This window comes from Nuphar pumila, chromosome 16 (assembly GCF_984573655.1).
Source record: "Nuphar pumila chromosome 16, dmNupPumi1.hap1.1, whole genome shotgun sequence".
Taxonomy (NCBI): Eukaryota; Viridiplantae; Streptophyta; class Magnoliopsida; order Nymphaeales; family Nymphaeaceae; genus Nuphar; species Nuphar pumila.
In genome coordinates this window covers 57164127-57236215 of record NC_143264.1, presented here as the reverse complement: position 1 = coordinate 57236215, position 72089 = coordinate 57164127, and the positions used below count along the sequence as shown (strand labels likewise).

Here is a 72089-nt window from a genome sequence, read left to right as displayed (position 1 = left end):
AGATCCGAGAAAAGAAGACTTACCGAGACTGGAGGGGTTAGAAGAGAGGTGGACTCTTCCCGTACGCCATCGTCGGATTGAATATCTCCACCGGAAAGAAGGAAGAGGATAGATGAGAGAAAGAGGGAGAAGGAGAAGAAGAGAAGAAAGAGGTGGAGAGGAAGGGGAAGAAGAGAAGGAGAAGGCGCAAGGGAGAAGACAAGCTTTTATTCCCCCTACGTATCATATTTAAAGAGTTTGGAGTTTTTTCATAAGTCCATCTCTTTTTAAAGAATTACATTTTAAAACCTTTCCTTCAAAAAGTTATTTACAAAACACCTCATTTTGACTATGTTTTTCAAAAATCTAAACTAACTCTATTTTAACTCTAATTTTTTTATTATTTCAAAAACTAAAACTACTCTATTAATGACTGACTAAAATATGCATTAAATTGCAAAATAGAATGAATTTTCAAACATTTTCTAGTTTTTAATCATTTTAGCACATTTACTCGAAACTAGCACAAAATTGGATTTTTAATACATTTTCTCATGAAATCATGCATATATTAATATGAAATAAACTCTAAAATATATGCATGATCAAATACCTCTATGCTTATGTTTTGCTAGTCCTCGAGCAAATAAGAAAAATGCAAGAATTCAAACTATCACTAACTCACTTTTGTAGGAATCACGGTTGCATTTAGCACATGCAACAAGCTCTTTCAACCCCTGGGTTACCCCAATGGACGAGTAAGGTTTCGTGAGGGTTTGCAGTGATGTTACCCACAAACATCTTTGTCATGTATGCATAATATTAGACATCTTCACAAGTAATAGGTAATTAAAGACTTTGTTTTCACAAATATTTTCTGTTACAAAAAAAATCAAAACATAATTGAAGTCTTTTATATTCCACCACAAAAAAAAAATCGTTCACTTTTCTAAATATCACAATTATTTATGTTTTATTCTTAGAAAATCCAATAAAAATAAGTTATTATTTACTTATCCTCACTCCTATGTTTTCTGCACAGATTTTCTCAATCACACTTCTAAGCACTGAACTTTTTTTTAAGCTCTTTTCTTCTCTTGATTTTCAATTTTTTCACGCTTTTTCTTTTTGCGCATTCATTCTTCTTTTATAGCTTGCGTGTGATCTGCTTTTATGCCTTGTGCAATGTCAATATCTTCTATATTTTTTCAATATATACCAAAAGATATCGACTAAGACATAAAAGTGACTTCCTTCATTTACCTTTTCAACGTGAGAGTCAAACACTTCAACTTGTGTCTTTTCTCAGCTACTTGGGATCACAAAGTTTTTCACTATCCTTTTCGAAATGGAATTCAAACACTTCAACTTACATCTAAGCCCCCTCTACTAAGGATTGTGAAATTATCCAAATAACCTAATGCATGCTCTTTTTTTTACTTTTGAGCTCATTTTTACGCTTTTGTTTATTTGCTTAGTTTTTCAAAAATAAAACTGTGCATATTCATATTTGTGATTCAAAATAAACTCTAACATGTATCTATCATCATTTCTTCGAAATCCGCATAAACAACCATAATTTCTAGATCCGTGTCAGAAAAAAATTTTGTGGGGCTTAAAAATCCTCTAAAACCTAAATGCAAAAAGTAAACACTAGGCAATAAAGTGAATACTTGTATTTCGCCGTTCTCTGGCAACGACGCCAAAAATTTGATGTTCTTTTGAAATATGTTGTAGTTTTGAAAAGATTTTTAAATGAAAAGCATGTGAAAACCAGACATCAAATAATAAAAACTGGCTCTCACTAGTAGTAGAGACCGGGTCGAACTCAGGGAACGAGAATATTTCGTATTCAAACAAACAACTAAACTATTCATTATTGCCAAAATGGAAAAAGTACGAAGGAAAGTAAACTACTTGGCTATTACAATGAATGAATACCCTACGCAGAGGGCTTAAAAGACTTTATTTACAAACCCAGAATTAAATTCCTAAATTCTAAACTAAAAGCACAAGTCTTTTATTCTTCATGTACTTTGTGTCACGTATGCACTTAAGCTCCACTCTTGTGCTATCCTGCACAAATCAAAAGAACACGAGCCGCACAAGAGAGAAATAGAAACTATACTAAGCAAAATATATTAATTAAATGCTAAAACAATGAAAGAAATCTAAATGACAAATTTAAATGAAAATCTAAATGACAAGTAGAACTATATTAAGCCTATAATGTGAATATATGCAAACTAACTATGGACTATATAAACCTAATCACAATTCATTAAGTAATTTTAAGAACTAAATGGAATATCAAAAACTAACAAACAACGTCTAACAGTTCAATTAATAATTACACATTCTCTAACTACAACTAACAAATCAATTTAACTAGACAACTAACAAATTAATGAACTAACACTAATATTCAATTGGAAAACTCAGTAAACAACAATCTAAAGTAACAATCTATCTATGAAACAATTAGAACTCAGACAGTAAAAAAAATTCTAAATGACTAAAGCAAAGCATCAACAATTAAAACTCAGACAATACTAGTAAATAGATCAATGCTGGATCAATTCAATTTGCTTTAAAAACACTCAGTGTCGGAAATCGATTGCAGTCCAGGCGATCAACATAAATCAGAACTTGTTGGAAACAAACAGCAACGCCGGATTAAAACTCAAATCGTGATAGAAGATTCACGGCAAATCGATTTCAAAAATCAACATCAAATCGATAAATACACTTCACGGCAAATCGTGACAGAGAATTCCGGCAAATCGTAGGGGATTCTGGAAAATCGTGACAGAAAACACGATTCAGATTTAAACATCAAGGCCGGAGATCAATAAAAAAAACACGGCCATAAGAAATTTCAATTGTTGATGAATCCAGTAAAAAGCACAATTTAGATTGACATTCACCGGATTCAAACGAACACAATATTCACCAGAGATAAACAAAGCATTCAACGGAGGATGTTGTGATTCAAAGGTTCGCGTTACCAGATTCCGGCAAACTGGAATCAATCGATGACCAAAGGATTCAATCCGAAAATCAGATACTCTGATTTATGATGATCATTCAAGCATCAAACGTTTCATTCCAGGATGATCATCAAGCTGGAATCTATCCAGAGATCTGATCCAGAGATCTGATCAGACTTCAGATATTCAATCAAGATCAATAATTGATCAAATGATCGATTAATCTTCAGATGTGTTGATACTTTGCAAGAAATAAATTGAAAATGCTATAAACTAAAACCTATGATGCAATCTATGCTAATGCAATGACTGTAATTAATCTTTAATTAAGCTACAGAAAATTAACTACAAATAACACTATGAATGCTATGAAATGCTACAGAAAATCAACGCAATGCACACAAAATTTTGAGAAAAGAAGGGAGGATAGAAGAAGATGAAGAAGAGAAGAAGAAAGAAGAAGAAGATCCGAGAAAAGAAGACTTACCGAGACTGGAGGGGTTAGAAGAGAGGTGGACTCTTCCCGTACGCCATCGTCGGATTGAATATCTCCACCGGAAAGAAGGAAGAGGATAGATGAGAGAAAGAGGGAGAAGGAGAAGAAGAGAAGAAAGAGGTGGAGAGGAAGGGGAAGAAGAGAAGGAGAAGGCGCAAGGGAGAAGACAAGCTTTTATTCCCCCTACGTATCATATTTAAAGAGTTTGGAGTTTTTTCATAAGTCCATCTCTTTTTAAAGAATTACATTTTAAAACCTTTCCTTCAAAAAGTTATTTACAAAACACCTCATTTTGACTATGTTTTTCAAAAATCTAAACTAACTCTATTTTAACTCTAATTTTTTTATTATTTCAAAAACTAAAACTACTCTATTAATGACTGACTAAAATATGCATTAAATTGCAAAATAGAATGAATTTTCAAACATTTTCTAGTTTTTAATCATTTTAGCACATTTACTCGAAACTAGCACAAAATTGGATTTTTAATACATTTTCTCATGAAATCATGCATATATTAATATGAAATAAACTCTAAAATATATGCATGATCAAATACCTCCATGCTTATGTTTTGCTAGTCCTCGAGCAAATAAGAAAAATGCAAGAATTCAAACTATCACTAACTCACTTTTGTAGGAATCACGGTTGCATTTAGCACATGCAACAAGCTCTTTCAACCCCTGGGTTACCCCAATGGACGAGTAAGGTTTCGTGAGGGTTTGCAGTGATGTTACCCACAAACATCTTTGTCATGTATGCATAATATTAGACATCTTCACAAGTAATAGGTAATTAAAGACTTTGTTTTCACAAATATTTTCTGTTACAAAAAAAATCAAAACATAATTGAAGTCTTTTATATTCCACCACAAAAAAAAAAATTCGTTCACTTTTCTAAATATCACAATTATTTATGTTTTATTCTTAGAAAATCCAATAAAAATAAGTTATTATTTACTTATCCTCACTCCTATGTTTTCTGCACAGATTTTCTCAATCACACTTCTAAGCACTGAACTTTTTTTTAAGCTCTTTTCTTCTCTTGATTTTCAATTTTTTCACGCTTTTTCTTTTTGCGCATTCATTCTTCTTTTATAGCTTGCGTGTGATCTGCTTTTATGCCTTGTGCAATGTCAATATCTTCTATATTTTTTCAATATATACCAAAAGATATCGACTAAGACATAAAAGTGACTTCCTTCATTTACCTTTTCAACGTGAGAGTCAAACACTTCAACTTGTGTCTTTTCTCAGCTACTTGGGATCACAAAGTTTTTCACTATCCTTTTCGAAATGGAATTCAAACACTTCAACTTACATCTAAGCCCCCTCTACTAAGGATTGTGAAATTATCCAAATAACCTAATGCATGCTCTTTTTTTTACTTTTGAGCTCATTTTTACGCTTTTGTTTATTTGCTTAGTTTTTCAAAAATAAAACTGTGCATATTCATATTTGTGATTCAAAATAAACTCTAACATGTATCTATCATCATTTCTTCGAAATCCGCATAAACAACCATAATTTCTAGATCCGTGTCAGAAAAAAATTTTGTGGGGCTTGAAAATCCTCTAAAACCTAAATGCAAAAAGTAAACACTAGGCAATAAAGTGAATACTTGTATTTCGCCGTTCTCTGGCAACGACGCCAAAAATTTGATGTTCTTTTGAAATATGTTGTAGTTTTGAAAAGATTTTTAAATGAAAAGCATGTGAAAACCAGACATCAAATAATAAAAACTGGCTCTCACTAGTAGTAGAGACCGGGTCGAACTCAGGGAACGAGAATATTTCGTATTCAAACAAACAACTAAACTATTCATTATTGCCAAAATGGAAAAAGTACGAAGGAAAGTAAACTACTTGGCTATTACAATGAATGAATACCCTACGCAGAGGGCTTAAAAGACTTTATTTACAAACCCAGAATTAAATTCCTAAATTCTAAACTAAAAGCACAAGTCTTTTATTCTTCATGTACTTTGTGTCACGTATGCACTTAAGCTCCACTCTTGTGCTATCCTGCACAAATCAAAAGAACACGAGCCGCACAAGAGAGAAATAGAAACTATACTAAGCAAAATATATTAATTAAATGCTAAAACAATGAAAGAAATCTAAATGACAAATTTAAATGAAAATCTAAATGACAAGTAGAACTATATTAAGCCTATAATGTGAATATATGCAAACTAACTATGGACTATATAAACCTAATCACAATTCATTAAGTAATTTTAAGAACTAAATGGAATATCAAAAACTAACAAACAACGTCTAACAGTTCAATTAATAATTACACATTCTCTAACTACAACTAACAAATCAATTTAACTAGACAACTAACAAATTAATGAACTAACACTAATATTCAATTGGAAAACTCAGTAAACAACAATCTAAAGTAACAATCTATCTATGAAACAATTAGAACTCAGACAGTAAAAAAAATTCTAAATGACTAAAGCAAAGCATCAACAATTAAAACTCAGACAATACTAGTAAATAGATCAATGCTGGATCAATTCAATTTGCTTTAAAAACACTCAGTGTCGGAAATCGATTGCAGTCCAGGCGATCAACATAAATCAGAACTTGTTGGAAACAAACAGCAACGCCGGATTAAAACTCAAATCGTGATAGAAGATTCACGGCAAATCGATTTCAAAAATCAACATCAAATCGATAAATACACTTCACGGCAAATCGTGACAGAGAATTCCGGCAAATCGTAGGGGATTCTGGAAAATCGTGACAGAAAACACGATTCAGATTTAAACATCAAGGCCGGAGATCAATAAAAAAAACACGGCCATAAGAAATTTCAATTGTTGATGAATCCAGTAAAAAGCACAATTTAGATTGACATTCACCGGATTCAAACGAACACAATATTCACCAGAGATAAACAAAGCATTCAACGGAGGATGTTGTGATTCAAAGGTTCGCGTTACCAGATTCCAGCAAACTGGAATCAATCGATGACCAAAGGATTCAATCCGAAAATCAGATACTCTGATTTATGATGATCATTCAAGCATCAAACGTTTCATTTCAGGATGATCATCAAGCTGGAATCTATCCAGAGATCTGATCCAGAGATCTGATCCAAAGATCTGATCAGACTTCAGATATTCAATCGGGATCAATAATCGATCAAACGATCGATTAATCTTCAGATGTGTTGATACTTTGCAAGAAACAAATTGAAAATGCTATAAACTAAAACCTATGATGCAATCTATGCTAATGCAATGACTGTAATTAATCTTTAATTAAGCTTCAGAAAATTAACTGCAAATAACACTATGAATGCTATGAAATGCTACAGAAAATCAACGCAATGCACACAAAATTTTAAGAAAAGAAGGGAGGATAGAAGAAGATGAAGAAGAGAAGAAGATCAGAGAAAAAAAGACTTACCGAGACTGAAGGGGTTAGAAGAGAGGTGGATTCCTTCCGTACGCCATCGCCGGATTGAATATCTCCACCGGAAAGAAGGAAGAGGATAGATGAGAGAAAGAGGGAGAAGGAGAAGAAGAGAAGGAAGAGGTGAAGAGGAAGGGTAAGAAGAGAAGGAGAAGGTGCAAGGGGGAAGGCAAGCTTTTCTTCCCCCTACGTATCATATTTAAAGAGTTTGGATTTTTTTCATAAGTCCATCTCTTTTTAAAGAATTATATTTTAAAACCTTTCCTTCAAAAAGTTATTTACAAAACACCTCATTTTGACTATGTTTTTCAAAAATCTAAACTAACTCTATTTTAACTCTAGTTTTTTTATTATTTCAAAAACTAAAACTACTCCATTAATGACAATGTAAAATATGCATTAAATTGCAAAATAGAACTAATTTTCAAACATTTTCTATTTTTTAATCATTTTAGCACATTTACTCGAAACTAGCACAAAATTGGGTTTTTAATACGCTTTTTCATGAAATCATGCATATATTAATATGAAATAAACCCTAAAATATATGCATGATCAAGAGTGTGGGTATCCAAGTATGTGGTTTTTCAAGAGAATGTGTTATACTTTAATCATTATGGAGAAAAGTTGAAAAATACGTTTGACTTATCGTTTTTTGTTCCTTTTGAAGAAAGGAAAGGTGGCAGAGAGGATGAAGAGTTAAGAGGAGCAAGTTCTAGCGAGAGAAGACATGTTTGGTCAGACCTATTCAAGGAGACATGAACGTGTAATTGAAATTTCATTTTTTGATCAAGTGAAAGACCAAGAAAGTGAAGAGGCCAATCTTGATCCCATTCTTATGGCAGCTTATCCAAGACATGCTTAGAATTACCATCGTCTTCTTCCACATCTTCTCAGGTACATAAAAGTTTTAGAACTTCTGTACTTTCATCTCGTTTTGTGTCTTATGAGTCCTTTGCTCTTCATCATCGTGCTTTCCTCGCCTTAATCCATTCCTATGTTGAGCTTGAGTCCTATGCGGAGGCAATAGGAAAAGAGCAGTGACAAAGAGCCATGGTTGATGAGATGAATGCACTTGAAAAAATGCAGAAATGAGAACTAGTAAAACTTCCTATTGTAATATCTCATAATTTTTCATGGTTTTTAAACTCTAAAATATAAAATTTTAAATTATAGGAAAATAATTAAATAGAGGTGATGTCAGTTGGGTTTGGGCGTGGCCCAGAGCCTACAAACAAAAAGTAATTAAGTTAATTATAATTTAAGATTTTTTTAGTTTTTAACCTTTAAATTTGAGCAAAATTCAGGCAAAATTGAGTTAAACCACCGTTAGATTTGCCTCAAAATGTAGATCTCATAGGAGATCTATTTTCTCGAAATTAGATTACGTTCGGCTCAAAAAATGCATTTTTCATAAATGATCAACCTCTATTTTTTAGCATTTTCTGGTTTGAAACTGATCTCCATTTGATTCATGTTAATATGAATCTGGACCCAGTCTAATATCCATATTGACTAGGATCCGGTCTAGGTTGGGATTCATTTGAATTTGGATCTTGGATCCAATATGAATCCGAAATCCATTCATGGCAATTTTAAAACTAACTTGAATTTAAAGTTTTTAAAACAACCAACTTTAAAATAGAATAAGGATGGGTAGAACTCTACCCCATGAGGACCTTTCAAAAGGGAGCGTCCCTCCTGGAATATTCTTTAAGAATATTAAATAAATAAAATAATAATAGATAAAAATATATAGATGAGATACAAAAGTAGAGTTCTACACTAGGTAAAACTCTACCCATATAGAGGGTATCTAGAAGGGGACACCAACCCCTATCTAGAAGGCTTAAACAAAAATATAAAAAGGGGTCCTAAGCTCTCTCCCTCTAGAACTCGTGTTTTAGAGAGAGAGTGAGAGAAAGAGAAATAGCGACTGTTGAAAAAAAGAAATAGTGAGAAATTGTGTGAGAGAAAAAGAAAGAAAAAAAGAGAAAAAAGAAGAAAAAAATACACATATCCATCGATTTTTTTAGTTTTTTATACTTTGAATCAAGGTACATGTTTCTCTCTTAATTCGCATGGGAAAGGGAATCATATAAACTGATTTGAGCATAAGTTTAGAAGGAAAAAAGGGAAAATGTGATTTTAAAGCTATATATATTTCAGATTTGTCAAATTTTCTTGTTCATGCATCTGAATATATATAGGTATATGTACTTCAGATTTATCGATTTTCCATAATCATGCATCTAAAAGTGCATACGTGATTCAGATATGTCGATTTTCTATGTTCATGTATACTGAATATATATATATATATATATATATATATATATATATATATATATATATATATATATATATATATATATATATATATATATATATATATATATATATATATATATATATTCTGATTTGTTGATTTTCTTGATCATGCATCTGAAAGATTTCATGTAGTTCAGGTTTATCAATTTTTCATGCTCATGCATTTGAGAATATACATGTAAATTAGATTATCGATTTTCTTGATCATGCATCTAAATATATGCATATAGTTCATGTTCATCGATTTCTCTAAGCATGCTTCTGAAACTAGATATGTAGTCGAATCTGTCGATCTCATGCTTGTATGTATTTTCAGCCAGTTAAGTGTTTTTTCTGGTTATGAGTTCATATCATGTTTGTGCATGGATTTCTTTGTGTTGGCCGACCCATATGCATGATCCCGATCATATACATTAATCTGGCCAGCAAATATTATTATCTTGATTTGCCGATACATGTATATGAATCAGATTATGTACATGAATTTGGCCAGTAGTCATAGTCATTGAATTCATGACTGGCTGATCCATGTACATGAATCTATTCATGTACATGAATCAGACTAGTTTATGTTTATATATGACTGATCGATCCATGTATATGAATCTTATCATGTACATTGATCAGACCAGCTAAGGGGATGTTTATGTATGATCGGCCGACCCATGTACATGAATTTGATTATGTACATGGACCAACCCAACTGTTGATATGTTTATACATAACTAGCCGACTGTTGTGGTTGGTTGATCCATGTACATGAACTTGTTCATGAACATGAATCAGCTCAGCTGATTATTAACATATGTCTAGTCGACCCATGTACATGAATCTGATCATGCACATGGATCAGACTAGTTGTTAATATGTTTCTTCATGTTTGGCCAACCCATATACATGGATCAGACCAGCTGTGATATGTTTATTTCATGAGTAGTTGATCCATGTACATGAATCTAATCATGTATATGGATTAGACAAGATGTTGATATGGATATTTATGCTTGGCTGATCCATGTACATGAACTTATTCATGTACATGAATCAACCTAGATACTGTTATGTTGTGCATGGCCGATCCATGTACATGAACCTATTCAGAATCAACTTAGATGATGTTATTTAAGACTCATCGATACATGTACATGATTCTGATCATGTACATGAACTGGACCTGTTGTGAATATTTTTCTGTTTGGGTCAATATATGTACATGATTTTGACCATATACACAAATATGATCGACACTTAAAAAAAAATTCATAGCCGATTTATGTACATGAATTTAAACGGAATATGTATTTTCTAATTTGGTACATGAATTTGATCCTAAACCGATCAGTTTGAAATTATGCATATCATACGCATGAATCTGAAAATAATTAGATGTTTGTATAGCTATGATTATATGCATGTTTGGTTGATTATATGCATGAAATTGATCGTGAATGGTGTAGTCTGCAAGCTTCTATTTGCATGTGTATTTGATTGGTTAAATGCACATTCTTTTTTGTATTTTGAATGTGCATTATGAACATGTTTGGAAACTGTGTGTGCTTATATTCACTGAAATTTTACAATTGACATAAACTACTTGTTGAGATATGTTAGTGGTTATGTGTGAACCACTACAGGCCTGTGTAGGCCATGAGCATGTGTTGCTCCAATGTTATTAAATTGTTTATGCCTTGCAAAATAATTTTTGAAAATTATTGGTTTTCCAATTTTAATTACACTATTAAATTGTGAGGGCCAAATCCCAAGATTATTTTTTTATATAGATTTGCAAAATGGTTCTTGTGTAAAGAACTTGAAATTGATTTGAAATAGTAAAAGAGACTAAAACATTGTAATTAATTTCTTCCTTGATGTCCCTTCCACAGTATGAGAATCTTAGATGGCAGTCATGGGGGACCATGAGGATACTAAAACTCTGAGTGCAATTGTGTTTTCAGAACCCGATGTGTGATTCACTTCCCGGTCATGGTTTTAGGGAGCTTTCAGCCACTTTGCATGAGAGCGATGATGTTGATTCAACTGTAGTTATTGGTATACTAAGAAAGTATTGTCAATGGTTGAGGATTTTCATTGATGTTTCGACATTAGGTGAGGATTCCTAATGTTCCAATGAAAGGTGAGGATTCCTGATATCGGTTGAGGAATAAGTGTGAAACCCACTAAATAAAATATAAATTATGTGTTAAGCTATGACTAAGAACCTATCTTGAGCTTTGAGAATTTGTGCTCGTTTTGAGTATTCGCGGGTTTAAGAAAAAATAAAAATTAAATTTGTGTGTATTTAATAAGGACATGTATGCAAAAGCAACTCTGATAAATAACTTAATAAGTTATTCATGCATGTGCATTAAATCACGCATATTTTACTATTCAATATTAGTTCATGTATCTTTGCATATTTGGCTTTATATGATATTTGGTTGAATGCTTGGATGGTAAGATAATTGTGGTACGTTATTGCTTGTGATATTATTTTGAAATTTATGCTATTTCCTTTACTGCTGAATTTTTAGAAGAATTCATACGAGGACTTTGATTATTACTCATTTTCTTAGAACGGTTTTGCAAGCACAAATGCTCAGTGATGTCTAGGTCTGGCTGGTTGGAGGATGAAAGACTTGTGATTGGTGTTTGGGTTCTGACCAGAGGGTGTGATTATGATAGAGTCGATTTTATGTTTTAGACTTTTTAACTTATTGATTTAATTAATGAAGTTCTACTTATTACTTCAAGTTGATTCAATGCATAGAATGGATTATGGTTTCGTTATATTAAATTTGTGATATACCCCGGATCCTTGGGAGGATTTCTACAAATGTCTAAAAAAAACACTACAAGAAAAACGTTAATTAGCAACATAAATTTACGGCGGATTTTTTCTGTCGCAAATTTACGACGGATTAGCTAGAAAAAACTAGCCGTCGCCAAAATTTGAATTAGCGACGAACAAATTTTGCCGCACAATTTGTCGCGAATTAGCGATGGATTCTCGATGAAAAAAATTTGTCTTAAGTTTTGTCGCAACTTTGCGATGGATGAGCGGCAAAAATTTTCCATCGCAAAAACCATCGCTAATTAGCGATGGATTTTGCGACGGAATTTGTCTGTTGCTAATTCAGTCGCTAAGTTTCGATTTAAACCAGCTCATCTTGGGCATGAAATTTTCTCTCTCTTTACCTCAAATTGGCTTCCTCGTCCGAACGTCGGCCTCCTCTCCCACGACCACAGCTCCATGAGCGCCAGGAGCACGTCCTTCTATTGCTTTATCTCCCCGAGAGACCCCTTGAGCGTGCCGTAGATGCCCACCCTCTTCCACCCGTCACCGAAGTGTTGCTCCAGGCAGTCGAACCACGGGAAGCACGAGAAGAGAGGGCATCTCGTGAATCTGCAAACACACCCCGTACACAGAAGAGGGAGTCTTGGTGGATCAAATCTCTCTCTCTCTCTCTCAATCTCTCAAATTCTATTAGGGTTTTATTTTCTCTATTTTCTTCTTTGAATCTGCCCTTGTTATTGTTCGGTTAATCTAGTGTCTTTGATGTTGCAGAGGAATCTCATCAATCCACTCCCACCAGAATAAGAAAAGGTTGAATGGATCAACAACCTCTTCATTCTGCATTTTGACCTGCATTGCTCCTTACCGTATTTCTCTTCAAAAAAGAGAAAGAGAACGAAAGGTGTTAATGGCGTGCTGGTGCAGAGTACGAATTTGGATGAGTAGGGAAACTTGTCAAGCTCACCCGATTAATTGGTAGGCATTGTGTCAAAGAAGAGGAAGAGAACAAAGAGTGGTAGTGAGGATGTCAACCATAGCCCGGTTTCACTGGAAATTAACATGAGTGCCACTGGGAAGAGTAGGGAGAAAAGCACAAAGAAAGTGAGATTTTCTATGAAGAATAACTTGGTTTGGAAGCCACACAGTCCCTTGCCTCCGCAAAGCTTGTGGTTGCCTCCATCAATGATGCCGAGAGGCAGTGCCCTCAAGAAAGGGATACCTTCTGGACCAATTCGTGTAATAAAGGAGTCTTCCAAGTCTAAGAAAATGAAGCAGAGGACGAGTTCAGTCAAGAAGAGTAGGAAAGTGCCAAAGAGTGTTTCATCGACCGTCAAACGAATATGGAAATTATAGAGAAACTTCCATGATAATTGTTCCAAGTGATATAGCACTTGAGAGTTCTTTTCCGCCAAATGTATCTTGCTCTTGTTGAGGGTTTAGCTGTTTAACTATTTTTTTCCTTCTTTTCCTTGATTTGCATTGCATGTGGTATGGGAATGGCTGACATTTCTATTGTTACTGTAGACTTGAAATGACAGATGGATTCCTTGTTGATTATTATTTTAACATGTGCAATCATTTGGATTTCCCTTAATATCATCAATTTATAGTTTGTAGTTTTTGCTTTTAATTCACAGTATTATCCATTGAGCCACTGGCTTCTGCTATTGAGTTCTATTTTTTTCTGATTTGGCGGGAGAACTCCCTATTATCATATGAAGTTGTGCCCCAATATTTTAGCTCATTATAGTTATGGAAAAGTTGTTTTTAATTTTGTTCTTTAGATATGCTATGCAATTTATTTAGGCTTTTGTTTCTGTTCTTTGATTGCAAAATCGAAGAAGCTTGGTTCAAGGAATTCAGACATTTCTAAATCAAATATTAGTTGCAGTTTTATCAATGGAGCTTCAGAACATAGTTTAAAGAGCTACTTGTTAGGGTCCATTGCAACATCATGATATTTCTTGTTTATGTTCATTGTGTAGAAACTCTTTGGCAACAGAAGTTGACATTTGGTATAAACATTAATATCTGATGTTTATGGGTGGTTGGTCTCATTCGATATTTTGAAGTTGGTCATTGTATCAGTGGTTTGAAGAAAACAAGTCTAGAGTTTTCAAAAATCAAAATTTTGAACAATGGCAGAAGTACCACAAAATATGACAACCAAAGTTTTGTGTTGTTTTCCCTATCGTGTTTATGTATACTATCTCCATGTGACTCGTAGTCTTCAGACTATGGCGTCCCTTTTGCAAATTTGTCAAAAAGCGGCTATCTCATTCAGAAGTGAATAATCAGTATCTCAATTACAATTCAAACACAGGTTATGCAAGAGTTCTGTAGCAAGTTTTGCTTAGTTCTATCAGTCTCTGGTTTAAGGAGATTTTCTGCTTGAAGACCATCCTTTTCAGAGCATAAGTACTTTTATGTATTATCTTGAACAAAGCTGAACTTGATGACAATGTTAAAAGATAATACTTAGTACTTCGTTTTATGTATTTGGAGTTTGGACATAAGTTTCTTTTCTTGTCAAATATATCAGATGATTAGATTTATGATTTGTCTGTTTATATTTTGAAAAATGGTAAGAGTTTTGGGTTTCTAATATGATATGTTTAAGCTCTCAACTATTGATTGCCTTATACCATACTTCTGCAAGAAGTCCTAGCTCCACCATACAAAAATGGTAAGAGTTTATTTGAACTTTGTGATACAAAAGTGATAAACCTCAAGGGATGACCCTCTTGCTTCGCTCGGTCACAGGTAGACCATTCTTTGTTGATGGAAACACAATTACATGTTTTGAAGTCCCTTTCTCATTTACTACTGGTTATGTGGATGAATTTTGAAGCTGGAACTCTTGAATTGCCTAGCATTGGTCCTTTGAGAGCCACTGCAAGGCTGCCAGGGTGAGTTTTTTGGATCAACCATGCCTGATGATGAAGCAGAGAAATCAAGCGAACAAAGCATGTATCTTGCCATTAGCGTGTACGCCTCGGCTTGAGGGACAGCTCGCCTCGAGGCGTGCACCTCAAGGCGTATGAGGTGCACGCCTCAGGGCTCTTTTTTTTATTTTTTATTTAAAATTTTGTGATGGATTAGTGACAGATAATATTCCGTCTCTAAAACAACGATGGAATTAGTGATGAAATATAATCCGTCATAAACCCAAATTGGTGCTTATTTAGCGACGAACTCGCGCTGAATCATGTTTGTCGCTAATCCATCGCAAATTAGCAACGAAAGTAGCGACATATCAGTTCTATCGCTAATTAGCGACTGAGATTATGCGATGGATGATATCTGTCGCTAATTCATCACTAAATCTGTTTACCGACGGATTAGCGACGAATAGCGTTCGTCGCCAATCTACGTTTTCCTTGTAGTGAAATAACTATTTTCGAGTGTTAATTAGGGTCATTACACCCTCAAAGAAAAATATCATTGGCAAAGACAAAGGCAAATGGGCCAATCGAGAGGTATAAAGCTAGATTGATAGCTAAGGGGTACAATTAGTGTTTTGGCATTGAGGGTGCCAATGACGCTAGTTTTCGATGTTCTGAGGGATGTTTTACAAATCTGGTGCCGAAGATGCGTTCAACATGGTCCTTTGCTAGTTTTGAGAGAAAAAATGTGATTTTTTTAGTCTTGAGAGTCTAGAAATTTGTGGGCTCTTGATTATTGAAATCCTTGAGAAGCATACATATGTGTTGCAATCGGACGGTCCAAAAGACTATTCCTGCTAAACAAACCCATTTAGATCACACCTGTAAGGTCAGATTGAAGAAAAAGAAAAGAAAAACTGATCATGATTTGTTCATACTTGAATGTATTAAGAAATGATTGAATTCATTGTCCTAGGAGCTAGAGAAACATGGTATATGATGTTCTAATGGTTTTTTATTGCCACCCAGGTTGGAGGTAGTTTGATTGATGCTGTTTCAGCTGCTATTCAAGTATTGGAGGTATTCTTGAGGCTCTTTAGCTTGTCCTTATCTAGTTTGTTAGCTCTTGTTGGTAATGCATCGTTAACCTTCTTGATTTGTTTGGGATTCTAGCCATTATTATTTGATGAGGGTATTGGATGTATAAAGTGGTGTTCATTTAATACCCTTTCTTTCCTTACAAAGATGTACAAATTCATCTGTGCCCCTTGGTTTCTTTTTTTGCTGTGTTTGGATTAAAGTCCTGAAAGTGAGTTCTGAAACTCATGGCTGGTGTAATTATTTTCCGACAGGTGCAATAAAATTAAAGCCCGTTTAAGTTTTTCTAAATCAATGACAAAAAAGATTCTCATGAATGCTTTTGTCAAATCCAGATACTGCCTTATTTACTACAAAGAAGGTGGGAAGTTAAAGCCTATGCCACATGGACATGCTGAAAAGGAAGTGAGACATGCCATTTTTGTGTAGTTTCACATTAAGAATGATATATTAAGGGACATGACATGGACATAAGTTGACTTGTCCTTGTGACAGAGATTAAAGCTCATTTCTAATTTTCTAGTTACCATTAATTAGTAAATGTTTAGGCAGTTTGTTGAAATGAGAGAACAGGATCAACAGGTGGATTGTTATTAACAGCAGAAATATAAGCCCATTTTTCTCTCAGTGTCTTTTACAATGCAACGACGAAGACAAGTTAATACTGTTAATTGACTAACTTTTATAGTTGGACTTGTTTAACTTGCTTTTGACTTTTAAACCTCTTAATGTCAAGAGGAGTCCACAGTGCTCTCTCTTTTGACAAGTTTTAGGAGTTGATTGCTTGTTGGTGCTGAGTTTTTTTTGCACAGGCTTTATTTTCTATTATGTGTCCTTAATCATATTTTCTGTGAAACCAAGTTGTGAGGGATGAGGAAGAGTTCACTAATATCATCCGATATGCACAATCTGGTTTCTGATAACAAAGCTCATTGATATTCCAAGAATACCAGGTTAAATTTGTGCTAATGCAACCATTGGAAAACCATGTTTTGTCACTGATGAAAGATAGCCGGCCAAGCTTCAAAAAGTTGTAGTTTGCCTTAGTTAAATGGGTTCGACTAGGATTCAGAAATTGCTCTTTTGTTAATCCAAAATATACAGCCGTTTCACTCTTGCGGTAATCTTATGGTTCTTTTGTTCTTTTTTGGAGTGGTTATTTACTTACTCTCAATAGAATCCAAAAAAGCATTATTTTTGTCATTTGTATGAGTATTTTTCAGTGGAATTAGCAAAAGGATAAAAGAAATTCTGGGAAATAACTGCTTCACCTCTACACACGGCAGCTGATTTTTGTGGGCACTTGTTTTTCATATACAACATGCTGTTGCACAACAATGTTGGCCCTTTGTTTCTTATTTAGCCACTGCCACTTTCTTGCACAAATAAACCTAGTTTTTGCAAGCTTTGTATCTGTGATTGTGTTGGGTCTCAGTATTTTGTTTTATATGATGATCCAAGCATGAATGTTGGAAGAGGATCAAATTTAACCGAGGATGGTCATGTAGAATGTGATGCTACATGGAAGGAGATTCTGGAGCTGTTGGAGCAGTGTCAGGTATTGCTTATAATGGGACCTCACGAAGTTGTTGTGTAGAAGTGCAATGTTGATATTGTATTCCCCAGTTTAGTTGTGCCTTTTTCACTGTCTTTCGTTCTGCTGTGTTATGTTGCACTACTTATGAATCTACTGGCTGCCATATAATAATGTCATTCTTTAATATCTCATAATTTTTTCATGATTTATAAGCTCAAAAAATATAATTTTTAAATTATATATTTATATTTAATTGATAAAAAATCATGGAAAATAAATAGATATAGGGTGACATCAGCTGGGTCTGGACGTAGCCTAGAGCCCGTTGACAAGAGCTAATTGAGTTAATTATAATTTGAGAAATTTTTAACCTTTAAATTCGAGCAAAATTTACGTTAAATTCAAGCGAAATTCAGAAACAAAATTGAGTTTAAATCAATGTTAGATCCGCCTCGGAACGTAGATCTCGTAGGAGACCTGCTTTCTTGAAATCAGATTATGGTTGAACCAAAAAATGCATTTTTTAAAAATGACCAACATCTATTTTTAAACTTTTTTGGGGTTGGATCGGACTAGATTCGCTCCATTTAATCTAAGTTAATATGGATCTGAACCCAGTTTAGGATCCATATTGACTAGGATCTGGTTCAGTTGAGATTCAATTGGATTTTGGATATGGATTTGAATAATAGATACATAATCCATCCATGGCAATTTTTAAACTAAGGTAAATTTAAAATTTTAAAAAACAACTTTTAAATTAGACTAAGGATGAGGTAGAGTTCTACTACCCCATAAGGACTTCTAGAAGGGGACATCCCCCTAGAATATTCTTATAAAATATAAAATAAATAAAATTAAATACAATATAAAGATATTAAAGTATCTAAATGGATAAGGGTGTAGAGTTCTACACACAGTAGAACTCTACTCTTAAAGAAGATCATCTAGAAGGGGACGTCACCCCACCCCCCTCTCTAGCAAAATTTAAACAAATATTAAAGGGGCTAAAGACCTCTCTCCCTCTAGAACTCGTGTTCTAGAGAGAGAGAAAGCGAGTAGAGAAAAGGAGAGAGGAAAAATCGTGTGGTTTAGGGAGAGAGAGAAAAAAAGAGGAGAAAAGGAAAGAGAGAATAAGAAAAGAAAAATACAAACATCCATTGATTTTCTTTAATTTTTTCGATCTTCGATTCAAAGTACGGGTTTCTCTCTTAATTCATATGGGAAGGGACTTCGTATAAATTGATTCAAGCATGAGTTTAGAGAAGAAAAAGGAAGATCCGATTTCAAATATATATATATATATATATATCTGTGTGTGTGTATATTTCAAGTTTGTCGATTTTCATGCTCATGCATCTTAAATGAATATATATGTTTTAGACTTGTCGATTTCATTAAGCATGCATCTGAAACTACATATGCAATTCAAATCTATCGACTTTTCTATTCATGCATATGAAAATAGGCATGTAAATCAAATTTATTGATTTTGTTGCTCATGCATATGAAAATATGCATGTAGTGTAGATTCGTTGATTTTATTGTTCATGCTGATAAATATGTTGTGTTTGCTGACCCATGTACATGAATCTAATCATGTACATGGATCTGGCAAGCAGCTGAGTATATTTAGACTTGGTCGATCCATGTACATGAACTTGTTCATGTATATGAATAAGACCAGTTGAAATATATTTAGATCTGGTCAGACCAACTGAAATATATTTAGACCTAGTCGATCCACCCGTTAAAATATATTCAGATATGGTCAATCCATGTGCATGAATCAGATTAGTTGATGTTAATTCATGTCTGGCAGATCCATGTACATGAATTTGACCAGTTGTTGATATTTCATGCTTGGTCGATCCATACACATGAATCTAATCATACACATTCAACCAACTATTGACATTTTATGATTGGTTGATACATGTACATGAATCTGACCCATGTTTGATATTTTATGGTTGGTCGATACATGTACATGAATTTGACCTGTATTTGATATTTTATGATTGGTCAATATATGTACATGAATATGATCCATATTTGATATTTTTTTATGGCTCGATACATGTACATGAATATGACTATCTGCCTGGTCGATACATGTACATGAATCTGACCAGCAATTGGTTACTTTCTGACTGGCTGATCCTTGTACATGATTCTGATCATGTACATGAATCTAACCAGCACATTAAATTTGCTGCATAGCCGATTTGGGTACATGAATCTGACCATGTACACAAATTTGATTGACACTTGAAAAGTTCTACATAACTTATTTACATACACAAAAATAATCATGTACAAGAATCTGATTGAAAATTGTATGTTTCTGACTTGGTACATAAATCTAATTCTAAACTGATCAGTTTGTAATTATGCATATCATACACGTGCATCTGAATATAATTAGATGTTTGCATGTCTGTGATCATATGTATGTTTTATTGTTTGTATGCATAAATTGATCATGAATGGTGTGATATGCAAGCTTTCTATTTGCATGTGTATGAGCTTGGCTAAATGTGTATTTTTGTGTGTGTTTTGAATGTGCATTGTGAACATGAATTGTGAAATTGTATGTGTTTACATTCACTGAAATTTTGCAATAGGCATAAATTATTTTTTGAGATATTGATGAGTTGTCTGGGTTGTGCAGCACACAACTTGCCTTAGGCGAAGAGCTACGTAAGCCTAGTGGAAGCGAGATTAGAGTCGTGCATATCCCATGCACGCTTAGCACAGCAAAATATTAGAAACGAGAGTCAAACGGGTCAATAGAGTGGGGCAATGCCAATTGTCGGTGCGAAGAGCCTTCAAGCCTACAAGGTATGGGTGTGTCTCCTTCCTGTGATGACCGCACAAGCAATCAATGATCGATATAGCCAATTACGCATCCGAATAAGCATCATGGACCTTAGAGTAAGCATCGAGTTTCAAAGATGCACCAAACAAGGGATATATTGCATTTTGGCACCTGTGAGCCTCGCGAAGCACAGTGTGCGCCCCACAGGAAACACCCCGCTATGATGGAGAAGACCTTTTGGTCCCCAGCCTAAGCCAGTTATTAGTTTGGCGTAGTGAAGCTCCTTAGCCAAAAGGAATCACTGTCGCTCGACATGCAATCGTCGAGCCTCTCGTAGGGGTACGAGATTGGGCTGCAAGGCGGGCGACTAGAGTGGGCCCCGTGCATGTCTATTGATGCCTATGGAGAATTTGCATACTCGTGAGCACCTGCGTGCACTCCAATGTACTACTCATGAGATATATGGATTACCCACCCTGGACTTCACGGTGGTGCACCGATGCAAGTCAAGAGGAAGGTCTCCTATATAAGTGTAATGGGCACTAACCCCTGCCAATAGGAGAAACCTTAATATCCCTTGGAAACACATCATTTTTGTTCTCAATGGAGTTTTCAAATATAGACTTCATATTTCATCGAAACAACTACATCAGGGTCTTCATCACATATGAATGTGTCAACGATATTTCAATCTTGGATCGATAATTCTCAACGTGCAAGGAGATACGCAGCCCTGAAGTTCTGGCAAGCCCGCGTGAACGAGGACTCACCATAACTCCGTAGAGCCCTCACCGGTCGTCCGTCGCCAAAAATCCACCTTGAACAGCCGCTCCACGTCAGTTTTTGCGGGACATCTAATCCTCCAGCATCTGCACGATCAAATTGCCATGCGTCCTTCATCGGAGATGGCAATTGCTTGCCGGAAGTGGTCAAAAGACCTCTAGTCACCGGATCGCTCGATCAGATGACTAGCCCACTCTAGCTTGTCCGATCCAGTGATCGGCCAAACTAGCCAAAGTAGCTGTGAAATCTCAATCATAGGATGCCTATCAGTTCGAGTTCTTTGTTAACTGGGAAATAAGCAATGGAGTAAAAATTGCCTTCTCTGTGCGTAATGAAAGTGATGAGGTTATTCCTTTGGGGGAATCTATCCTCACCAAGATCTTTCCCAGAGCTTCATACATTGGATCTGGTGATTGGAGCGTTAGAAGGTACCTATAGCAAAATCATTGTATGTTCAACAGCAAAATATAGGCTGCTCTGATGAAGGCAAACCAGCAAGGGAGAGGTCGCAGGCTTCTCCGACTTAAAAGATTTAATGCCATTGTTTTTTTTTTTGAAAGGCAAGCTGGGGTTAGGCAGACCCCTACCAGTTATACAACTATACCATTGGGTTTTGAACCTGCAACGTCCCAACACAAGGTGACGTGTACAAATCCTACCAGACAAGCGGAGCCCCCATTGGTGATTTAATGCCATTGTTGCTGAGCTGTTGTGAGATCAAAGGGTGAGGGTCTTATTCTCAGCTTTGTAACATGTAAGGGTTGCACAGAATTGGTGTGGAAACACAAATTGCCTGGATTGATTCCATCCTATGGCACCCAAGACTATAATGAATAAACTATCCTTTTTTTCCAAAGTGAAACGAAATCGAGGCAGCCAGATCTCCCAGCATGCTTATAAAAAAGAATACTAACAATAAAGTGTTCTTTGTATGCTTCAAGATCTTTGTTAGACACAAGCTTGAACAGGCACCATTACCATCTGAACTAAAAGGCAAATTCAATGTTGGAAGTATTTAAGATGGATTTTCCATATTGCTAGCAGTGAGTTCAAAGATCAAACACAAATGGGTAATTTATCATTGAGAAAAATTTATGCAACCATAGGTTAACAGCATCGGAGAAGACATAAACAAGAGGTTCAAGTATAATGATGAAGCTACAATTGATAGTCATTTAAAAACTCTTTCAATTGTAAGAAACTCCTGATCAATATCCATGAAAAAATGTTATCCCATATAATAATACACTATTATAAAATGGCTAGATGATTTCATTAACAAGAAACTATCGCCCAGCTTGAAAACATATAAACTTCCAATAGTCCAAATTATCATGTGATTAACTGTAAAGAAGACCTTGATATTCCAGAAATATCAAATGTGGCCTTTAACATCAAGGGTTAGTTTAACCCCATCCCTGAATGAAATGGGAACAATACCAAGTACTTTAACCAACTTGCTGATATCCATGGAAATGTCTGAAGGTGAGACGACACCACGGTTAATCTGTATGTTGTGACAAAATGTCATGAAAAACAGTATATAGAACTAGTACCAAACAAATGCTGCACTTTCAAAAAAGAATGCATCTATCCACATGCTGTGTGCCCAGGTGAGAGAGAGAGATGCATCATTGGACAAATGAAAAAATGAAAAACAAAAGACTTAAAAAAAGTAATGCATGAATGAGTAAAAAAAGTGCAACAAGCTTGATCCTAGTTAAAAAGTTACTATCTTGCATCCCAGCAAACAGCTAACTACTAGTGGCCTTCTATTTTCATAGCAATACCATTGTTTTACCAAACAACCTTCAGCAAATGAATATTTATCATGAAGCATGAAAAATTCTAGTTCCATGTGCTAGTATGAACTTTCCTGTCAAGTATATCTCATGGTACATATAATAATAATTATGAAACTATGGTCCGTCAAAAAATTATAGCCAAGATAAACCACCAACCTTCAAAAATTAATTCAAGTAGGGATAATAAGCTGCAAGTCAGTATGGCGTCATTTATACCAAACTGATATATGTGAGCTTTTTCAGAACGAGACTTTTTAAATTATATAACAATAAGAATTTGTAAGTAGCTTCTTAGGTAGTTAGGTTCGCTTAGTTCCTTAAATAATCAAAATGATGATAACATCAAGAACAAAAACAACAATTATCAGAACATGGACCTACTTAATGGAAAAAAAAAATATGCACATGGTGATGGACTCGATTGATAAGGTACAGATGGTAAACAGTAGAATTACCACTTCTATCAACACATCCTATTCTTTTCTGATACATTGTTTCTGAATTGGTGGTGGATTCATCTGATAGCTTCACTTCTTTTATATAGCATATAGTGTTTTATGTGTGTGTGTGTGTGTGTGTGTGTGTGTGTGTGTGTGTGTGTGTTTCTCCATGTATGCATATGTATTTATGTGCAAGCAGTTTTTTGAAAAGGATATAAATTGCCTTTAAATGGTGGCAGTGCAAAACTTTACAGGTTACATAGGGTTAATTGAATTATAGCAAAACTTGCTCCCTAATACCTTTACATGGTAAATGCACTTGAGTGCCTAGCACTGCATGACAATGCCTAGCGCCTACCTTTTCTATTCAAACTAGTTTTCAGTAAAAACATGCTCTCAATAATATAGTAATAATCATTGTAGACAAATAAAATATGATAAGGCAAAAACTAGTAGCTGATATCATTGGTATGGCCATGCTATCCAATGCAATCAGTCAAATTAAGTGGAAAATTCAGTAGTCACCAGTTTGCTAGATTGTTAGAGATCCAGTGCCCCTAATACCCACGACAATATACAATGTTCTCTAGCATGTGTGGAATGGGTTTAAGCAAGGATGACATACAGATGCTGCAGGCACAGGTTTAATCAATGAAGTATCATATCCCCTATGTGCAGCCACAATCTCTGCCATTTGTGCACGTGAAACCCTGTCAGGCCCACCAACATTCAAAACCAATTGCATTTTTTCACCATCTGCAGAAAAAGGGGCAAAAGGTATCATTCAAGCAAATATTAAGTATTTATGGAAAAACTAAGCAAACGTTCCTATAAAATGACTTTTTAGTTTCCATTGATAATTGATATAATGGTATATGCACTATTGTTCCAATGCCAGAAAAAGCACAAAAGTAAATACTGCTTGGTACTTATAATTTAGTTTTTTTCTCCCCTTCTATTGAAAATCAAGCCGGAGTTTCAGCTACTCACATCATTGATGCATCAATAATAGCACACTTTACAGTTTATGGAGATACAATCATTATTGGCATTCTTGGAACTCGGTATCAGATCAGCCTCTTGCGACTTGATGACACGGCCAAGTCAAGTTTTTTGTTTAATCTATTAAAATTAAATAATAAGCATATAAATTATAATTTGATACTATAAAATTAAATTGCCTAAGGTCCCAAACCAATCATTAAGATTAAAAAATATTTGTGAAGTATCATTCTTGTTTAGCTAAATTCAACATCATACATTTATGCGTTTATGATAGTCAAGAATACATAATTTACTTATAGACTGTATCATCTAATTCAATTCTAGCATTCTAAAACATTTTATGACTGACATTCTAATAATTTGATAACATGATTCGAAAGAGGTGCATCTTTAAATACATTCCATGCTTTGACCTCAAAATAGAAAAATAAGTAGTATGTCATTACCAAGGTTAAATGATATAACAAATCTCAGGACTTGGCATAAACTAAAGAACAAACAATCTAAGATTCCGATCCTCTACCCTTTCAAGCATTCCATTTGGTATTGAAGAAAGAGTATAATTGCCTCATATTAAGATTTATGAATCTCTTTCAATTGATTAACATTATGGCCTGTTTCCTACACTCACATGAGAGCAACTTTTGTTAGAATTTCCGTGTGGATGTCAATCACTCATGCTAGCCATCATAAACATAAAGCACCTGAAAGAAAATGCAAAGCCTTATGTCTGCATCATTCAATCATAACTATATGACTCAGAACAAAAAACAAAGAGAAAATTGTTATTAGATGCAATCTAACAAAAGCTTCTAGAGTGGAGAATTTTATATGGGCAACTGAGACAATGATCACAGCATTTCTCACAAACTAATATTTTCTGTACTAACAAAAAAAGAAAGTTGGCTTGGGCAACAGACAAAGAAAAATTGCATCATGGCTTACCTCGTGGTTTGTTAAATTTGATGACTAGGATGGAAGATCAACTGGTTATATGCCGCTCTTTACCTTATGGCAGCATCAAGTTCTTTGAGGGCTTACTCATGAACTTTTGGGCACCGATATCTCTTGGTGTAATTTATAACATTGACAACACATCATGCTAGACATTTGGCATCACTAGAAAACAGAAGAGACCATGAACTTTAGATTCTTCAACATTGTTCACATATTTTCCAATTTTTATGCCTAAAGAAGATGCTTTCAAAAGATATTTCAACATAACTATCATAAACACTCTTTACTTGCTACAATATTTTGGTTTGACGCATAGCTTATATAAGCATCACTTCCAGATGTTCAAACCATTTTCAGATTGAAAAGAAAAAAAAAGTCAAATTCATTTTCTCATTTTTTTGAGAGGATTCATTTTCATATCAGATGATAATCTTGCAAAAGCAGCCCAACTAGGCTCTTGGGTTTCTGGTCGATATCAAAGGTGAAGAATGAGTTGAATATGGAGGAAAAATAAAATGTCACATTGAATTGAACATGCTGCAAGAGGTACTGACTAACAGGATAGCTTATCAACTTTCCCTAAGAGGTGTTTTGACTTTTGATACCTTGGATGTAACGCCCCAAAATCTCGAACTTGTAATTTTTTAGGAGAAATTTAAATGCTTTGCAATCAATCCTTTTTCAGAGTTTAAAATGGCAGTTCAATCAAAAAATAGTTTTTGAAATAACAAGTCAACGGACCTTGGGCGCATCACAGGCGAACTTTTCTTTACACAATAGATTTGTATCTTCATATAAGCATTGAAACCACATAGATTCAAAACAAGGTTTTTGATAATTAAAGTTTATACAAAAGAGGAATTTCAAAAGAAACCCTTATGCAAAATTTCAAACGTGCTTAGGAACGAAACATCAGAGAAAGAGTGGGATCTTGATATCATCACGTCATTGCCTGTCGTACCGACCTAATCATCGCATGTGAAATCCTTTTAAAAATAGAGACTTGGCAATGATGCACAAATTTGCGTTTTTAAATGCACATGTAATCTAAAGTAGTCAGGAATACGCAAAACTACATATTTTATACAGTTATATATGTATATAGAATACATATATATTAAAGAATAAGCATGTGCACATTGCAACGCGGTGGCAAAGTAAATGACATAAAGCAAAGCCCGATGTGCCAAACCACACATCGAGCTAAATAAATTGCGTAAGCGATGCTCGGTGTACGAAACCGTACATCGGGCTGAATAATTTGTGTAAGCGATGCACGATGTACGAAACCGTACATCGGCTAAATAAATTGCGTAAGCAGGAGCTTATGCACATTACAGCACGGCGGCAAAGTAAATGACATAATTTAAATGGACAAAAATATGCAAAAATGTATTCTTGAGTTAAAAGCATATATATATATATAAGTTAGAAATATTCTGTCATTTGTCCTCGTATGCAACTTTCCCCTATCTCAAAGATGGTCTGACTCGCTGGCGATTTCGAGCGTAGGTTCTTAAAGGTCCGTGCCTCGGTAAACGTGTTTCGTCTGTTGTGCCAAAGTGGTATGATGCAATTGATTGCACTGTGTTGTGTTCTTAGATTTTGACAAAAAGAAGTGACGGTTGCATCGCAGTGGTCGAACTTGAACCCAGTTCGAACGGACCGAATCGAGCCTGGCTTGGAGGAACTGAGTCAAACTTGGCACACCCGAGCCGGCTCGGTTGAGCAGGACCGAATCAGGCTAACCCGGTATGGCCTAACTCGAGACGGCAACAATAGTATTATTGTTGCTCGGGTAAGGCAATGGGACGAGGGGTGGGCTCGGTGGTCAGGCCAAGCCCGACCTGGTCCCAACCTTGTGACAAGACTCGATCCTTCAAAGGGGGGGGGGGGGGGGGGGGGGGGCACCGCCTGTCGGCTGCCCCTACCATAGCAGAGGCAGCAGCCTAAGGCTGTTGCTGGAATCGAAAAGGAGGAAAAGAAGAGGGGAGGGTACTCGGCTCCCTCCTGACGAGCCAGAGCGGAAGAAGGAGAGGGTGCTCGACACCCTCTCTCCTGGTTGGGTTGCCGATGAGAGAAAAACAGCAGAGGGGGGGGGGCAGCTTCAACCGCCCCACCTAGTCGGCCGGAGAGAAAAAAAAGAAGAGGGGAGAATGCTCGGCATCCTCCCTCCAGGCAAGCTAGAGCCACCAGCAATGGTGGCTCTGGTCTGCCGGCGACAGATAGAGAAGAAGAGGGAGGAGAAGATCATAGGGGGTGTCGGGTTGCACCGACGAGGGGTGAACAGGGGCTCCGGCGAGGTACAGGGATGAGGCATCGGGGGCTCGGGGTCAGGGTCTCCGCCAAGAGATGTTGGGGGCTCGGAGGTGAGCAGGGGTTCCAGCGTGTCTCCAATGTGAGAAGGGGCTTCGAAGGTGAGCCGACGTGACTTAGGCGAGGGAGGGTCGGGGTCGTGCACTGGCGCGACTCGGAGAAGAGTCAGGAGGGGTGAGGCATCAGGGGTTTCAGACTTTGAAGAAAAATAAACAAATAAACCCCCACATGGGGGGTTTAAAAAGACCACGGGAGGAGGGGGCTGTGATTCAGATCCAACCCCCCTCCCCCCCCCCCCCCCCCCCTCCCCCTTTTTTTTTAAGAGCATGGGTCTTACATTGGACCTCAAGTCTGTGAGGATACAAGAACCTTGGAGAAGAGATACCTGAACTGTAAACCTGATAGGTAAGCAATAGTATGCAACACTGGCAGACACTAGGTGTGCCAAACAGGGAAAAGCAACATACAGATGAAAGGCTTTTTACAAAGGGCACTCTATCATCAAGGATGGATATTGTCAAATATCAGGCCAGCTGTATGAAATTTGTAACATATTTTGAGTTACCTATAACTTAAAACTGCCTAGTAATGCAAGAACAAAAACACGAAGAAGAAGAGAACTTGGATCAACTATTACAAGAGGGTGAACCAAAAAGTTCAAATAAAATCCACCAAACAAGAATCAGTCCATCGGTTAAGCACATATATTAGAAAATATCAGATGCTATGACATGATATTTGCTGCAATTTGTGTACCTGAGATCCACTTCTCAATCAATGATAGTATGACATTTACAACATCCTTGACAAATACTGGGCAACGAAATTCATCATGAAAAAATTCAACTTCTTTGCCTTGAGAGAGGTTGCTGTCAATCCACTGCAAAAAAGAAAAAAAAATCTAAAACAGCCTTACCCAGGTTGTACAGCAAAAATATCTGACTCCACAAAAACCCAACAACATACACGTACTGTAATAAAATGGTGGTCTTCAACAAATGCACAAATAACTCACAAACAAGTGTCTATTGGAGACACTACAAGCATGACCCTTGAAAGGGTATAAAGGGAAGAACACTTGAAAAATAAATAATACTTTATTCATGAACAAAATGCTTAAGAAGCATAGTTCTTTACATTGAAGGGGTTCACCCCTATATATACAAAAAAATGGGAGAGAGAGGAGAGCTCATTTTGAGCTCTCCAAAAAGAGACGTTGGATTCCAACGTCTCTTAATATAGCTGTTGGACTACAGTCCAACAACATTTATTATTATAGCTGTTGGACTATAGTCCAACAGCATTTATTATAGCTGTTGGACTACAGTCCAACAGCTACTTGCACAGTCAAGTTCCAACAGGAACTTGACTGGATCAAAATATCTAGTTTCTATTGAACTAGATGCTAAAAAAGAAAATAAAAAAATAGAAAAATAAAATAATAAAAGAAAATATAATAATATTAAATAATATATATATATATTGCAGTTTACATTTTAACACTCCCCTTCAAACTTACGGTACAATGAGCGAAAGTTTGTCTAAGAGGAAGTGAAATCTGGGAGCAGCGAGAGGCTTGGTGAAGAAGTCTGCTAATTGATATTCTGATGTAACATATGGCAGATCAATGGTTCCATGTAAGTATTCCTCTCTGACATAGTGACAGTCCATCTCAATGTGTTTAGTGCGCTCATGGAATGTCTGGTTGCTTGCAATGTAGATCGCACTTTTGTTGTCACAACACATCTTTGAAGCTTGCGTTGCTTTAGCTCCCATATCCGCTAGCAATCGTCTGAGCCAAACAACCTCCATAGTGGTGGTTGTCATGGCTCTGTATTCAGCTTCGGTGGAAGAAAGAGAGACTTTCTGCTGCTTCTTGCACCTCCACGAAATTAAGGTCTCACCTAGGAACACACAAAAACCAGTAGTTGAGTGTCTATTATTGGGATCACCTCCCCAGTCAGCATCAGTATATGCAATTAAATTTAATGAAGATGAAGCAGACAAGAAGAGTCCTCGTGAAAGAGAGGATTTTAAGTATCTAATAATACGCAAAATCGCTCCCATGTGCACGGAGGTGGGAGCATGTTGAAACTGACTGACTGTATGAACCGCATGAGTTATATCTGGCCTAGTAATGGAAAGATAAGAAAGAGCTCCAACAAGTTGTCTATAAGGAGTAGGATCATCAAGAAGTTCTCCATCATCAATTTTCATTTTAACATTGACAACTTCTGGAGTGTCTACTTTCTTATCATCTGTAATTCCAGACCTGGAAACGATATCAAGAGCAAATTTAGATTGAGATATCAAATACCCCCGAGGAGAATAAGCAACTTCAATGCCTAAAAAATATCTTAATAAACCTAAGTCAGTCATTTCAAAGTGAGTTTTAAGAAGAGATTTGATATTTGCAACTCCCTGTTTGTCGCCTCCGGTGATGATCATATCGTCCACATAGAGAAGAAGAATAATGATGCCTGCATCAGATTTCTTAACAAACAAAGCAGTGTCAGTTAAACAAGGTTGAAAACCAATATCAAGCATAACATGACTAAATCGGTCATACCAGGCTTTTAGAGCCTGTTTAAGACCATAAAGAGTTTTTTCTAGACGAAGAGCTTTACCCTTAGGGATACTAATACCAGGTGGGGCTTCCATGTATACTTCTTCAACGAGATTCTCATTCAGGAAAGCATTTTTGACATCTAATTGAAAGATAGGTCATGTTCTAATGGAGGCCAAGGCTATTAAAGTTCTAACAGTGGTCATACGGGCCACAGGAGCAAATGTTTCTTCATAATCGATGTCATACTCTTGGGCATATCCTTTTGCTACTAAACGGGCCTTATATCTTTCCAGGGTCCCATCACTTTTGGTTTTGACTTTGTATACCCACCTACAACCTATAGGTTTCTTACCCGGAGGAATATCTTGTATCGTCCAAGTATTGGCCTTTTCTAGTGCATCCAATTCTATTTTCATGGCTTCTATCCATTCTATATGATTTTTTGCTTGAGAATAGGATGATGGTTCAACATATGATTGTATTAATGTAATGGCGGCCCTATACGTGGGTGAAAAAGATTCATAAGACACAAATTTTTCTGGAGGTTTAGAGATTCTAGACGTTCTTCTAGGTGAGACTTCAGAGTATTTTTGTAATGCACATGGAAGATTTTGCTCTCTACGTCTTGAATATTGTAGACTAACATCCCTATGGATTTGCTCTTCATTATCATCATTTTCAACAACAATAGGACTTTGATCATTGTCAAGGTCACATCCAACATCACATTCATTGGATTTTGAAGTTGGATCAATTAAAAACGAGTATTCAATGACATCCTTGGATTTTTCAAATTCAAAGAAGCTTTCTTTTTCCAAAAAAGATACATTTCTTGACACATATAATTTGTCATTTTGAAAATCGAAACACCTGTAGCCTTTTTGATTATCAGCATATCCTAAAAAGGCACATGGGATTGCACGAGGAGAGAGTTTATCATTTCTGTTGGTGAAAACAAAATATTTGCATCCAAAGACTCTTAATCTAGAATAATCTGGAGTTAAATTAACAAGCTTTTCTATTGGAGTTGTATTCTTTAATGAGGAAGATGGCATCCTATTAATGAGGTAGGTGGCAGTTAGGACCGCTTCAGCCCAAAAACTTTTTGGAACTTGATTTGCTATTAGCAATGTTCTAGTAGTTTCCATAATGTGCCGATGTTTGCGTTCGGCTAGGCCATTCTGTTGTGGAGTGTGTGGACATGATCTTTGATGTGTAATACCATGTAAATTGAGATAGTCTTTGAATTCGTTGGACATAAATTCTCCCCCTGAATCAGTGCGAAAAACAGAAATATCATTTTGAAACTTATTTTTAACCATTTTATGAAATATTTGGAAGTTAGCAAAGACATCAGATTTATGTTTAAGAAAATAAATCCAAGTATGTCTAGAAAAGTCATCAACAAAAATGACATAATATGTATAACCACCTTTGGAAATAACTGGTGCGGGGCCCCAAACATCCGAATGTATTAACTCAAGTGGTCGTGAGGAAACAAAAGTTCTACTAAGAAATGGTAACCTTTTCATTTTGCCAAGAATGCAGTCTTTACAAGAAAAATTTTCAGAATTACAAAATTTTTCCAAACTTGGAAAATATTGAATTTTAGACATATGAGGATGGCCAAGCCTTTTGTGCCATAAATTCAATTCTAATTTCTGAATATTATAACAAAATGCATTCTTGGGTAATTCCAAAAAGTCCATGTAATAAAGTCCTCCTTCTCTATGGCCTTCCCCAACCAGCTTCCCTGACTAGCGATCCTGTACCCAACAACCATGAGAAGAGAAGGAGATATTACATCCATAATCAGATATTTGCGAGACAGATAAGAGATTCAAATTAAGTTTAGGGATATATCTAACTTCTGGGATAAAAAATCTTTTGGATTTTTGAAGATTTTCAAAACATCCTATTCCTTTTACTTCGAGAGATGTGCCATCGGCTGTAAAAACATTTGACACACTTGAGTTATTTTTAAGACATTCGGATAGACTATTAACATTTGGGGTCATATGAAAAGAAGCACCAGAATCTAAAAGCCAAGGAAAGTTACCTGGACCGGAGAAAGATGCAACTGCCGCTCCAGTTGAGGCTTCGGTTGAGGAGGATACCCCTTTGAGAAGAGGTTGAAGGATTTCCATCAGTTGAGCCATAGACACAGGTGCATCTTGATCTTTTGACTCAGATTCAACAGATGCAACTCTTTTTTCTTCTCTTCTTTTTAACATTGGACATTGAGGCTTATAGTGCCCCAGTTCATGACAATGATGACAAATAACTTTTCTTTTATCAAAGTCGCCGTTTTGCCTTCCAAAATGAGGCGGCTTGTAAGTACGAGTATGATTCTCCGGTCTAGATACAGCTAAAATGGAGTCATCATCAACTTTTGGAGTACTTTTTCTAAGTCTATTTTCCTCCATAGTGAGCTCTTCTATAGTATCAACAATAGAAGGAATTTTTCCACGATGTAAAAGGGCTGATTTGGTGGATTCAAACTCCAGCCTTAGACCATTCACAAATTGATAGAAATGTTCCATATCGAGTTGCTTTTGGCGAAGCTCGATGTCTTCGGCACAATGTCATTTGGGCTCAAAAAGAGCCAACTCTTCCCAAAGTTCGGACAACTCATTATAATATTCTCGAATAGTTTTATCTTTTTGAGTCATTGTCCGAACTTTATCTTGTAAATTGCATACATGTGCAATATCTTTAAGGGAATACATGTTTTTGAGGTATTCCCAAGCCTTATCGGCATGCTCAAACTTAGCTAGACTAGAGCATTTTTTAATGTCAATGCTATTGATGAGCCATGACATAATTTTTGCATGCCCTATCCTCCATTCTTTCTATTTCTTTTCATAAGTGGCTAACGCCTTACTCTTCTCTTCTTCCGTTAGAGGAACCGCTTTATCACCCTCTTTCTTGGTAAGAGATAGTTTAGGTTCCAAATCGGAACCATCCACTATACCCCATAAACCTTTTCCCCAAATGTGGTGCTTCATAATCGAAGCCCACATTACATAGTTAGTATCATTTAGCTTCATAGGAATGATGGTGATCTTATCATTGTCATCCATCTTTTACAAGGGTAAGAGAGGAATAAATAGGAGGAGAGAGAGAGAAAAACAAAAAGAAAAGAAAAAGAGTAGACAAAGGAATAAGAGAGGATACAAAACCAAATTTTTTTGTAGCACAAGTTCGCCTTTCTTCAAACAAATCTTCTTGAGCCAAGAACAAGGTGATGAAACACCTTTTGTAAATGTGGCACGGAAATCGAGGCGGAAGCACTTCAAGATCTAAGGATTTCGTAGCTCTGATACCATGTAATAAAATGGTGGTCTTCAACAAATGCACAAATAACTCACAAACAAGTGTCTATTGGAGACACTACAAGCATGACCCTTGAAAGGGTATAAAGGGAAGAACACTTGAAAAATAAATAATACTTTATTCATGAACAAAATGCTTAAGAAGCATAGTTCTTTACATTGAAGGGGTTCACCCCTATATATACAAAAAAATGGGAGAGAGAGGAGAGCTCATTTTGATCTCTCCAAAAAGAGACGTTGGATTCCAACGTCTCTTAATATAGTTGTTGGACCACAGTCCAACAGCATTTATTATTATAGCTGTTGGACTATAGTCCAACAGCATTTATTATAGCTGTTGGACTACAGTCCAACAGCTACTTGCACAGTCAAGTTCCAACAGGAACTTGACTGGATCAAAATATCTAGTTTCTATTGAACTAGATGCTAAAAAAAGAAAATAGAAAAATAGAAAAAAAAATAATAATAAAAAAATATAATAATATTAAATAATATATATATATATATATATTGCAGTTTACATTTTAACACGTACAATGGAAGATGAAAATAGATTAAAAGAGAAAGCCCCTCAATATATTAATGGAAGATGAACATAGATTAAACGAGTAAGTCCCTCAATATGTTAATGGAAATACTTTTTGTTCTTTAAATAGAGGGCAAAGTTCATTAGGAGGAAGAGATACTCATTAGGGCTGAATACATGATTCCCAAGGTGGATACTGCTCCATTCCATATCAAATAAATTACAATAGTACTCCTGATTAAAAGTGCAAAAATAAAAAAATAAAAAAAGGGGATTGTAACATTGTAGAAATGCCCATGTGTCAATAAAACTAATATTTTCCCTCAAGCTAAGTCGCAGGGACTTGGCAAAACAGGTGCCGCACCGGCGTCGACGCGACGCGGGTGCGCATGCGGGTGTGGCACCGGGTGCAGTCAACACGACCCTAGGTGCGATCAACACACCCAGGGTCATTTTCGTCCACGTTTCGGACGTTAAAAAAACTCCCCGATGAAAAGGAGCATTAGGGCAAAAAAAAAAAAATTGCCTTAATCTCTCCTCTCCCGCTCAGCTCGAGCTCTCTCCTACCAACGCCCCGGCGCCACCTCCTAGGCTCCTCCTCTCCTTTCGCAGGTACGTACCCTCTCTCGCTCTCTTCTTGTGTCGGCAAGGAAGGGGTCGAGCCCCCCCTACGCCCTCTCGCTCTCTTGTTGGGTCGGCAGGGGAGGGGCTGAGCCCCTCCCCCCCTCTCACTCTCTTGTTGGGTCGGCAGGGGAGCAACCCCCCCCCCCCCCTCTCGCTCTCTTGTTGGGTCGGCAGGGGAGGGGCTGAGCCCCCCCTACTCCCTCTGTTTTCGGCAGGGGAGGGGGCGAGCCCCCCACCCTGCTCCCTTTGATTTCAGGGGAGGGGCCGAGCCCCCCCTCTCTCTCTCTTGTTGGGTCAACAGGGGAAGGGCTGAGCCCCCCCTGCTCCCTCTGTTTTCGGCAGAGGAGGGGGTCGAGCCCCCGTCCCTGCTCCCTCTTATTTCAGAGGAGGGGCTGAGTCCCTCCCTGTTTTTGGCAGGGGAGGGGCAGATCCCCCCTCCTTGCTCCTGATTTTATATATATTTTTATATCAAGATAATGTCTGTATAATTGATTTGAAATTTTGAATGTATTTTTTTTTTTTTCAGGATAAAAATGATGGATAAAGGAAAATGATGTGCGTCATCCTCATCCCCACATGTGAGTTCTGCTACTAGTTTTGTTGATAGTTGTAGTGGGATTGATGATGTGGGGTCACTATGGGTACATGTAGATAAACTTGCAAAAACTGGAGAAGAAGGTGGTGGAAACAAGAGATTTCGATGCAAGCTCTGCGAAAGAGATTTTGTTGAGTCTTACACAAGAGTGAAGGCTCATTTGTTGAAGATACCAAGACATGACATTTCAAGATGCAGAAAAGTTGATGAGACAATGCAAAGACAATACAAGAAAATACAAAAAGAATATGAGAAGAGAAAGGCAATGGCCGATTCTTGTGCAGTTAGTATGCCATTTGCAAGCCACCAAGAAGATACTAAAAAAAAAAGAAAAGTCAATGTAGGAGGTAGAAGAACGATACAAGCAGCATTCAATACATATGGGAGAGAAGAATTGGATAGAAAAGTTGGGAGGTATTTTTATTCTAGTTCACTCCCATTTAATGCGGCTAGAAATCTTTATTGGAAGAATTCAGTAACATCCTTGGAAAATTATAATTTGAGTGGCTATGTACATCCAAGTTCAGAAAAAATACGAACCACACTTCTTGCAGAAGAGAGGGCAAATATGAAGAGGTTGTTGGAGATTAAAAAATATTCATGGGAGCAAAATTGAGTTTCTATTGTGTCTGATGGATGAAGATATTCAAAGGCGTCCACTGATCAATTTCATTGTTTGTTCGCTTAGTGACCCAATATTCTTGAAAGCAGTTGATGCATTTGGGGGAATATAAAAATGCAGAGTATTTGAAGGGATTGTTTATAGAAGTCATAAAAAAAGTAGGTGATCAGAAAGTGGTACAAATCATTACAGACAACGCTCTAGTTTGTAAAAGTGTAGCGTTGAGTTTGAAGAGTGAGTCCCTCATATTTTTTGGACTCCTTGTGTAGCACAGAGCTTAAATTTGGCCCTAAAGAGCATCTGCAACCCCAAAGAAGAAGAAAATTTACAAGCATATGTTTTATATTCATGGATTGAAAATTTAGAAAGAAATGTCAAAAGCATTAGGAATTTTGTTGTTAACCACCATCGTGCTAATACTATATTTAATAGGTATTCTGACATGAAATTGTTGAAGGTCGCTAAAACACATTTTGCGTCTATCATTGTGATGGTGAAGAGGATTAAAAGAGTGAATAATATTTTGATTAACATGGTGACTGATGAAAATTTGACATTCTATCATGCTGATGATGATGATGATATCAAGGCTCAAGAAATTAAAAAATTCATTCTTGATGATGAGTTTTGGGACAGAGTGGTATACTTCCTTCAATTTACACAACCTATTTGGGAAATGTTAAGAGAAGTTGATAAGGATGAGCCCATGTTTTACAGAGTTTATGAAATGTGGGATAATATGATTGAAAAAATACAAGTTATAGTTTTCAAGCATGAAGAAAAAAATCTTGCATTGGATGATTTAGATTTTTTAAAGGGATTGTTTATAGAAGTCATAAAAGAAGTAGGTAATCAGAAAGTGGTACAAATCATTCCAGACAACGCTCCAGTTTGTAAAAGTGTAGTGTTGAGTTTGAAGAGTAAGTACCCTCATATTTTTTGGACTCCTTGTGTAGCACAGAGCTTAAATCTGACCCTAAAGAGCATCTGCAACCCCAAAGAAGAAGAAAATTCACAAGCATATGCTTTATGTTCATGGATTGAAGATTTAGAAAGAAATGTCAAAAGCATTAGGAACTTTGTTGTTAACCACCATCGTGCTAATGTTATATTTAATAGGCATTCTGACCTGAAATTGTTGAAGGTCGCTGAAACACGTTTTGCGTCCATCATTATGATGGTGAAGAAAATTAAAAGAGTGAAGAATGCTTTGATTAACATGGTGACTGATGAAAATTTGACATTCTATTATGCTATGTTGATAATGATATCAAGACTCAAGAAATTAAAAAATTCATTCTTGATGATGAGTTTTGGGACAGAGTGGTATAATTCCTTCAATTTACGCAACCCATTTGGGAAATGTTAAGAGAAGTTGATAATGATGAGCCCATGCTTCACAAAGTTTATGAAATGTGGGATAATATGATTGAAAAAATACAAGTTATAGTTTTCAAGCATGAAGAAAAAAATCGTTCATTGGATGATTCAGATTTTTTTAACCATATTCATTTAATTTTAGTCAGGAGATGGGATAAGAGCAACACTCATTTGCATTTCATGACACATTCTCTTAATCCAAAATATTATGCAAATAAGTGGCGGGCAGGTGGTATTGGTCGTGTCTCTCCAAATTTAGACCCAGAGCTATCAAGACATAGAAATATGTGTATGACAAGACTTTTTCCAGAAGCATAACTTCTAAATCAAGTCACACAAGAGTTTGAAAATTTTTTATCTTCGAGATTATATGGACCGGCATTATTCGCGAGAGAGAAGGATAATATAGATCCTATCACATGGTGGTCAAAATTTGGATCAGAAACACATCTTCTCCAACGTCTTGCATTAAGATTGTTATCGCAAACTGCTAATTCATCTTGTTGTGAAAGAAATTGAAACACATATTCTCAAATCCGCAACATGAAGAGAAACAAACTCACCAGCAAGCGTGCAGAGGATTTAATATTTGTTCATTCAAATCTTCGACTACTTTCGCGAACCAATGATGAATACAGGTACTAATTTGCTCTCTTAGTTATTTTATTATTTCTTAGTTTTTCATTTAAATATACTTGTATTGTATTTAACATTTTCAAATTGGGTTTGTAACGCAGACAAGGAACATCCAAATTTTAGGATGTAAACCCAGAAGAGTGTGACTTCGAGGAAGAGTATGATTTTTGTGGCGACTTGAATAAGGAGCACCAGAGCTGAGGCAGACGAGAGGAGAGAGAGAGAGATCGGCTGAGAGAGAACTCATTCATTTGATTAGGGCTAATCTCTATGTTAAATAGAGAGAGGCCAATATAAAAATTTACATACAAGTCCCTCATTAAACAAGAAATATCAAATAACCTACAGTTTAAGAAAACTTAAACTTAAAACCTCTTAATCTCAACGCTCCCCCTCAAGCTGGAGCATAGATATCAATCATGCTCAGCTTGTCACAGCATTTTGAGAAATTTGGTCTAGCAAGAGGCTTTGTAAACATATCTGCAACTTGGTCCTTCGACTTTAGATATTTGGTAATGATACGACCAGCTTGAACCATATTTCTTACATAGTGGCAATCAACCTCAATATGCTTTGTCCTCTATTATATGTGGCAGCTTTGTTATCACACATCATGGTCATAGGAGAGGAAACCTTCACCTGAAGATCACGTAGAACAGTACGAACCCACATTAATTCAGCAGCTGTTTGGGCCATAGCCCTATATTCTGATTCTGCACTCGACCTAGAAACCACATTTTGCTTCTTACTTCTCCATGAAATTAAGTTATCTCCCAAAAACACACAGAATCTTGTGGTAGATTTTCTATCCACTACATATCCTGCATAGTCAGCATCAGAGTAAGCCACTATCTCCAGAGTTCCACCTTTCTTGAATAATAATCATTTTCCAGGAGAAGATTTTAAATACCTAAGAATCATTATAGTTGCATTCCAGTGTACCTTAGTTGGTTTGTCCATAAATTGACTAACTTTGCTTACTGCTAAAGCAATATCAGGCCTGGTCACAGTTACATATAGTAGCTTCCCTACTAGTGAGCGATAGCTTTTGCTATCAACCGGTTTCAGCCTTTCTTCAAACAACTGAACTTTATGATCCATGGGAATATTAGCTGGTTTAGCTCCCAACATTTCAGTTTCCTTTAATAAGTCAAGAACATACTTCCGTTGAGACAAAACCATCCCTTCACGGCTCCTGGCAACTTCTATACCCAGAAAATATCTAAGAGAACCAAGGTCTTTTGTAACAAAGTGTTTTTGAAGATGAGCATGTGGCTTTAATATCTTTCACATCATCTCCTATAAGAATGATGTCATCCACATATACCACCATAACAACTATGCCTGAGTTAGTTTTCTTGATAAATAGTGTATGATCTGCCGCTGGCATGACATCACTTCAAACAACTTTTGAAACCATGCACGCGGACTTTGTTTCAAGCCATAAATCGTCTTTCTTAATTTACACACTTTCTGACACGCCCCCTCAACCTCGAATCCTAGAGGTTGATGCATGTAAACTGTCTCAGATAGATCCTCATATAGAAATGCATTTTTCACATATAATTGACACAAACTTCAACCATGATGAACAACTACTGAGAGAACAAGACGAATGGTGCTCATCCGTGCAACAGGAGAAAAAGTTTCAAAGAAATCAATACCATAAGTCTGAGTATACCCTTTTGCTACTAATCTGGCCTTGTACCTTTCAATAGAACCATCCGATTTGTACTTTATTGTATATACCCATTTGCATCCAACAATGTCAGCATCCACTGGGGAATCAACTAGATCCCATGTATACTGAGACAATAAAGCATCCATTTCTTCTTGCATAGACAGCTTCCACCTGTTATCTAGCTCTGCCTGTTGATAGTTCAGAAGAATAGTTTCAGCAGATAAGGCTGAAATAAAAGTTTTCATCTGATTTCCAATTCTGACAGCGGAGACAAAATGAGATATGGGATATAAGGTACATTGTCGTGTCCTCTTTCGTAGAGCGATTGGCTTGTTATCATCATCATGAAGATCACTATTGTCAGTAGTACTTACCTCAGGAGAAGAAGAAGACGAAGGCACTGAAGGAGGTGGAGCTCTACGTACATATACCAATGGAGGATTATTAAATCGTGAAGAGGATGAAGTTTGGTTCGGTAATGAGGGCATAGATTCCAAAGGAAAATGAAGTATAGGTAATGGAAAAGACTCAGTTGGATCAACTTGCATCAGGGAACCGGTACTAGAGTAATATGGAATGGATTCCAAGAAAGATACATCCGCACTGACATACTCTCGGCGAGAAATTAGATCATAACATCGATATCCCTTTTGATTTTTTGGATAACTTATAAATATGCATTTTGTAGCTTGAGCAACTAATTTATCACAGTCAGGATCAAGTTTGTATACAAAACAAACACATCTAAATATTTTTGGTGAGAAAGAGAAGAGTGGGGCATTAGGTTTTAGGATATATAATGGAATTTGATCACCCACAGAAGATGAAGGCATGCGGTTGATCAGATAACAAGCAGTGATAATCGCATCACCCCAATATAACGCAGGAACATTGGATTGTATCATAAGGGTCCGTGCGACATCAAGCAGGTGCCTGTGTTTTCGCTCAGCCACACCATTTTGTTGAGATGAATAGGCACAGGTAGTTTGGGGTTGAATGTCATGATCTTGGTAAAGTTGTAACAGGACTTTTGATTTAAACTCAAGAGCATTATCAGTGCGAACAATCTTGACAACAGATTCAAACTGAGTTTTTATTTCAAGAATTAAGGATTTGATAATAATTGGAACTTCAGATCGTTCTTTTATTAAAAACACCCACGACAACTTAGAAAAATCATCACCAATAACAAGATAATATCGACACTGAGTCCTAGTAGGAATCTTACTAGGACCCCATACATCTGCATGAAGAAGTTCAAAAACTTTATGACTGGACTGCCTCTGACTCGAAGGGAACGAACTTCGATGATGCTTGCCCAACTGACATGCTTCACACTGAAATGATGTAGTAGAAGAAATTTGAGGAAAGACATAACGAAGCTTTGACAATGAAGGATGACCAAGACGACGATGTCACTGAACAGGACTAGATGAGTGTTCCACTGCAGCATAAACATTACCCACTGGATGATGTAGGTAGTAGACTCCATTTTCTTCATAGCCTCCACCAATCTTCTTCCCCGTCAGCAAATCCTGAAAATGACAACCCATCGGATCAAATATCACTCTACAGTTTAGTTCTTTTGTAAGGCAACTAACAGAGAGTAAACTTCGAGGAAAGTTAGGAGCATGAAGAAGATTTTTCAATTGTAAGGTGGAGGATATAGAAATATTTCTCTGACCAACAACTGGTGAGGAACTCCCATCGACTAATGAGACTCCTCGATGAACAATAATATCCTTTAGATTTGAAAACACAAGCGAATTTTCACACAAATGTCTGGATGCACCAGAGTCAATAATCCACTTACTATCGTTCGGATGAAGATGATTCCCTGTTGAGTAGGCAACACCGGCTACAGGAGAGGAGGAGCTCGAAGGGCGAAGAGCTATCACCTCATCATATTCTGCTCGACTGAGGGTAATACTGTCACTTGCAGAGGTATTATCATGTGCATTTGTTGCCTCTAGTGTAGTAACATTTGCTTTTGGAGCATTTGACTTTGATGAAGAAGAGGTTGGCCGATCATGCTTATCCCAGCAACGATCTTCTAAATGTCCAGATTTTCCACAGAATGTATATTGAAGTTTTCCTCTGCCTCTCATACCTCTGCCACGACCTCGTCCTCTGATATTCTGAATATTTTCACGCCCATAACCAGATGAGACAGCTAGAGCAGATGACTGGGACCAGAGTTACCGGAAGCGCCTAGGCAAAAGGGGAAGCATGCTTCGGAAGCGCGAAACGTCGCGCTTCCGAAGCGTGAGGAGAAGCGTCCCCCTTTTTTGGGAAGCGCGCTTCCCTTTTATGGGAAGCGCTTCCCCCACGTTTCCCCCCACGCTTCCACCTCGCTTCCCCATTTTTTCATTTTTCCGCTTCCCCCTCGCTTCCGGTTCGCTTCCTAGGTCGCTTCCGAGACGATTCGGAATTTTCTTCTAAGTGGTCCCACGCTTCCCCCGCTTCCTAAATTTTTGAAAGTGCCTCACTTCCCGCTCCCGCTTCCCGTATCGCTTCCCGCTCCCGCTTCCTTGACTGATAACTCTGACTGGAACACAGGGTGAGATTGTGGAAGAGAGATCGCAAGTCTACTCAGACGATTGTATGCATCAGCAAGAGTAGGTACATCTGATCCAGTCAACATTTGGACTTTTGCAACAGAGAATTCTGAAGATAAACCTATGAGAAACCGAACAACCATAGTCTGTTCTTGATGATCCTTTTGCTTCGAACAACAAAGAGGCTTGTGAGCATTGAGTCTTTCAAACGCAACTTTGACGAAGGCATAGTACTGGGCCAAGGTCTGATCTCCCTGCAGCAAATTATATATCTTTTGTTCGACTTGCAGGATACGACTCACATTAGTCTCTTGTGAGTACGTATCTCGAAGATTGTCCCACATCTGTTTGGATGTATTATAGTAAATTAGACCATCTGCAATATGGGGTTCGACACTATTCATGATCCATGACATAACGATGTCATTATCTTCGTCCCAAGTAACGTATTTTCCCACCTTTTCATTGGGTTCACTTTCCAACAAAATATGTTTTCTACGATGTCCAGATACCGACATCATAAAAGTTTTGGACCACCTGGCATAGTTAGTTTCATTCAATCTCACAGAAGAACCATACAAGAAGGGATTTGCAAAAGCCTTATACTCCCCCAATATATTCATTTTTGGAATCACATTTCGAAGTTTCACCCATACTGAATATTTGATGCTATTGCAGCTGCCAAAACAAAAACCAGATTCACTCACTTGAACAACGTATTTTATAATCACACGTCAGCCAAGTCCACGACTACACAAAGGTTGCCACACCAAAAATAAATTCACGATAGGCTACAATTGACACAGAAAGCAGCGTGTTTCACAATCACGCATCAGCCAATACCACGAGCGCACCTGACTATTCAACCCACGTCAGACACAATGGGAAAAACAACTCAGAAATATAGATCTGAGAAAGCCAGAACAGCGTCCAACATGACAACTTGTTCATGGTCTGATTTTAGCACCTGTACTCAACACATAAATCTCACTCTAATGCCCCAAAATCCAAGACTTGTAACTTTTAAAATAGTTTAGAAAGCTTTGAAAATCATACGATTATCAGAGTTTAAATAGTACTACAGCGGAAAATGATATTTTTAAAACCACAAGTCAATGGACCTTGAGTGCCTTACAGCGTAAACTTTTCTTTGTCGAATTTCGCACAACTATTGAAATCAAATGGTTTCGAAATGCATTTTCAATAGTTGAGAATTTGTTCATGAGATTTTACAACTCATTATGTTTGTTGAACCCAAAAAGAAGTTTACTAAAACAGTTTTAGTAACTCAAGGTTTAATTAAAAGAGAATTTTTGAAATACACTTCATACCAATTTTACCAACATGTCCTCAAGAGCGAAACGTCAGGGAAAGAGCTCTATCTTTATCTCATCACGTCATCGTGCCATCGCAGACTGTATTACCTATCCATTATCTGCCCATAAAATGGGTTAGTTTCACTAAAAACTGGTAGGTGCACAGACAGGACAATATAGAACATAATTAAGCAGAATAATTTAATATGTCAAGTAGACAGACAATTAAATAGCAATTTGCTTTCAGCAGAGTCATGGAGCAAACTATCATGAGCACGATGCTAAAATTATTACAAGCATTTTACTGGCACAAGTAAACTAACTATTACAAACAAAGAACTGCCTACGAAATTTAACTAGCAAAATACAATGATACATCAACCACACACACAATTCCATAAGTATTTAACCCGTTGCACACTATAACCTCCATACATGCATAATTCAACAAATTATGTGATCGAATTTAAATTATGTTTCGATATTAACTGGTCAAGCGGGTACGCACAAGGCACGACTCTAGAAACAACCTAAACTGATCCGGGGGTTTATTATGCTGTGTATTTTATGATAACCCGGATAGCTGACTGAGTCCGCACCTAAGGGGACGGTCGGTGACCAAGAGAGAAATCCCCAAAGCAGCATAAGCAATGGATGCATCCTGAACATGGAGGGCTACCACCTAAGATAATTATGGTAGTTCTCTTCCCCTAACTCCAATGACTGGGGAAGCCGAGTCTTTTGCTCGTAACTGCCATTAATGGCTTGTCCATCGAAGTTTTTGTACCTTCCCGTCCTCTCTCCTGACATGAGTCAGCGGTTCGAATGAGTACATCAGGGGTAGTTAACTAAAGACTCATTCTACATACTCTGGTCTTTCGACCCAACTCGAGTATCTTGCCGGTGAAGGCGGAATCATCACCTATTTAAGTGATCACAAAACATTTTGTTATTTGCACTCATCGAGGTTGCCACAACCTACTCATCCAATCATCGCAACGTAAGAAGACATACTTGTCAAAAGTACGACTACAATGAAAGGGATATGGTTTCACCAAAGAAACCCCAACAGATATTATCTGCAAAAGAAGTAACACAACACAATTTGGCAAGATAAATCTTGAATTCATTTCAACAATATTTTGCATATTTCATGATACAAGGTCGTCTCGGATCTCTCGTCTGATCAAGAAAGTACTTAACATGTCGTGCATGTCTAAAAGTACACTACACTGAAAAAGGGAGGTGTGTAGGCTTCTCAAAAGAAACACCCAACACACAACTTCATAACGATCCAAAGAATATAGGAGTGCTCATTTGGCACGATTCATCCTTGAAAGCCATAATGCCACATTGAGTCATTCACACAAGGCACAACACTATCAATCTTGTATCCAAAATTTATCTTAGTATCGACATGCGACACTAGATTGATAAATGAAGAATGGGTCCTTCAACAGAACCCCACTTATTCATAGGCTCATGCCCTTGATCAGAGTTATTAAAACATTTCTCCCAAGTGTGGACTTGGGAGGGCCCAAATGTGACTTCGCAATCTTGCGAGACTTAAAACTTAACTTTGCAAAAGTTGTGCAATTTGAAGAGCACTGGGTTGGCAGAAAGAAACTCGCTTTTAAAGAACTGCAATGCACAAGCATAACTTCTAGTGTTTTGAAAACAAGTGATAACAGGATAGGCACAAGACTACATTTATGTAAGTACATATTTACCATAAATGTGAGCATATGCAGGTTATAACATGACAACCAGCAACTTTCAACTTGGGATGCCGCACATCGAAGGAAAAGCACATAAGTAATACACGAGGTACCAAAACCATACATTGGCCACTTAAATAGGCAAACACATAAGGTCATAAGTAATTTATGAGACACGAAGTCATACCTCACTCAAAGGAAACGTGCAGGCAAAAATATATGCAAGCAAACAAGAGCATAGGTATTGCATGAAGTACGAAACCACACCTCAAACTCATAAGCAACTATGCAAAATAATGATCAAAGAATGAAATTGTACCTCGACCCATGAGCATGCAAACAAGATAATACGCAATGCAGAAGCAATATAACTCTAAGCATATCTAGCATGGGCATCTTAATTATTTCAACTTAAATAGGTTCATCTATTGCCCGTTGTGCGACTTTACCCTACCTCGGAATGTTGTGTAGCTGCGTACTGTAATGAAGTGCCAAATGAAAAGAGCAACGTCTCCAAGTGAAAGCACGGAAGCACGCACATACACAAGATGCCACTAAAGGGCAAAATAAACCACAAAAGTGGTCAAGCACAAAAAGAAGATAAAAAATATATCTCACTTCATAGAATGCTTCAAAAGAAGCTTAAGGAATACATGGGGCTGAGCCCCTTATTTATACACAGCAAGGGACCCAAGGAGGGGCTCCCATAGAGTCGTTGGAGCCCCTCCAACGGTCATATTTATGACCGTTGGAGGGGTCCAACGACTCTATGTGGACCCCTCTCAAATGTAAAAAAGGAAAAAGTAAAAAATACAAAAAGGAAAAAGAAAAAAAGGAAAAAGAAAGAAAGGAAAAAGCATATCAAGGATATGCGTGTACAGGTGAAATGACAGAAATACCCCTGTGGGGTTTTACAATATATATATATATATATATATATATATATATATATATATATATATATATATATATATATATATATATATATATATATATATATATATATATATATATATATATATATATATATATATTATATATATAGATAGACACGTAGACATATATATATCATATATATGTATATGTGTCGTAATCGATATATATAGATATATATATATAAGTATACATCATATTTTAACACCCCCCCTCAAACACACGGTGAAATCACCGAGAGTTTGCTAAGGAGGAAATAGAAGCGAGGCGAAGGCAAGGCTTTGGTGAAGAAGTCCGCCAACTGATATTCGGTAGGAACATATGGGAGTTGAATGGTGCCACGTAGGAACTCATCTCGAACATAATGACAGTCCATCTCAATATGCTTCGTTCGTTCGTGAAAAGTGTGATTGCTAGCGATATAAATGGAGCTCTTGTTGTCACAGCATAGCTTTGAGGGAGTTGAGAATGAGACACCCATATCTTTAAGTAAGCTTCTTAACCATATAATCTCAGTTGTGGTGGTGGCCATCGCACGATATTCAGCTTCAGTAGATGAGAGAGAAACTTTACGCTGCTTTTTACACCTCCAGGATATAAGTGACTCCCCAAGAAACACACAATAACCTGTGGTAGAAATACGATCATCGGGGTTACCCCCCCAATCAGAGTCAGTATACGCAAGTAAAGTAAGAGGTGAAGAAGAGGATAAGAATACTCCCTTAGTTATGGAATCTTTTAGATATCTGATAATCCTCATTACTGCTGCCATGTGAGTGGTGGTAGGAGCAGTCTGAAATTGGCTTGCACTATGAACTGCATGGGAAATGTCAGGCCTGGTAATAGATAAATATGTTAATGATCCAATCAATTGACGATAAGGCGTGGGATCTGCTAAAGGAGTGCCATCATTGGCTCTCATCTTGGCATTGATCACTTCTGGAGTCTCCACCCTTTTGTCATCTGTTAGCCCAGACCTAGCAATAATATCAGAGGCAAGCTTCATCTGAGATAGGACATACCCCTTGGGTGAGTATGCAACTTCAATTCCTAAGAAATACCTCAAAAAACCCAGATCAGACATATCAAAATTTTTCTTAAGAATATTTTTAATAAGATCAATACCTTTCTTATCATTACCTGTGATAATCATATCATCAACATATAATAACAAAATGGTTATGTATTCATTAGAGGATTTAACAAACAAAGCAGTATCAGTGTAACATGAGGAAAAACCATTATCAAGAACTACTTTGCTAAAGAGATCATACCACGCTTTTGGCGCTTGTTTTAACCCATAAAGAGCTTTGTTTAATTTTAGAATATTGCCTTTCCCAATTTCAAGACCCGGCGGAGGATCCATAAGAACTTCTTCACATAAAGTTCCATTTAAGAAAGCATTTTTAACATCAAGTTGGTATATAGGCCATTGTTTGATGGATGCTAAAGCAATTAAGGTTCGTACACTAGTCATTCTGGCCACGGGAGCAAAAGTTTCATCATAATCAATCCCATATTCTTGGGCATAGCCTTTTGCTACCAAACGAGCTTTGTATCTTTCAAGAGACCCATCGCTTTTAGTTTTGACTTTATATACCCATCTACACCCAATTGCCTTCTTCCCTAAAGGTTGAGGAATAATGCTCCAGGTTTGGGCCTTGTTAAGAGCCTCTAATTCGATTTTCATGGCTTCAATCCAATGTGGGTGATCTTTAGCTTCCTTGAAAGATGTAGGTTCGTGATACGAATGTATTAACATAAGACAGGCCCTATAATTTGGAGAAAAAGATTCATAGGACACAAACTTTTGTGGTGGCCTACTGGTACGAGAAGATCTCCTAGGTAGATTGTTGTTAGTAGATTCTTCTAAAGAGAAGTCTTGAGAGTATCTGTCAATAGCAGGTTGATGTTCATTTCCTATCCGTCGGGTATAAACATTTATATCATTAAGGTTTTCATTTTGGGAGGTATTGTCATGTTGTTGTATATTATAATGTGAAATTCCATCACAACTAGTATCACAAGAAATAGCCTCAGGAGACTCAAATCTAGGAGCTAAGTCAAATAGAAAAGAATAATCGATGTCTTCCTTAGATGTGTGGATATCGAAACCATTTTGTTCTTCAATAAAGTTTACATTTCTCGACACATATAATTTATTGTTTCGAATATCAAAACATCTATAGCCTTTTTTATTCTCACCATAGCCAATGAATACACATTTGATAGCTTTAGGTGACAACTTATCTTGTCCTAAACTAAGTACAAAACATTTGCATCCAAAGATTCTTAATCTATTAAAATCGGGAGTAATTTTAAATAATTTTTCAAAGGGCGAAACATTTTTCAAAGAGGAAGAGGGCATACGATTCACAAGATATGTTGCGGTAAGAAGAGCTTCGGCCCAAAAGTTTTTAGGAACACATTTAGACACAAGAAGAGTTCTTGTGGTTTCAATTAAATGCCTATGTTTCCTTTCCGCAAGACCATTTTGTTGCGGAGTTTTAGGACAAGATCTTTGGTGCAAAATTCCATTTGTTTTAAAATAATTTTGGAAGTCTTTAGACATGTATTCTCCTCCTGAGTCGGATCTAAAAATGGCTATATTGTGTTGGAATTGATTTTGAACAAGAGCGTGAAACTCTTTAAAATTAGTGAAGACATCAGATTTATTCTTGATAATATAAACCCATGTGTATCTAGTAAAATCATCAATAAAAGAAACATAATAAGAGAAGCCTCCTTTGGACATAATGGGTGCCGGTCCCCATACATCGGAATGCACAAGTTCAAAAGGCCTTTTTGACACAAAATTGCTATGAGAATATGGAAGAGAGTGAATTTTCCCAAGAATACAATCATTGCATGTAAATGTATTTGTATTACAAAATTTTTCCAAAAATGGAAAAAGGTACAATTTGGAAATACTAGGGTGCCCAAGTCTCTTATGCCAAGTCTCAATATCTTTGGATTGAACATGATTACAAAATGATTTGGATGGCAAAGACAAAAAATCCATATAGTAAAGGTCCCCTCTTCTATGGCCTTGCCCAATCCGCTTCCCGGACCGGAGATCCTGCACATAGCAATGGGTTGGTGAAAAAGAGACATTACACTCAAAATCGGTGATTTGAGAGACGGAGAAAAGGTTTAGATTAAGTTTTGGGATGATTCGGATTTTGGGAACAAAAAATTCTTTGTTTTGGTCATAAATTTTCTCCAGGTTTCCAATACCCTCAACATTTAAAGAAGTTCCATCGGCGGTGGATACATATGATTTAAACTTATTGAGACTTGGTTTTGACAAAAGTGATGCATTTGGAGTCATATGGAAAGAGGCACCCGAATCAAGAATCCAAGAAGACATACCTGGGAATGAAGAGATGGCGGCACCGGAAGTGGAAGGTGAGGATGATGATGTAGAGGCGTTCATCTTCATAAATTGTTGGAGAGTTTCGGTTAGATGAGCGATGGAATCCTTTATGTCACCATCCTTCTTTGAATCTTCATTGATGTTTGAAGGAGTTTCTCCCACAGAAGCTACCTTCTTCTTGAATTTAGGGCAATCGGGACGAATATGGCCCGGTTCATTACAATTATGACAAATGATTTTCCTTCCTCCACCATTGTTCTTCCAAAAATGTGGTGGTTTATATGATCTTACATTGTTGCCGGGTCTAGACACGGCATGTACTTCATCAACATCCCTTTTTAAGGCCAAACGGGTTTCTTCTTGACATAAATCGGCCAAAATATCACTTAGAGGAGTAGAGGCTCTATGGAGTAGAGATCCTCTAAGTTGTTCAAATTCGGGACGAAGCCCATGAATAAATTGAAAGAACCTCTCTTTTTCCATTTGCTCTTGTCTCATAGCAATAGCACTTCCTTCCCATTGAGGTTCGAGAAGGACAAGTTCATCCCATAAAGAGGATAGAGCACTATAGTAGTCTCTAATGCTCATATCACCTTGCTTGGTAGCTCTTACTTTTTCTTGAAGAAAAAAATGCCTAGCAAGGTCTCTTTGAGTGTACATACCTTTCATGAAAAACCATGCTTCATTAGCCTTCTTGAATTTAGCAAGATTTGCACAAATCTTCAATTCGACGTTATTCATGAACCACGCTAAGATTTTAGCATGTTCACTTTCCCAATCTTCCATTTTAGAAGAGTAATCAAGAATAGCCTTTTCTTTTTCTTCTTCATTTAAGGCCTTTTCTTCACCTCCTTCAAATTTAGTTAACTTAAGTTGTGGTTCCGGAATGGTTCCACATACATAACCCCAAAGCCTTTTACCTTTGAGATTATTCTCCATAGCGGCTGCCCACATACGATAATTGGTCCCATCCAATTTGAATGAGAGATCGATTTTTGCATCTTTGTTGGCCATTAGAAGAAAAATTTATAAGACAAGAGAGAGGAGAGGTATTACTTGTCAATGGAGGATCCAATGAAGCCTTCTTAGCCAAGGCTCTGATACCATGTAATGAAGTGCCAAATGAAAAGAGCAACGTCTCCAAGTGAAAGCACGGAAGCACGCACATACACAAGATGCCACTAAAGGGCAAAATAAACCACAAAAGTGGTCAAGCACAAAAAGAAGATAAAAAATATATCTCACTTCATAGAATGCTTCAAAAGAAGCTTAAGGAATACATGGGGCTGAGCCCCTTATTTATACACAGCAAGGGACCCAAGGAGGGGCTCCCATAGAGTCGTTGGAGCCCCTCCAACGGCCATATTTATGACCGTTGGAGGGGTCCAACAACTCTATGTGGACCCCTCTCAAATGTAAAAAAGGAAAAAGTAAAAAATACAAAAAGGAAAAAGAAAAAAAGGAAAAAGAAAGAAAGGAAAAAGCATATCAAGGATATGCGTGTACAGGTGAAATGACAGAAATACCCCTGTGGGGTTTTACAATATATATATATATATATATATATATATATATTTATATATATAGATAGACACGTAGACATATATATATCATATATATGTATATGTGTCGTAATCGATATATATAGATATATATATATAAGTATACATCATATTTTAACACGTACGCCTACGCGTGAGGATAATACGAGGGTCGGGCCGCGGAGCACGAACGGGACCTGTTGCGTAAATCTGCAAGAGTGTGAGAGTTATTATGATGTAGTTGTCAAAAAGAACAGAAGGCCAGTGGTAAGACCTGCCCTGTTGGCGGAATCAAATGAGTGGCAGGGGTATCAGCCCCTGTCTGACCAAACAACGAATGACAGGGGCCTCGGCCCCTGTCTGACAGGACAGCGGATGGCAGAGGCATCAGCCCTCGCCTGACAAAGCAGTGAATGGCAGGGGCCGAGGCCCCTGCCGGCCAAAACAACGAACGACAGGGGTCTTGGCCCCTGCTTGCCAAAACAACAAACGGCAGGGGCCGAGGCCCCTGCCTCACGAAAACAACAAATGGCAGGGACTTGGGTCCCTGCCTGGCAATACTGGACGACAAGGGCCTCGGCCCCTGCAAAACAATGAATGGCAGGGGCCTCAGTCCCTGCCAGACAAAACGGCAACCGGTAGGGGCCTCTGCCCCGGCCTGACGAAACGAAAAAATGACAGGGGCCCCGGCCCCTGCCTGACGAAACGAAAAAATGGCAGGGGCCTCGGCCCCTGCCTGACGGAACGATGGCAAAACAAGGGGGAAGGTGCGGCAGGGGGGGTGTCGGTCCCCTGCCACCCTTCAGGTAGGCATAGAGGGAATAGGAGGGCACGGCACAGGCCGTATGCCGTATGTCGTCCTCACGGCAAGCCCTCAAGGAGAGGGAAAAGAGGGAGGAGGGGGAGACAAGGGGACGCCCGACCTCCCGTCGGTCGTCCGATAGCCCACTAGAGAGGAGGGGGGCTGCAGGGGTGACTGGCCCCCTGTTGGCTCCCTAGCAACCTCAAGAGAGAGGGGGAGACGACAGAGGCCCGTAGGCCATTTGTCGGTCCTCTGATTGATGTAGAGGGAGCGGGAAGAGGATTAGAAGGCGGGGGAGGAGAAATGGGAAAAAGGCGTACCTGGGGAAGGATCGACAACGGTGGTGGCAGCGGCGGCGGCGATCGGATCAGAGGGGAGGAGGCGTCCACGGTGTTGTCGTGCACAGGGCACGAGGAGACTCGAGAGGGAGGGGAGGAGGAGGAGCAGAGAAGGTTGCCGCATCCCCCCTCCCCTCCTGCGTTACACTTAAAGGGCTCAAGGGGGCGATAATCGGGGAAACCCTCCAGGGTTTCCCTTATCTGCCGAGGGAGTGGAGCGGCGCTAGGGGTGGCAATTTCTGACACGACCCGCCAACCCGACCCGCCAACCCGCCTCTTAGGCGGGTTCGGGTTGGGCTTAAGCCAACCCGTTTAATAAACGGGTCGACCCGTGTAACCCGTTTATTAAACAGGTCGGGTTCGGGTTGGGGGTATGCCAACCCGCCAACCCGGCTGACCCGTTTAATAAACGGGTTAGGCGGGTGGGTCAACCCGCCAACCCGCCAACCCGTCTGCCCGACCCGTTAACCCGCCAACCCGTCTGCCCGACCCGTCAACCCGACCCGCCAACCTGCCAACCCGATCCGCCAACCCGACCCGCCAACCTGACCCGCCAACCTGAAAACCCGTTTACCCGACCCAACCCATTTATTAAATGGGTTGGCGGGTCGTGTCGGGTTACCCGTTTATTAAACGGGTTGGGTTCGTGTTTGCCACAGCTGACCCGTTTAATAAACGGGTCGGGTTCGGGTTGAGGTATGCTGACACGCCAACCCGCCAACCCGACCCGATTGCCACCCCTAAGCGGCGCGGTGCACAGGGGAGGGTTTTGTTTTAAAACCCTCACCCTGCGTCGGGTTTTAAAACCCTAACCAGGGCGGGCCTGGGTCGGGTCCGAAAATTTTTTTTTTTTTACGTGGGTTTTACACCCACGACAGCCAAAAAAATTTGCCACAAAACAGGGAATCACGCCTACTGCTTCCACGACACAAAAAAATAATATTAGCATGCTGCTTCCACGGCACACAAGTTACGCCTGCTGAAAAAAAACTTCCACGAAAACAGGAATCACGACTATTGTTTCCACGACACAAAAATTAACAAAAAACTGATTAACAGATTGCTTCCATGGCACGGAAATCACGCCTGAAAGAAAAACCTCTTCCACGAAACAGAAAATCACGCCTGCTCTTCCGTAACTCCCAGTTGCAATCGATCTGTAGATCTGATTACAGATCTGTGTCATGACGTTAGTCAGACATCAGATCTGTGATCAGATCTATGTAATTAGATAAGAAAAAAAAATAACCACACCTGTTTACGATTTGGTGTAGAACGATCACGTTTTTAGGCTCCCGAGATCCACTGCTCTGATACCATGTGGCGACTTGAATAAGGAGCACCAGAGCAGACGAGAGGAGAGGAGAGAGAGAGAGAGGTCGGCCGAGAGAGAACTCATTCATTTGATTAGGGCTAATCTCTATGTTAAATAGAGAGATGCCAATGTAAAAATTTACATACAAGTCCCTAATTAAACAAGAAATATCAAATAACCTACAGTTTAAGAAAACTTAAACTTAAAACCTCTTAATCTCAACAATTTCAACATGACAAACATGGATTTAGCTGAGCCCAGTATTCCTTCTAACGATGTATTTGATGATGAAGAAGAAAATTCTTAAGATTCATTACTTCATCATCATATACATTGTAGGATATACTTTTGGTATATAATTTAGTTCTTTTCTACTTTACTTATTTGATTGATATTTAGGTTGATTTATGTAATTGCTTTACTTATTTAATTGATATTTAGGTTGATATATTGCATGCATGATGAATGATATTATGACAATGTTAACTGTTAAATTATGACAATGTTAATTGTTAAAACTTCAAAATTATATATATAATATATATATATATAATTTTTTACATTTTTTCCCTATCGCACCCCCGCACCCAAGGTTTTTGAAAGTGCCGCACCCCCGCATCCGCACCCATGTGACATAGTCTGTGACTTTTATATTCACAGAAATTATGTATATATATATACTGTGATTTTATAAATTTTGCTATCTGCTTATTGTTAATTAATTTTATGTTGCATATATGCTTGTTATTAATTATAGTAATTCATTTATAAATTTTGTATTTTTTTTTTAACTGGGATATCGACTAGTCCATCTAGTCCTGCCTATGCCCCGATTAATCTTTATAGGTGTCTACCAGTTAGGGGACTGCAACTAGTGCTTTTGACTACATATCTCCATTCTAAGAATTAATAGATTCTTTTCAAGGCATCGAGAAAGGAACAGCTGTATCTTATGGACTTTGAAGAGCTGATCTCCATTCTAAAACTTGTAGGTTCTTTTCAAGGCACTGTCTCAAAAGCTCATAGATGATAATTTCACAGGGTGATCTTGGGACAATTTCATGTTGTACATGCAGCCAAATGTTTACTTGTAGACAACCTTCTACCATGTAATACTTTCATTTAAAGATTAATTTCATTTTTCAGTTGATTGTTCAGAAAAAAATTAAATAATATACATGATACCCAATGTTGTGAATTTTGTCATGATTATTTCCCAATTCCTACTTCACACACTTCTATTTCAATAGTCAACAACAATTTTGATAAGCACATAGCATACAAAAGATGACAGCCATAATGTCATCTGAAAATGAGCAAATCAAAGATAAATACCCAGAATGTCACCTGAAAATGAGCAGAATCTGAAACAAATCTGACACTTCCAGAATATTTTCTATGCAAGCAGCTTTTCTCAGAACACATTGATCGGATGAGAATTTCAATTTGAGTTTATAGAAAAAAAAATAAGGCATAAAGGAGAAAGTCTCGAGCAATGAAATGAAAACATTATTTGGGATAAATTAAGAACATACATCCTCATCATTTCGCAAATATATCTAGATATATTACACTACAAGTCACAATGATTACAAAGAAACAGTTGTGCACCTGGACAGGAAGAGACTTCATAACAGGTGAAATTGTTTGTGGTCCATAAATTATACTACTCCTCAAGATTGCATAGCTGGAGCAATTTGAAGAGATAAATAGTTCTGCAGCCACTTTTGATCTCCCATAAATATTTACAGCTACCACATCATCCTCTTCTTTGTAAAAGGATTTTACACCCTCGTAAACTGGTAGTAATATCAGGAATTAGGACCAAATCAGACATTAAATAACAATACAATAATGACATTTTCAGAGCAAAAGGCTTTATGAACAAGCCAAAAAGTGATAGAAGGGTTATAAAAGCAAAAGGTAGCAGCATTTTCTCTTCATTAAACATTAACAGCACCTAAGCATAGAAACCAAAGACACATATACAAGCCACAAGCGGTCCTGAGTTTCATTTACATGCATAGACAATCATTCAATGTAAAATAAACCTAAAGATTATATGCAAGTGCACGAGAGAAGTATTAAGAGAGGGTGAAGGAAAAAAATGGATTTTTAGAGAACAGATTTACAAGTAGGATAACAATATGAAGTGGAGGAACTTTAGTCATAGGCTAGAAAAGATTAACAAAGGGAAAAAAGGGATTAAGTTTCTGACCAGGCTACTCACAATGAGACATGAGAAGAAGAAGATAGGATGCATGGCCAATATGATTTTATCCAAAGATGGTCTGTACAAACAAATATGAGAGATAATCTTCTAATCTGAAACACTTATGCTTTTCTGTTTGTTATATTAGCACTAAGGTATGCAACTTGACACATACTGAACAAAACCAAAGTTCTGACATGCCTAACGTTGCAGGATACTCGTGTTCTGAAGTGAATCTAACTGAACAGCCAAAAAAACACATCATACTTGCTCCATATGACCTAATAAGCTACTAGATTCTAGACTGCAACAAACTCTTAAAAGATGGCATTCCTTTTGTCATGTTCCAGAAGTTGTGAGGTTGGCAATGCCATTATCCAGTTTAACCTCAGTATAGAGATTGTTATTGTACTAATGAAGAGGCCCATCAGATGCATAAAGGAAAGTGCTAACCTTCATTTTAGATATGCAATTCAAAGACAAGATTGCAAAAGAAGCCTAAACTCCTATCCTGATAGTTATTTAGTGTTGAAAGGATTATGATAAATATAAGAGAAAGCCCTACCTTGATCAGTTGACAGGTGAATAAAAAGAGATTTACAACCACTGAAGCTTGACAACCACTTCACAAGAGAGCAAGGAACATTAATAGCCATAGCAACTGTGGGGTCCATCTCGCAGGTACGTGGGACAGAGATTGCAGCACAATTAACAATTATATGAGGCTGGAAAAATACTATTATATATCAGCACAAAATTAAATGAAGAAACACTAAAATAAAATATGAACAGAACTTACTAAATCAGATAAATTAAGAAATGAGCAAAATCATATCTAAATAAAATATGCCCCATATATAATAATGGATTATTGCAGGTGTCAACAGTCAACGGAACACATTTATGTACAATATACATGAATAAGAAAAAGAATTGTACCCAAACATGCATAATGGGACACATTTATGTACAATATACATGAATAAGAAAAAGAATTGTACCCAAACATGCATGTTTCAATCCACACAGGATGATGCATGGTGGCAGACTTGTAAGTCACTGAATTGGAAACAACAATGAGCTGGATACAAAAAAATTAACAAGTGGAAATAAAATCAGTTATAAAACATGCACACATACATCCAAAAATACAAATTATGATCAATGGAAAATCATTGCTGAGACCTTTCAAGTATTATTCACAAAGCTTCTTAGGACTACCCTACAAGATAGACCAAGAAGAGCATGTGTTAAGAATAAGATTACCTCTATGAAGCCTCACATTCTTAGTTATGAACTATTGTTAATGATGCGTGGCAAGTGAAAATGGATAATATGAAATAAACGGTTCAGGAGAAGAAACTCAAGCAATAGTATGACTATGAAGGTTAGGACCTATGAAACCGGGACACTCCATTTTGCCCTCCGTACCCGTGTCGACATGTGTATCACCGTGTTGACAACCGGACACGCCATTTTACCCTCTGTACATACAAGTTTGTATTTAATTTATAATTTATAATTATATTTTCAGTTTATAACTTTATATTTTCAGTAATATAATATATATTTTAGATATAACATAAATATTTAGATTTTATCCAGTTTATTTTGAATTTATTTTGTATTTATGTGATATATATGTATATATATAGCCGTGTACCCATACCCACATTTTTTGGAATTGCCATGTCGTACCCGCATCCATACCCAGGTAACATAGGTTAGGACCAAACTCATGCACAAGAGGTGGAATAGAACTCGGACTGGGAAACTAGTTGGAATTGAATGGATAACAGATAAGTCATGCAAGTACATGCAAATGGAATTCAATCGACAGGTATCACTAGATGAAGAGCATAGACTAAGATTCCATGCCATTGATCATGAACTATGCAGCAAAGAACTCTGAAGCCAAGCATCCTCAACTCTTCCCCATGAACGATGAATCTTGGATCTGTTTATGTTGTCTACAACATGCATTGCGAAAGAAAGAATCAGGATCTCGCATGATATGAGTACAAAATTTTCAAGATTACTTTGCAACATAGGGTGCTGTATCCAATTGAAAAACAAGAGAACAAGATGAGAACCAAGTGAGAAAGGTCTACTCATTTGGAGTAGTGCATGGGAAGTCCAACAAATTTGAGTTAAATGAGCAAGATATATGAACATGATGGAAAAATGTCGAGAAAAGGATGAATATATTCCCTTGTTTTCAAAGGTAAAAGCACATAAGGGCATTGGTAGGCATGGTTCTTGAATAGTAGGTCCACATGGATGATTCAACTTGAAAACTATGAAGGGAAAAAAAACTTAATGTTACTTTATTCAATTTTCAGACAATTTAACAAGTATCCTTGAGGACTCTATTCTTGTAATACCAGGTGTATCTTTGAACTTTGAACAGTTTGCTAACTATCTGCAAGGTGGATTACCTAAAAGGACATGACTGTTGAATTGCTATATTTTAGCTTTGGTGTGCATTTTAACCTTTATATGATCCATGAAATTTGTACAAATGAATAGTAAGTCTGGTTTTCATAATTAAATCATCACTGGATTTCTGTTTCTCAGGAAAAAAAATGCTCCTTGTTGAAGCCAAAGACTGACTTTGATCATCCATGGAATCCAAATTCTGAATCAGCCAATCAAGGCAGACTCCTTGTAAATCATGGCCTATGTAGGATTTTATAGAGTTTAGGCCACTAGAATGAGATCTTCTGATGAATAGATGAGTATTTATTGTTTCTTTGCAAGTGTGCTTGAGGTAGACTAATACTACATTTACAACTTTCTCTTGAAAGTACTTGGATCAGCATCCAATGGTGGTACATTGCATAAATTACAATATGTATTAGATTATTGAATAAGAAAGGCAATAGATTTTATTTTTAATATGCAATTGCATCTATAATGGAGAAGAGTACAAATTCACTGGGCAAATTTCCTTATGGTTAGGATGTCAAACAAGCCCAGTGAGCTGAGCTTGAGGTGTTCAAGCTTCCTCGTTTAGGCTGAGCCCCAGCTCAAACTTGAACTAGAGCTTATGGTAAGCAAGTCAAGCTCATACCTGTGATAAGACTGAGCCAGATGAGGTGAACTGGAGTGTCGCAATTTAAAAAGGAAAAAAGAGAGGGTTACATTTATTAATGTTGGGAACCATGGGAATTGAACTCGTGACCTAATTTATTTGCACGCCAAAAGCTTCAACAGCTGTTTTACACTATAATACATCGCAAAAATAAAACACTCTCTCTCTCTCTCTCTCTCTCTCTCTCTCTCTCTCTCTCTCTCTCTCTCTCTCTCTCTCTCTCTCTCAATATATATATATATATATATAGTAACCCGTATCATCAAACAGGTAAAGTGTCAGACACAAATCGTAGACTTTTTTGCGCAGCTGATCGTCCGCGCAATCAACGGTTCATTTTTTTTCATTTTAACAACTTTTAGCAGTGGTCAAGAACTGCCGCTAAATGGTCATTTTTCAAAATTTTCCCCGACGGGCGGCATGCGGCCGTGTGTCCAACCCTTGTTCGACGAAAACCCATTTGATGATATGGGTTTTCGTATATATATATTTATATATATAGCGAGAGACAGAGACTGCATATATATATGAGAGAGAGAAATTCTTAATGAGCCTAGCTGATTCATACGCATCATTCTTGCACAGTCAATTGGTATATATAAGCAAGTATCCACCGCATCAGAACAATCTTGACAACTCCTATGAAATCAACATCTATATCTTCACAAACTCCATAGATTTTTATAAAACATAAACATCCCTAAGCTGAACTCATTTCAGTAAACTGAAAAAAGGAAAAAACAAAATTTACTCTTTCAGTGTTTAACAGTCAGCATTCTCATAGTTTTCCTTTTTGGGGGTAGTTATATTCCATAGTTCTTGATTAGCTGGAGAAAAGGGAAAAAAACTCCATTTGTTTCATTTTTCTTTCATATAATCAAAAGTAGACATATAAACCCATAGCCCCTCTCCCCAATGAAAATAAGAAGAAAAACAGGAATCACAACAACTTGTTCTTTTCAAATAGGCGAGGCATACTTTCCAATAGCCTCATTTCATGTCAACAAATTGCTTACATATGAAAATTTCACCACACACGTAGCTATCTAGTTTTTCAACTGCAGCAGCAGCAACGGGAAAGATGATGATCATTAAAGCAAAAAGAAGAAACAAAGCCTTAACACAATAACAAACCAACAACAAGAATTAGCAAAATGCATTCAAGTATTGTAAATCTCAGATTCCATGTCTTAATCAGAGATAAACAACAAAATTACCAATAAAAAAACAAGCAGCACGAGCAAATAAAACAACGCAAACACTAAAACTCGAATCACCGAAATTCAACAAAAGGTTCGTATAAGAAACCGGTAAAGCAAAGTAAAACCCATGTTTCCACTTTGCCAAAAAATATTTAAAAAAACAAATAAAAACTTCGTATAAAACAATGTGAATTCCACCACCCAAATAACCCACCAATGTAAAACCCATGTCTCTGTTCTCTTATTAATGAACGGTTGATTAGGACCCCTCACTGAACCTAACATAAGTAATTATTCCGAAAGAAAAAAAAGAAAGGAATTAGCCCCACTTACTTGGCCCAGAGCGTGGGAGATGGCGTCTAGTCCTTCACCAGTTTGGAGATCGAGCTTGAAAGGTCGTGCGGGGGATACTTCACGTACGAGGGACGGAGGAGGGTGGGTGCTGTGATAAGTGAAGGCCACGTCGTACGGCTTCCCTACGAGGTTTTGCAACAGGTGCTGGCCTAAGTAACCCGTCCCTCCCACCACCAAGACTGTCCTTCGACCCATCTCTCTCTCTCTCTCTCTCTCTCTCTCTCTCTCTCTCTCTCTCTCGTTCACTCTGTCACTCTGTGAGTCTGTGTGTGTGCGTGTGTGTGTGTGTGTGTGAGAGAGAGAGAGAGAGAGACGAAAATTTACAAAAAAAAAAACACTCAACTTTTGAGCTATTGCAAATACTGTTTAACCCTTAATCAAATAGCAACCTAGGTTAAGAAAATAATGCTGATTTATTTGAAAAAAATCTGATTCCATTTAGTTGCAAACCGATTTTTTATCGATACGATACGAATCGTCCTGCTGATTCAGGCTAACAGCGGCTAGTGTTTTTCTTTTGTGACATCTAACTCTCTCTTCTTTATGTCATCCTACATACAAGATGTTCTCTTTATTTTTATTGTCAATAGATATGCTTGGGTTAGCCTTTTGTTATTTACCGGTTAAGATTGTTCATGCCATTTGTTAACTCACTTGTATAAGAAGATTTTGGATTGTGATAAGCTCGATATTCCTTTTAATGGATTGTGTACAGTTTGACTTGTAATGTGAACTTTTTAATGAATTGAGTACACAAAAAGATTCTGCCTTGTACTAAGGTAGATTTACATGACACAATAAGATTGTGAAAGATAGAGGATAAGATCTTTTTTATGAATTGGAGGATGTGAATTGTACTAGCTAGGCCACATTTAAGTATAAAGAAGATTGTGTCTTGTATCTCTTTGTACAATAAAATCTTTTAAGATATGGAATTTGAGTTGGCTACTTGTTCCAAGTGAGCTTACTCTTGTGACGTGGCTTTCAACTGTCTTCTCTCCACATTTGTTGGTGCATTTATTGGCCCTTTTTGTTTTATTTGGTTGTTATTACTTACTTTGAGTTGTTGACATGGGAAAATACCACCAACTTTTGGTTGGTGGCAATCAACATTAACTTTCACTGCTCTTAGGTATTTCCAAAATTATATGCTTAGTATCACTAGGATACTAACAGCAATTTGGATACCGTCAGGTCAATATTCAGTTTCCTCATAAGGGAAACCATAACATATTATTATAGCAATTGTGAGTGGTTTTCTTGCAAAATTATATAGTATACATGCCTTCTTGTTTTGGAGACTTTATCTAGCCATGTTATGATGCTACTTACATAACCATATTGAAATTTTTGCAGTTCCCTCTGTAGGGACTGATTGCCATGATTAGGTTTGAACAATCATCTTGTCAATTCCCTCCAACCATTTCATATCTTGATGTCAAAATGCATGTTCGATAGCTATTTTCTTTCTAGTATTGTTTCTTTGCGTTTTTCTATACTTGGTAATTTGCTTGCATCTTATACATACATTTTAAATGTCATGCATGTTTTCACTTCTCTAATTGCAGTATAAATTTTAAGTTATGGGGAGTGCCTCAGGATTTAAATAAACCATGCATCAGTGGGATCTACGGGATAGCGAATGTTATCATGATCACAGGGGTACCAAACCTAGATCCTAGAGTATTGAATCCAAACACACTTGATGGATGCGGACAATGAAACTTTCGATCGTGTGGTAAGTTTGTTTGATTGTCTATTTAAAAAAAAAAATCATCAATCGTTTCTTTTATTTTACTCTATTATTTAAATGTTTTAGGAAATCATCATGGACCATTGGTCTAGTCTCAATGTTTGTTTGAATGAATTTTTCTTTCCTTTACAGTTTCCTTTCAGAGGATTTGGCCTATGTCTTGCCATTTCATTTATTTGTTTCAACTTTCAAATTTTAGATAATTTCATCATTGAAAATGTGAATTAGGTTTTAGTTTAAGGAAAAATCTTTTGAGGGTATAAAATTCAGTCCATACTAATTGACCCCCAAAAGATCTACGTAATTTGGTAGTGCACTTTGAAGTTTACTGGATCGAGTTGTGTTTGTTGCCTACATGAATATTACGACTACTTCCCACAGGTCACATTATCATATGATGCTATGTAGGAGCTTACATTCTCTGATATAGATGTCTTACACGATTTCATATACATGTTCTTATCTACTCGTTTTGTTTATGAGATGTTGACTCAGTGAAGCAAGGTTTGGATGCTTCATCCATCTTTGTGAGCCTTTGTGTCACGATCACTTGATATATTCAATTTCCTCACCAACTTTTATTTTTCTTTTTGATATTTTAGGTGATAGACTTTGATGTTAACCTAACTACGAAGCTTCCATATCCTTTATGAAAAGATATGTCCTCATATGCTTATGCATATTCTTAGTTAGGAATTCAACTTTATCAGAACGAAAATAAACTTTATGAACACAAGTTGAATTCTAATTGTTTAATAAAACATTACAGAGAATTTCAACGATGCCTCTTTAGGACTTTGATAAAAAGCAATTTGTAAGGGTACTGAATTAGTTGGAATTCATTTAAATTTTAGGAGAGGTAAATGAATCTTTTTAAGATAGTAGTTAAATGTGCTTGTCTTATGATGTGTTTCGTTTTTGCTTGGTTAATATATTATGTTTGGACATCTAAACAGTATTATAGTTAGTATGCACTTCAAAAAGTCAGTTAGTATCCATCTTTTTAAAATATTTGTTATCATACAAGAACATGTTCCCAAAAAAGAAAATATCAATGTCACTCCCTGAGCTAAAGAGAGCTTAACACTAACCAATATTGTTAGATGAAGTCAATCAATTTTGATGGTCGTAGTAAGAACCACAAAATTTCTAAAAAATTTAAACAAAATAAATAAATTTTTTGGTGTAAAAAATTCAAGTTGTAAAAATAATGACTTAATTTTTATCCTGACTAATTAATATTTATTAGTATTTATAGAATTAGAAATTAAGGCATCAATTAGTTAGAGTAATAAAATTAGTGTTATTTGTTAATTAATCATAGTTAATTATAAACCATGTCTAATTAAAATTAAGTGACTAATTACACTTGAATTATTCATTAAATTATGAATTTAAATAAAGAAAAAAATGTTAAAGTGTTCTAGTAGAGTTTGGATCTAATTTGTATTTGAACCGGATCCATTTGGGGTCGGATACAACTAGAAGATCCAAATTAAAAATTTTATGATTTATAGTTTCTAAAAATAAAATAATGACTAATATAAAAATTTTATAATTTGAATTTCTTAAAAGTAATATGAAGAAAAAGTAAAACTTTCAAATAATAGAATATACCAAAAAAGTAGCCAATAGTTAGAACTAGTTGGAATGAAACCAACTAGAAGCTAACCAGGGGGGGTAATTTTGGCCTAGTTCCTACCTTGGTAAGTGCAGCCAATGGTATTCCATATGGATCCCGAAGTAGAATCTCTACAAAAGCTAGGAAAATCAAAAATAGAAAAGGTAAAAAATAATAACATTTTTGTAGCTTACCAAATTTGTAAAAGTCTTCACATGACTAGAGGAAGTCAAGGGTCATACTTGAGAACTTTTTTTTGAGAAGAGGGTTAGACCAATATCAACCCTTTATCTTCTTATATGTAATTTAAACCACATATCTCACTTACTCATAGATTTCTGCCTATAAATACCTCTCAAAAAGTAGAAGAGAAGAATTTTAGAGCATTTTTTCTCTCTTCTCTCTCTCTCTCCTAACATTTTTTGGATTTCTATTTTTTCTCAATCAAGTGTAGTGTAGGGTGCTTTAGAGAAACTCTATTCTACACGATTTGTGATTGAAGAACAAAGTTTAAAGTTAGATTCAAATCATCTTTTAAAGAAAAAAATGTAAGTTAATCTTCATCTTTGCATTGTGATTTTTATACAATTTCTTCTTCTTCTCTTCCCCAACCGTACAAACATGCATTTTTATAGTGCATGTGGGTATGGAGAAGGACTCTTCATAGATTAAACCATAATTCTTTATTTATATATTTCCTCTCTTGACCCATCTTCATTTTTTACATAAACCCATGGTCGAAAATGATGTTCACCAATACTAATGGTGTTTCATCATTTCAAACCTTGTTTCATGCTAAGAAATGTTATTTGCATGCCATTTTGGTTGCTTTATCATTCTTGAAAGAATTGTGTTGCATTTCATGAATCATATCTCTTCTTCTCAAAACAATCATGGTTGGAAATATAATTCTCACTGTTGATGACATTTTCACAACTCTTCTATGAATAAACATGCAATTTTCCCATAGGTTAAGCATTATAGTAATTTGTTGTAGTTAGAATATGGTTCATACTTAGTGTTTGTATTTTCCATAAAAAGAAAGGTGATTTTATAACTCTTTCATGGATAGAAATGTTAATATCTCATGTGTTATGCAATTTCAAAATTTATTCATAGATAAAATGTTAATATCTCGCGTGTTAGGCATTTTTACAACTCATCCATGATCAAGAAGATGATTTATATCTAATATCGATTTTTTGAAAACATAAGTGATTTTTAAACATGGGTATAAACTTGACTTACCCATGAGAAATATATTCAAAACTCACTCATCGTTAGAAGAATGTCTCACCACATGGTAGTCTTTCAAAAAATAGTTATAACACCTAACTCTTTTGAACAAGATATAATATCCAGTATTTTATAAATCAAAATTCATATATACAAAACATTTTTAGAAAAAAGAAAAAAATAGGCTTCATATGTTTTTGGTAGGGTACTCACCCTTATTTGATAGACCGGGTTCACCCTTATTTGACAGACCAGGCCTTGACCATGCTCAGACCTGGACAAGGTTGGTCAGCTAGACCAACAAGAATAAGTATATGTTACCACATATCGAGGATTTATTTGATCAATTGTAGAAGGCTAAAGTATTTTCAAAGATCGACCTTAGGACTAGGTACCACCAACTCAGAATTAATTACAAAGATATTACAAAGTATGTCTTTCGAACAAGGTATAGGCATTATGAGTTCGTAGTGATGCCTTTCAGACATACTAATGCGCCAGCAACCTTTATAGATCTTATGAACAGAGCGTTTCGACCTCATGTGGATACGTTTGTGATTGTATTCATCGATGATATTTTGATTTACTTTGAGAATTCATAACAACATAGAGAGTATTTGCATATTATATTAGGAGTCCTTAGGAAGCACCAGTCGTTCGCTAAGTTCTCCTAGTATAAATTTTGGCTCGAGGATGTCATATTTTTGGGTCACTTGATATCGAGGGGCAGAGTATCCGTGCATCCACCCAAAGTAAAAGTTGTACTAGATTGGAAGCAACCCAAGAATGGCAGCAACATCAAGAGTTTTCTTGGTCTAGCAGGATATTATCCACGATTCATTCAAGACTTTTCAGAATTGCTTTACCTATGACAAAACTCTTGCACAAAGAAATCAAGTTCGAATGGATTGACAAAGACGAAGGGAGTTTTTAGATTTTGAAGACAAAACTCATGACAACTCTTGTCTTGGCTTTGCCTTCTGGTCAAGGTGGTTTTGTGGTGTACACAGACACCTATGTAATATGTTTGAGTTGTGTGTTGATGCAGAACGATAAGATTATAGCATATGCATCTCATCTATTCAAGATTCATGAACAAAACTATTCAACACATGATTTGAAGCTAGCAGTAGTGTTTGCATTGAAGCTTTGACGACACTACTTGTATGGAGACAAATTTGAAGTCTTTTCATATCATAAGAGTCTCAAATATCTATTATCTCAGAAGGAGCTAAATATGAGACATCGGAGTTGGTTAGAATTTATCAAGGACTACGAATTTACCTTATCCTTGTTAAATTATGTACATTAATCATATTATGTAATATATATATTTTATATATATATGGTAATACATATACATATATTAATATATATGTATATGTATCTACTCAAATATATATATAAAATATATAGTTCTATTTATTTTGTCATAAGGGTAGTTTAGTCTTTTCCCTATTTTTGCGCACATTCACTTTTCGGATGTGACTGTAATTATGTTTCTTTTATTTTTATTTTTATTTTTGTTCTTTTTATTTCTTTTTTGGATTTGTACCTAAAAGGTACCTTGGGGGGCCCACCAACATAGTCGTTGGGCCCTCTCCAACGGTCACATTTGTGACCGTTGGAGGGGCTCCAACGACTATGGGTGGAGCCCCTCCAAGGCCCCCTTTAGTGATGTTATAAATAGGGGTTCTCCCCTTTGTATTTCTTCATGGCTTTGAGTCAAAGCCCAAGTTCTCAATAAATTGATTCCATTATTTTATGCCTTTGTGCATTTGTGAGTTATTTGTGGGTTGTGCTTTTTGTGCACAAGTGTTCTAAAGTGTTCTTATTGTGCTTTCGTGGTGGGTTCAATATCAAGAATATTAAGGTCTTGATATTAGTATCTTGTTGGAGATACTTTCACAATCCTACCAACCAAGAAAGACAAATATCGTAGTGGATGCCCTTACTTGAAAGTATGGTAGTGTTTTGGCTAGTCTTGTGAGAAGTTGGAAGCTTTGTGGAGGATTTCATTGCTTGAAAACCTTTTTCAGTTGGTCACAGAGTTATTCAGTTGTCTAGTTTTACCAAACAATCAAAGATTCTCTCAAGAATCATTATATAACAGAAGCAAGATGCTCAGTACGAAAAGCTAAAAGTGCGAGCGCAAGAAGGTATACTTTTTCGTATTAAAAATGATGAAAGTATCTGAATGAAAGGACGACTCTGGGTGCCAAACAACCCTGAGTTAAGGGGAAAAATTCTTAATGAAGCCCATACGACCAAATACATCATTCATCTTGGAGGTACCAAGATGTTCAAGTACCTACAACAAAAATATTAGTGGAATGACATAAAGTGAGAAGTAGCGGCATATGTCTCATGATGCTTGACTTGACAACACATTAAGAAAGAGTACTAAACACTTGGCGAAACAATGCAGAAAATTGAGATTCCTCAATAAAAATGCAAAGACATTACCATGGACTTTGTGGTAGGTCTACCAAGGACCCACAAGAAACATGATGTGATTTGGGTTATAGTCGACAGACTCACTAAGTTTGCTTACTTTTTACTGGTTTGACTTTTGGAATGCGTATTTTTAAAAGATATTTTGCAATGAAATCAAAGGAAAATCGCCAACCAAAGATATAAAAATCCGACTTTCCACAGAGTGGGGAGTACGGGTCGAAACCACAGGGAACGGGATATTTCTGAATTAATTCTAAAATAACACTTTATTAATAAAACAAAGTTTACAATGTATGTTAATATTACAATTTAACATTAAAGAACAGTCTAAACTATGAAAATGACTAAAGCAGGAGGGTAAGTCTTCAGCATGTCTCCAGGGGCAAAACTGTCTTTTCACCACAAGTGCAGTCGCACGTTATAATTGAATTACACCTGTGAACCTGTTCTAACTTATCAACCTACACAACGAAAACACAAAGTTAGTACACCAATGATATTTAAATCTCAATTACATATTTAACTAATTCTAAACTATTTCAGAAATTAAATTACAGTTAATTGAATAAAGAAAACTACAATTAGAACTTCTAACTAAACTAATTAAGAAAATCAATGCTAACTACTCTAACTACTGTTAATTAACTAACTACAATGCTAGAAAACATGAAAAATACATTAAACTAACCAAATACCTAAATGACTATTCTGTCCCTAAAGAATGCAAATATGGACTCTAACAGCTTTTCGCAAAACACAGTTTTGAGGAATCAAACGATTTCCAAAATTCATGAAACCACTTCTATTCTGTAAAAGACAGATCCAAGAAACTGACACATTTTACAGAGTTGAAAAATACGTTCTGGATCTCCAGATCTAAGCGTTTCAAAATCAGAATAATCTGGGAAATCGCAGGTCTCAAAATTTGAAAATCCGAAAAAGTTGTTTTCATAAAACGCTTAAAACACAGACCAAATCAACTCGGATCGAGCTGAAATTTGGTCTTCAGACAGTTAACACACCAATGTGGAGGATAGAAAAATAATTTTCAAGAAAATCCAGAAAAATCTACATAAACTAATGAGTGCACGATCGGGTAAAAAGTAGGGTTTTGGTTCAGTGCACTATTCATTGATTTAAATCCATCATTCACATTAACACTGTAAACCACGAACAAAGACAGTCCTAAATACTCCTAAACTACTGCTAAACTACAGAAATGATTAACAATTAAGCTAATTATCTAAAATTAATAAAATAAGCTAAGCCACAAGTGTTAGTTCTAATCTAATCAAATAAGTGATTCTAACCTAACCTAACCTAACTAACTAACTAATTAACTACTCAAATATTAATTCTAACATCTAAGTAAATCATAATACTATCTAATGTTAGTCTAACTAGGGTTATACACTAAGTTAGATTAGCTTAACTAATTATGGTTAGATTGACTAGGTCTAAACACTAACTAGGGTTAGAGGTTAACTAAGATTAACTTCCTAGGGTTAGTTGGGATAGATAGGTTTAACTAAGGCTAGGATTAATTTCTAACTAAGGTCGGCTAAGGTTAATGAACTAACTATAATTAACCACCTAGAGTCAAGCACTAACTATGATTAAACTAGGGTCGACTAGAGTTAGGAGGGGTCGGTTAAGGTTAAATAGGGGGTTAACTAAGGTTTTAACTAACTAGGATCTACTAAGTTAGTTTCTAACTTAGGTCAACTAGGGTTTAACTAGAGGTATGACTAGGGTTAGGTTAGGGTTTACTAATTAGGCTAGCTAATTAACACGGGTTACTTAGGGGTCGACTTAGGATAAGACATTAAATTACACGCCACCCTAAGGTCATTAATTACACTAATATCTAAATGTTATTTCCTAAAACACTAATGTAAATCTAAATCTAAATCCTACATTAAATAGAAACTAAGGTTAACACCTTCCTAAAGAACTATACACGAATTTTACAAACCATATTAAACTAATTAACACCTAATGAATACTACCTAAATGGAAAACACGATTTCTAACAACTAAGACTATTACACAACTTACTAAATTAATTAATTAACATTAATTCTAGGCTATGAACTACCAAAAGGGGTCATACACGGTTTTAGAAAATCTAAACTATTACCAACCTTCCTAAATTAATGAGAAGCAAATCAATACTATGTCAAACTAAGAAAGTCATAAATAGGGCTTGCGAAATGCTAAAGCACGAATTTGGTAGGGGCCAATTCCATTCTCTTACCTTAATAGCATATTGGGAAAGCTCATCTTTCAAAAACCGTCCAGCTAATGAACCATCTGTTTTTTCTTTCTTTTCATTAAAAGCATTAAATCCTTTTGAAAACATTTCCCAAAACCTCCACACATTTTTGGTTGGCTTTAAATGAACATTTAGAATTTCAAATCTTGCCCCCAAAACTCGTGTAGACACTTTTAGAAGGACCTTTGGAATTCCAAATGGTTTCCAAAAATCGTGTAAACCTCTTTAAAAAGTCCTTGGAATTCTAAAGGGTTTCCACATTGGAAAGGAGAATTCATTTATGACTTGGCTGGAAAATAGAACTTTCATTAAAAGCCATTCACGAATTTGGAGGGGGGTTGGCCTTCTACCAAAAACGGATTTCAAAACAATGACCACGTTGCCCCTCAACTATCAAATATTAATACCTCATTAACTAAGCTAAGCTACATTAATTCTAGCTAAACTCACATCTATATACATTAAGCAAAGGGCATGAACAAGAAATAACGAATTGACACAATATATCACATTAAATACTAAACACAAAATTAAATTACTCAATTATTACTAAGTTAACTAAAACGAAATTAGGAATTATAACTAATCTAATTAACCTATGACTAATTTAACATCAAATACGTCTAACATTAAGCTAACCTAGAGAGTTTTAATCAAACCAAAATCAAGCTAAATGCTAAATGCTAAATGCTACATGCAATCTACACTAAGCTACAAACGAAAATAGTTGAAACTAATAAAAACCTAAGCTATACTACATTAATACACGTTAAGGACTGAAATTTTAACTATGAAACATAAACATTAAACTGCTAATATGTTGTACATGAAATGAAAACAGAAAAACGAATTTTACACAACCCTACAATCGACTAAACTATGAACCAAAACAAAAATTCAGAAGCAAATGAAAACGAATACATGATGAAGACTAAATCTAAAGAACAATGAAAACACGTTAAACTAATTAATCAAACTACATTTAACCTAAACACTACAGCCGGCTGGACGTCCTATCTAAAATTCATAGAAACAACAATCGACACTTACTTTATCAAAATCTAAAAACGTTAAAACAGAAAATGACATATACACAGCTCCTAAAATACTAGACTCAATCAAAACAAGACAAATGGAACTGGGACACACTGGAAAATGCTGGTACATAGAAATATCAGATTCAAAACACACGCACACACCCAAAACACCATCGATGGATTAAAAAGATCATTTTTAATAAAACAACCCACCTAAACACACTACGTGTTGGTCTATGCACGAACATTTTCTACACTATGGCTGACGAAAAATACAAAAAAACACAGCACATAACTCACGCACATGATTAGGTTTTAACTAGAAGAATGGGATGAGAGAACCAACCTCAAGGGTGATCCGACGACTGAGGGGGAGAAGATAGCGAACTTTGCTTAACTTTGCACCGTTCGGAACCTCGTTGATGCTGTCTAACATCTCTTTGTTGTACTTTTACAGGGATCCACAGGTGGTGGTGTTCCGGGACGAGGAAGAAGAAGAAGCAGTGGTGAAGATGCGTAGAAGGCCGTACGGGGGTAGAGACGACCGGCCATGGAGAAGTAGACGGCACCCCTACCATGGCTAGAACACTCCAATGCTGCAAATACATGCAAAAGACAACCTCAATGATTAGTTTCAACAGGGGGAGAAGAAAGACAAGATGTGAAAAGAAAAGAATGGAAGAAGAGGATGGCGTCTCCATTGAAAATGAGCTTCATGGATGAGGAAGAAGATGGATGAGAGGGGCGGCTGGGTGGAAGTGGAGGTGAGCTAGAATCGTGCCCATTGGACACAAAAATCAAAGCAAAGACAAGTTACAGCTGGGCGTCTCCCACTCTTTTGACGATTTTGGCTCTTTTGAGTTATTTTCAGAAACAGGTTTAAAAACAAAATAATTACTGGGCGCCTCTTTCTACAGGGGTTTTTTGGAAAATATTTTATGAAAAAGTGAATGGGTTTGGAGCTGGGTGGATTTTATGTAATTTGACCCAAATCCAGGATCCAAATGGGCGTCTGGATCCAGATCTCTCAATTCTGCTCCGATGTTTGACCCGCTACATTGTAAATGCATTAATTCCTTCAAATTAACTCCAATTTCGATGAAATTCGTACCAGAGCTCTATAATATCATTATGCACCTAAGTGTATGCTTTAAACCTATAGATGATGCATTTATGCAGTGAAAATGTGTTAATAAAGCATATAATTTATGCATCATCAAATACCCCCATGCTAGAATAATTGCTAGTCCCTAGCAATATACTCTCCCATATAATGAAAATATGGACTACCCAAATACATGAAAGCTCTTATTA

General features: G+C 36.6%; 1 protein-coding gene across 1 annotated transcript; it reads right to left on the bottom strand.

The window, feature by feature from the left end:
- Positions 1–22337: 22337 nt before the first annotated feature.
- On the bottom strand, positions 22338–60591 carry LOC149813264 (NAD(P)-binding Rossmann-fold superfamily protein). The gene is made up of 6 exons (XM_089991824.1): positions 60376–60591; positions 56312–56471; positions 55146–55333; positions 28426–28549; positions 24017–24147; positions 22338–22653 (listed from the first exon to the last, which is right to left on the bottom strand). The coding sequence occupies exons 1-6, from the start codon at positions 60589–60591 to the stop codon at positions 22522–22524; spliced, it is 951 nt and encodes a 316-aa protein (XP_089847950.1). The 3' UTR covers positions 22338–22521.
- Between the last annotated feature and the right edge of the window lie 11498 nt (positions 60592–72089).

Coding starts and splice junctions, on each gene's coding strand:
- LOC149813264 (XM_089991824.1), bottom strand. CDS start 60,591: ATGGGTCGAAGGACAGTCTTGGTGGTGGGAGGGACGGGTTACTTAGGC. Junction 56,472..60,375: donor TCTCCCACGCTCTGGGCCAA/GTAAGTGGGGCT, acceptor GTATTTTTCCAG/CCTCATATAATTGTTAATTG. Junction 24,148..28,425: donor GATTGAGAAGTGGATCTCAG/GTACACAAATTG, acceptor CTTTTTCTGCAG/ATGGTGAAAAAATGCAATTG.